The sequence below is a fragment of the Rhinoraja longicauda genome, chromosome 1 (genome assembly GCF_053455715.1).
Source record: "Rhinoraja longicauda isolate Sanriku21f chromosome 1, sRhiLon1.1, whole genome shotgun sequence".
Taxonomy (NCBI): domain Eukaryota; kingdom Metazoa; phylum Chordata; class Chondrichthyes; order Rajiformes; family Arhynchobatidae; genus Rhinoraja; species Rhinoraja longicauda.
The window spans coordinates 20,185,505-20,257,593 of NC_135953.1; positions in this window are offsets into that span (position 1 = coordinate 20,185,505).

Consider the following 72,089-nt stretch of genomic DNA (forward strand, 5'->3'; position numbering starts at 1 on the left):
GAAACCGGGGAAAATCCACGCTGGTCATGGTGCGAATGTACAAACTCCATACAGACAACACCCACAGTCAGGATTGAACCCAGCTTTCTGGCATTGTAAGGGAACAACTCTAACGCTGCGCCACTGTGCCGCCCTTTAAATTAAATGATTTGTAACATTATCTCTCTCTTTCTGTGCATAATATGGTTTCAAAGAGCTTCGCTGCTTGTAAGCTACAATGTGCAGAGTTGAAAACTTACAATCAATGCTACTCAAAATGGAGAGTGGGTTAATAGAACATAGAAGCATAGAAAATAGGTGCAGGCGTAGGCCATTCGGCCCTTCGAACCGGCATCGCCATTCAATGTAATCATGGCTGATCATCCAAAATCAGTACCTCGTTCTGGTTATTTCCCCATTTCCCGTGGTTCCATCAGCCCTAAGAGCTAAATCTAACTCTGTCTTGAACACATCCAGTGAATTGGTCTCCACTGCCTTCTGTGGCAGAGAATTCCACAGATTCACAACTCTCTGGGTGAAAAAGTTTTTCCTCATAGAGTCATAGAATCATAGAGTGAAACAGTGTGGAAACAGGACCTCTGGCCCAAGTCGCCTACACTGCCAACAATGTCCCAGCTACACTAGTCCCACTTGCATGCGCTTGGTCCATATCCATCCAAACCTGTCCTATCCATGTACCTGTCTTAAATGATGGGATAGTCCCAATCGCAATACGTCTTCTAGCAGCTTGTTCCATACATCCACCAACCTTTGTGGGAAAACGTTACCCCTCGGATTTCTATTAAATCTTTTCCCCTTCACCTTGAACCTATGTCCTCTGGTCCTCGATTCCCCTACTCCGGGCAAAAGACTCTGTGCATCTACCCGATCTATTCCTCTCATGATTTTGTATGCTTCTATAAGATCTCCCCTCATCCTCCTGCGCTCTATGGAATAGGGACCCAGCCTACTCAAACTCTCCCTATAGCTCAAACCCTCCAGTCCTGGCAACATCCTTGTAAATCTTTTCTGAACCCTTTCAAGCTTGACATGTTATATCTTTCCTATAACATGGTGCCCAGAACTGAACACAATATTCTAAATGTGGTCTCACCAACGTCTTATACAATTGCAACATGACCTCCCAACTTCTATATTCAATACTCTGACTGATGAAGGCCAATGTGCCAAAAGCCGTTTTGACCACCTTATCTACCTGCAACTCGACCTTCAAGGAACCATGCACCTGTACTCCTAGATCCCTCTGCTCTACAACACGACCCAGAGGCCTACCATTTACTGTGTAGGTTCTGCCCTTATTTGACGTCCCAAAATGCAATACCTCACACTTATCTGTATTAAATTCCATCAACCATTCCTCCATCCACCTTAATCCTAAATGGCCTACCCCTAATTCTTAAACTGTGACCCCTGGTTCTGGACTCCCCCAACATTGGGAACATTTTTCCTGCATCTATCCTGCCCAATCCTCTAAGAATTTCATATGTTTCTATAAGATCCCCTATCACCCTTCTAAATTCCAGCAAATACAAGCCCAATCAATAGACAATAGACAATAGACAATAGTGCAGGACATTCGGCCCTTCGAGCCAGCACTGCCATTCAATATGATCCTGGCTGATCATTCACAATCAGTACCCCGTTCCTGCCTTCTCCCCATACTCCCTGACTCCACTATCTTTAAGAGCTCTATCTAGCTCTCTCTTGAAAGCATCCAGAGAATTGGCCTCCACTGCCTTCTGAGGCAGAAAATTCCACAGATTTACAACTCTCTGACTGAAAAAGTTTTTCCTCATTTCCGTTCTAAATGGCCTGCCCTTTATTCTTAAACTGTGGCCCCTGGTTCTAGACTCCACCAACGTTGGGAACATGTTTCCTGCCTCTAATGTGTCCAATCCCTTCATAATCTTACATGTTTCAATAAGATCCCCTCTCATCCTTCTAAATTCCAGTGTATACAAGCCTAGTCGCTCCAGTCTTTCAACATATGTCAGTCCCGCCATTCTGGGAATTAACCTAGTAAACCTACGCTGCACGCCCTCAATAGCAATAATTTCCTTCCTCAAATTAGGAGACCAAAATTGCACAGTACTCCAGGTGCGGTCGTAACAGGGCCCTGTACAACTGCAGGAGGACCTCCTTGCTCCTAAACTCAAATCCTCTCGCAATGAAGGCCAACATGCCATTAGCTTTCTTCGCTGCCTGCTGTACTTGCATGCTTACTTTCAGTGACTGATGTACAAGCACACCCAGGTCTCATTGCACCTCCCCTTCTCCTAATCTGACACCATTCAGATAATAATCTGCCTTCTTGTTCTTGCCACCAAGGTGGATAACCTCACATTTATCCACATTATATTGCATCTGCCATGCTTCTGCCCACTCGCCCAACCTATCCAAGTCACCCTGCAGCCTCATAGTATCCTCCGCACAGCTCACACTGCCACCCAGCTTTGTGTCATCTGCAAACTTAGAGACCTTACATTTAATTCCCTTGTCTAAATCGTTAATATATATTGAAAACAACTGGGGTCCCAGCACTGAGCCTTGCGGCACCCCACAAGTCACTGCCTGCCATTCTGAAAACTGCCTGCTACTCTTTGCTTCTTGTCCGCCAGCCAGTTCTCTATCCATGTCAATACACTACCCCCAATACCATGTGCTCTAATTTTGCACACTAATCTCCTGTGTGGACCTTGTCAAAGGCTTTTTGAAAGTCCTGATACACCACATCCACTGGCTCTCCCTTGTCCATTCTACGTGTTACATCCTCAAAAAATTCCAGAAGATTAGTCAAGCATGATTTCCCCTTCATAAATCCATGCTGACTGACCGATCCTGTCACTGCTTTCCAAATGCACTGCTATAACATCTTTAATAATCAACTCCAGCATCTTCCCCACTACGGATGTAAGGCTAGCTGGTCTACAATTCCCTGTTTTCTCTCTCCCTCCTTTCCTAAAAATTGGAGTTACATTGGCTACCCTCCGGTCCATATGAACTGATCCAGAGTCGAGAGAATATTGAAAAATGATCACCAATGTATCCACGATTTCTAGGGCCACCTCCTTGAGTACTCTGGGATGCAGACCATCAGGCCCTGGGGATTTATCTGCCTTCAGTCCCAACAGTTTACCTAACACCATTTTCTGACTAATGTGGATTCCCTTCAGTTCCTCCCTCGCACTAGATCCTCAGTCCCCTGATATTTCCAGGAGATTGTTTGTGTCTTCCTTCGTGAAGAGAGAACCAAAGTATTAATTTAATTGTTCTGCCATTTCCTTGTTTCCCTGTCTCTGGCTGCAAGGGACTTACATTCGTCTTCACTAATCTTTTCCTTTTTACATACCTAAAGAAACTTTTACAGTCAATTTGTATATTCCCCGCCAGCTTTCTTTCATGCACTCCCCCCCCCCCCCCCCTCCCCCTCTTAATGAACCCCTTTGTCCTCCTCTGTTGAGTTCTAAATTTCTCCCAGTCCTCTGGTTTGCCACTACTTCTGGCCAATTTATATGCCTCTTCCTTGGCTTTAACACTATCCTTGACTTCCCTCATCAGCCAAGGTTGAGCCGCCTTCCCAGTTTTATTTTATCGCCAGACAGGGATGAACAATTTCTGGAGTTTAAATCTTCGCCATTGCACCTCCACTGTCAATCCTTTAAGTATAATTTGGAGTCTATCCTAACCAATTCCCATCTCATACCTTCAAAGTCTTCTTTATTCAAGTTCAGGACCCCAGTCTCTGAATTAACCGTGTCGCTCTCCATCCTAATGCAGAATTCCACCATATTACGGTCACTGTTGTCCAAGGGGCCTTGCACAACAAGATCACTAACTAATCCTTCCTCATTGCATAGTACCCAGTCTAGGATGGCCTGCCCTCTATTCGGTTCCTCTACATATTGGTTTAAAAACCCATCCCGTATACATTCCAGGAAACCTCCTCCTCAGCACTGTTACCAATTTGGTTGGCCCAATCTATATGTAGATTAAAGTCGCCCATGACCACCGCTGTACCTTTGCTACACACATCCCTAATTTCCTGCTTGATGCTATCCCCAACCTCCCTACTGCTGTTTGGTGGTCTGTATACAACTCCAACAAGCCTTTTCTGCCCTTGGCTATTCTGCAGTTCTACCCATACTGATTCTACAGAATCTGAGCTAATGTGTCTCCTTGGTATTGCATTAATCTCCTCTTTAACCAGCAATGCCACCCCACCTCCTCGTCCTTTCTGTCTATCCTTCCTAAATATCGAATACCTCTGCATGTTTAGCTCCCAGCCTTGGTCACCCTGGAGCCATGTCTCCGTAATTCCAACTATATCATATCCCTTACTACTCATATCCCTTACAGCCTTCAGCCCAATTTGCCCACACCGGCCAACTTGTCCCAGCTACCCTAGTCCCACTTGCCTGCGCTTGGTCCATATCTCTCCAAACCTGTCCTATCCATGTACCTGTCTAACTGTTTCTTAAACGTTAGGGTAGTCCCAGCCTCAACTACCTCATCTGGCAGCTTGTTCCACACACCCACCACCCACCACCACATGATCCATACCCCTCCATTCCCTGCAAATCCATGTGCTATCCAAAACCCTCTTAAATGCCGCTATTTTATCGCCCCCCCCCCCCCCCCACCACCACCCCTGGCAGCGGATTCCAGGCAACCGCCACATTCTGTATAAAAACCTGTCCTGAACATCTCCTTTAAACTTTGCCCCCTTCAGCATTAAACTATGTCCCCTGGTCTTTGACATTTCCACCCTGGGAGAAAGCTTCTGACTGTCTACCTTGCCCACGCCTCTCATAATTGTATATGCTTCTATCAGGTCCCCCCTCAACTTCCAGCGTTGTAGAGAAAACAATACAAGTCTGCCAAATTGGTCCAGCCAGAGCACTTTCTACCTTCACTGTAACTTTAAGAAGAGTTTCTGGTGGAAGCTGACCACGAGGGGCAGGTGCTACCATAATTAATCAGAGGTAAATGCCATTACTTCTTCTCAAATAATTCAATCCCACAAAGGCTGCCCTAGCGTGTTGGGGATTTCCAGCACTTTCTCGCTGTATTTCAAATTTCCAGCATCTGCTCTTACTTTGCTTTTTGATGAATGTTTTTATTACAATTCCGTTTTGAGACCAAAGTTAGTCAATCTGAGATAAAGTTGGCTTCGGCCTATTTTGGGGAAAAACGGGGTCAGTAAACCAAGAAAAAGTTCGTTCCTTTTGAAACGGGGTTTTCATTTGAATTGAACCCACAGTGCTGGAGTAACTCAGCGGTTCAAGCAGCATCTCTATGGGACATTGTAGTGTAAGAAAATAACTGCAGATGCTGGTACAAATCGAAGGTATTTATTCACAAAATGCTGGAGTAACTCAGCACGTCAGGCAGCATCTCGGGAGAGAAGGAATGGGTGACGTTTCGGGTCGAGACCCTTCTTCAGACGAAGAAGGGTCTCGATCCGAAACGTCACCCATTTCTTCTCTCCTGAGATGCTGCCTGACCTGCTGAGTTACTCCAGCATTTTGTGAACAAATCTCTATGGGACATTGATAGAAACATAGAAAATAGGTGCAGGAGTAGACCATTCGGCACTTCGAGCCAGCACCGCCATTCAATATGATCATGGCTGATCATCCAAAATCAGTACCCCGTTCCTGCTTTCTCCCCATATCCCTTGATTCCTTTAGCCCTAAGGGCTAAATCTAACTCTCCCTTGAGAACATCCAGTGAATTGGCCTCCACTGCCTTCTGTGGCAGAGAATCCCACAGATTCACAACTCTCTGGGTGAAAAAGGTTTTCCTCGTCTCAGATAGGCGACGTTCTGAGTTGGGATCCTTCTTTAGATGCACCAGCCTGAAGCTTAATTTAGTTCACTTTATTGTCACGTGTACCGAGGTACAGTGAAATACTTCTGTTGCATGCTAAACAGCCAGCGGAAGGACGATAGATGATTACATTCGAGCCATCCACAGTGTACAGATACATGATAAAGGGAATAATATGAATAACGTTTAGTGCAAGACAAAGCCAGTAAAGTCCGATCAAAGATAGTCCGAGGGTCTCCAATGAGATGGACAGAATTTCAAGACTGCTAGGGCTGAAGAAACATAGAAACATAGAAAATAGGTGCAGGAGGAAGCCATTCGGCCCTTCGAGCCAGCACCGCCATTCATTGTGAACATGTCTGATCATCCACATTCAGTAACCTGTGCCCAACTTCCTCCCATATCCCTTGATCCCACTAGCCCCGAGAGCTCTATCTCTTAAATCCATCCAGTGATTTGGCCTCCACTGCCCTCTGTGGTAGAGAATTCCACAAATTCACAAGTCTCTGGGTGAAAATGTTCCTTCTCACCTCAGGTTCCCAAACTGAAACTCCCCCTGTCCATGTCCTCCAGGAATGCGTGCTGACCCGCTGAGTTACTCCAGCACTCTGGGTCTTTGAATCTACGCAGGATTCCAACATCTGTAGCTCCTCGTGTCCTTGTTTCCATATGAATCGTTGCCCTGAGCTGCTGCCGCCCCAACTCCCCATCTCTTTGGCTTCACTCGAGGACCTCTTCAACGTTGATCAATTGAATGTGAAGCACTTTGTGACATCTCGAGGTTTGCGAACGGCACCGCGCTAATTCCATTTCCCTCGTTTTCTTCACAACTCACTTGAGGAGCACTTCGAGGAACCCTGGCAGACTTCACGGCTTATAGGGCATCCCGTGTACATTCCCCGTGACGGCTGGAGGTTCAAACACAAGGGAGCAGAAGTCAGGAGTAACAGGCAGTTAACAGTACGAAGATAAATCAGTCAGAACTCCTTCATCCCTGGGGTAGAATTGTGAAGCAACTTTTTCACAGAAAGCCTCAGCAAAAAAAAAAAAAAATGGGTTCAGGGATGCAATGAGATGCAGTTCCGGAGGGAAAAAAATGGACAAGTACAGTGCGAAGATTTATGGGTGGATGTTGAGATTAATCAAAATACTAATAGGCTCACTTGGCCTAATTAGTGGTGGCCTCTTTTCTCAAGAGGGCTTGTTAATATTAAATGGGAGCAGTGAATGTTGGGGGAGGGTCATCAATGGATCAAAAAGAGTCCAGTTGTATCTTTGATGTAAAATGTATAACCTATCATACTTCTAAAGCAGACGGAAAATAAGAGCAAGATCTTTTTTATTATCAAATTGGAAGGAATGTCTGCCCGATAAGATGTATACATATTTCATAAGTGCAGCCTCCTGTGATAATCACTGAGTTGGGGCAAAGTTTCAGCGGTCATTCAGATTATTACTTTGGTAATAGTCTGCATCCATCCGAATTCATCATTGGAGCGCCATGATGAATCTCGTTGTTTCTTTTGTCAAACCCCATGGTTCCTTTTGTGATATGCACATTAAGCAAACTTATTGCTTTGCAATGATGCTTGCTCATCTTTGAGGAAGTGCAGCGTAGGTTCACCAGGTTAATTCCCAGGATGGCGGGACTGACGTATGATGAAAGAATAAATCGACTAGGCTTGTATTCACTGGAATTTAGAAGGATGAGAGGGGATCTTACAGAAACATATAAAATTCTTAAGGGATTGGACAGGCTAGATGCAGGAAAAATGTTCCCCATGTTGGTGGTGTCCAGAACCAGGGCTCACAGTTTAAGAATAAGGGGTAGGCCATTAGGACTGAGATGAGGAAAACCTTTTTCACCCGGAGAGTTGTGAATCTGTGGAATTCTCTGCCACAGAAGGCAGTGGAGGTCAATTCACTGGATGTATTCAAGAGAGAGTTAGATAAAGTTCTTGGGGCTAACGGAATCAAGGGATATGGGGGAAAAGCAGGAACAGGTTACTGATTCTGGATGATCAGCCATGGTCATATTGAATGCCGGTGCTGGCTCGGCCGCGGCGCCTTCCATCGCCCTGCTCGGCCGCGAGACGTTTCGGTGCCCGGTGCGGCTCGGCCGCGGGGACTTCCATCCCCTTGCGGGGACTGTGCGGGTCGGTCGGGGACGAGCTGTCAGTCCGTGGGCGTGGGGAAGAGAGTGGAAGTTTTGTTGCCTCCATCACAGTGAGGGGGTGTTTGGAGTCACTGTGATGGACGTTTGTGTTGGGGTCATGTGTCTTGTGTTCTTTTTTTTTGTGTGACTGCTATGTAGTTTCATTCGGTACCTTGGTACCGAATGACAAATAAAGCTCTGTTGACTGTTAACTGTTGAATGACCTACTCCTGCACCTACTTTCGACATTTTTATGTTCTTCTGAGTCGATATGAGTAGGCTCTGGGAATACTGATAATTTCAAGGGATTCTATGTAAGCAATACAGAGTGTGTTTTAACAAGAGTGCACAAGACAGAAGCATGATAAGGCGGAAAAGCGGCGCAGCGATAGAGCTGCTCACGCACAGCGCCAGAGACCAGGCTTCCATCCTCACTACAGGTTTACTTTACTTTGGAGATACAACACGGATACAGTCCCTTCAGCGCACAGAGTCCGCGCAGACCAGCGATCACCCCGTAAACTAACCGCAGTACAGTTCAGTTCAGTTCAGTTTAGTTTATTGTCACGTGTACCCAACTTACACACTGGGGCCAATTTACAAATTTACCAAAGCCAATTAGCCTACAACCTGTACGTTTTTGGAGTGTGGGAGGAAACTGGAGCACCTGGAGAAAACCCACGCGGTCACAGGGCGAACGTGCAAACTCTGTATAGACAGCACCCTTAGTCAAGATCGAACCTGGTTCTTTGGCGCCAATTCTCTGAATGCATTCAAGAGAGAGCTAGATAGAGCTCTTAAGGATAGCGGAGTCAGGGGGTATGGGGAGAAGGCAGGAACGGGGTACTGATTGAGAATGATCAGCCATGATCACATTGAATGGTGGTGCTGGCTCGAAGGGCCGAATGGCCTCCTCCTGCACCTATTGTCTATTGTCTATTGTAAGGCAGCAGCTCTACTGCTACACCACTGTGCCGCCTCCGTTCTGTCTGTGCGGAGTTTGTACGTTTTCCCACTGATGGCGTGGGTTTTCTCTGGGTGATCTGTTTTTTTTCCCAAATTCCAAAGAATGTTTGTGCAGGTGGGTGTTAATTGTTTAGTTTAATTTATTAATTTTGTTCGTTGTTGTCAAGTGTACTGAAGTACAGTGAAAAGCTTTTTGTCGCTTTCGTATGTTGAAAGGCTGGAGCGATTGGGCTTGTATACACTGGAATTTAGAAGGATGAGGGGGGATCTTATTGAAACATATAAGATAATTAGGGGATTGGACACATTAGAGGCAGGAAACATGTTCCCAATGTTGGGGGAGTCCAGAACAAGGGGCCACAGTTTAAGAATAAGGGGTAGGCCATTTAGAACGGAGATGAGGAAGAACGTTTTCAGTCAGAGACTGGTGAAGGTGTGGAATTCTCTGCCTCAGAAGGCAGTGGAGGCTAGTTCGTTGGATGCTTTCAAGAGAGAGCTAGATAGAGCTCTTAAGGATAGCGGAGTGAGGGGGTATGGGGAGAAGGCAGGAACGGGGTACTGATTGAGAATGATCAGCCATGATCACATTGAATGGTGGTGCTGGCTCGAAGGGCTGAATGGCCTACTCCTGCACCTATTTTCTATTGTCTATTGTCGCGTTGCTACCCAGTCAAAGAAAAGATGATTCCAATCAAACCGTCCACAGTATACAGATAAAGGATAATGGGTAGAACATTTAGTGTGAGATAAAATCAGATATAGTCCAATTAATAGTGGAATTCTCTGCCTCAGAGGGCAGTGGAGGCCAATTCTCTGAATACATTAAAGAGAGAGCTAGATAGAGCTCTTAAGGATAGTGGAGTCAGGGGGTATGGGGAGAAGGCAGGAACGGGGTACTGATTGAGAATGATCAGCCATGATCACATTGAATGGCGGTGCTAGCTCGAAGGGCCGAATGGCCTACTCCTGCACCTATTTTCTATTGTCTATTGTCTATTGTCTCCAATGAGGTTAAACGGCAGATCAGGGCCACACTCTAGCTGGCGAGAGGATGGTTCAGTTGCCGAACTAAACTAACGCAAATGACACATAAATTCTGGAAGACGGGTTAAAAAAAACTGCCAAAAACATTAGCACAAAACAGAATTAGAAAAAAAAAACTATCTGTCAAGTCTTTAACAAGTTCTCTGCTTAGCCTTTTAAATTAAATATTAATTGAGAGAACCGATCAAAACTATGATATTGCCAAGCAAAGAATAAAGAGCCACTATGAGTTGTGGCTGTTGCAAACTGGTGCATTCCTGTCAGAGTATTGATCCGTGTTTTCCAATCATATGCAGCCAACACATTTCTTTTACCGAGCAATTTCGACAAAACTTTTCGCCATAAGTCAACTGCAATTTCAGTTGTCAGCTCAAACCTTGGCTGTAATTTCAATGCACAGTGATGTGCCTGATTGTTATTTGGACATGTGCTTTGGAGAATGTGCCTTGCTGCAGACTACATGACCCAGCCAAGAAATGTAGGGTTTGGAAGCAGTCCAGAGTTGATACTGGTTTGATTTGACAGGCCCCTCTCTGCCTCCCTCTCTCTCTCTCTCTCTCTCTCTCTCTCTCCCTCTCTCTGCCTGTCAGAGTCCACAGCGAGCGAGACACTCTGCCAAGACTGACAGCTGCAGCTCCTGTGCTGTAACTCCAACTTGGCCAAGGAGCGGGAGGGGCGGGGACATTGCATCATATTTGTAAGGGCTCCATTCTTCCCACCGAACAAAAAAAATGCAAACACCAGTTGGCTCCTGTGGCTCTGATAGCAAACAGCCATTATCCAAGAGAGCCCAAGAAAAGCCACAAGGCACCGGCGGCTTTGCTGTCAGTCTGAATGGTTTCACAGTGGTCTGTTAGCATGGGCAGAGCGCAACGCATTAGGAAGGGGGGAACTCACTCTGCGCAAGCAGTCAGAGCGCTTAATTGCCTTTCACGTTGAGTGCTCAGTTTGTCTTCCTTTCAGACAGGCGAACCACAGTGAAACTCTGTTTTTTTTCATCGTATTATTGCCCAGGCTTCACAGTGGCAATATCATGTGGGTGAACTGAGCGCTTTGACAACACCCATTCAACCACTGACATCATCTCTTTGGACATAGAACTGAGAAGGAGTCGTTACAAAAAAAAACCTGTCAGTGACAGCATAATTTAAAGGAAAACCAACTGACAGGCGAAATGCACAGAACACAAAAGAGGGTGCAGGCAGGTTTTTTTTCTTTCCCTTGTGGCATTCAGTTCACCGACTAGAAAATACCCAGAAGTCAAATAAGCTGAGGCTTTACAAGGAGCTGGTCAGACCACATTTGGAGTATTGTGTGCAGTTTTGGGCCCCATATCTGAGGAATGATGTGCTGGCTCTGGAGATGGTCCAGAGGAGGTTTACAGAATGATCCCAGGAATGAGTGGGTTAACATATGATGAGCGTTTGACACCACCGGGCCTGTGCCCACTTGAGTTTAGAAGGACAAGGACTTACCGAATAGTGAAGGGTCTGGATAGGGTTGATGTGGAGAGGATGTATCCACTAGTCGGAGAGTCTAGGACCAGAGGTCATAGCCTCAGAATTAAAGGACGTTCCTTTAGGAAGGAGATGAGGAGGAATTTATTTAATCAGAGGGTGGTGAATCTGTGGAATCCATTGCCACAGACGGCTGTGGATGCCAAGTCAATGGGCGTTTTTAAGGTGGCGATTGACAAATTCTTGATTGGTACGGGTGTCAGGGGTGATGGGGAGAAGGCAGGAGAATGGGGTTGAGAGGGAGAGATAGATCAGCCATGATTGAATAGCGGAGTAGACTTGATGGGCAGAGTGGGCGTATTCTGCTCCTGGAACTTATGAATTTTTGAACTGAGGAAATAACCAAACACAGGCTCGGCGATCACTTCGCTCAACACCTTCGCTCAGTCCACCTTAACCAACCTGATCTCCCGGTGGCTGAGCACTTCAACTCCCCCTCCCATCCCAGTCTGACCTTTCTGTCATGGGCCTCCTCCAGTGCCATAGTGAGGCCCACCGGAAATTGGAGGAACAGCACCACATATTTCGCCTGGGCAGCTTGCAGCCCAGCGGTATGAACATTGACTTCTTCAACTTTAGATAGTTCCTCTGTCCCTCTCTTCCCCTCCCCCTTCCCAGATCTCCCACTGTCTTCCTGTCTCCACCTATATCCTTCCTTTGTCCTGCCCCCCTGACATCAGTCTGAAGAAGGGTCTCGACCCGAAACGTCACCCATTCCTTCTCTCCTGAGATGCTGCCTGACCCGATGAGTTGCTCCAGAATTTTGTGAATAAATACCTTCGATTTGTACCAGCATCTGCAGTTATTTTCTTACACTAAAATATCTTCCGTGGACATTTTAACTCACCCACATGCTAGCGTGGTCCGTGAGCGGGATCGGGTCTAACACACTGGGCCAAAAGCAGCTTCAAAGGGGGCAAACTGCCTGTAAAGAATTAGACCATTAATCAATAGCAAATAAAGAAATGCTTTAACTAGAAGATAGGCACAAAAAGCTGGGGTAACTCAGCGGGCCAGACAGCATCTCTGGGGAAAAGGAATAGGTGACGTTTCCGGTCAAGACCCTTCTTCTGATAAGTATGCCACTAATCAACTTTTTTGCAGCAGGGCAGTCGGAACAATGCGGAGAGGGGCCTCTGTATTAAATGCCCCCCACCACGGTGCCACAAATACGTGGAGTCTTTCTTTGTTTCTGCACATGGTGCAGATGCAGCGATTGTTTCTGCTCAAGTGAACTGACTGAATTGAAGTCAAGTGAAGTGAATAGTGAAAGGCGTGGACAGGGTGGATGTGGAGAGGATGTTTCCACCAGTGGGAGAGCTTAGGATCTGAGGTCATAGCCTCAGAATCAAAGGACGTTCTTTTAGGAAGGGGATGAGGAGAGATTTCTTTAGTCAGAGGGTGGTGAATCTTGTGAATGTAAATACATTGGGATAGTTTCTCTGGGTTGCGGTGGTCCAATGTACATATTTGGGGTGCAATTTCAGTGCCGAATGGCATTCTCAACGTCGCTCATTCCATGCCTTAGACGTTTTGAATGCTTAAAAGAAGGACATGGGAATAGGTAGACATGAGGAACTGCAGATGCTCGAATCTTGAGTCAAATACAAAGTGCTGTAGTAACTCAGCGGGTCAGGCAGCATCTCTGGAGGGCATGGATGGGTGACGTTTCGGATGGGTCGTCCCCTTCAGTCCGCCTGACATTTGCTCATTCCCCTCCAGAGATGCTGCCTGGCCCGCTGAGTGACTCCAGCACTCTTAAACATAGAATGCGCCCTGGGATTACGGTAAACTGGACAGTTGTAATTACGAAGATAGACACAAAATGCTGGAGTAGCGCAGTGGGCCAGGAAGCATCTCTGAAGGATAGACACAAAATGCTGGAGAAGCTCTGAAGACAATAGACAATAGACAATAGACAATAGGTGCAGGAGGAGGCCATTCGGCCCTTCGAGCCAGCACCGCCATTTAATGTGATCATGGCTGATCATTCTCGATTCAGTACCCCGTTCCTGCCTTCTCCCCATACCCCCTGACTCCGCTATCCTTAAGAGCTCTATCTAGCTCTCTCTTGAATGCATAGGTGACGTTTCAGAAGTCTGAATGAATAGGTGACGTTTCAGAAGTCTGAAGAAGGGTCCAGACCTGAAACGTCACATATTCCTTCTCTCCAGAGATGCTGCCTGTCCCGCTGACTTACTCCAGCTTTTTGTGTCTATCTGCGGTTTTAACCAGCACCTGCAGTTCCTTCCTGCACATTCTGTTGTAATGATCCAGTTTGGTGGATTCGGCCCCTGTGAGAGGGAGAGATTTCTCATTGTAATGAGTTTAGTTTTGGGGGTTTAGTTTAACTTAAAAACAGGTCCTTCGGCCCACCTAGTCAATGACCATCCAACAATGATTCTTTCCCCAATAACACTAGTTTTTTTCCGACACACTAGAGACATTTTTTTACAGAAACCAATTCACCTACATGTGGGAATGTGGGATGAAACTGAAGTACAAACTCCGTTCAGACGGTAAGCGTAGTCAGGATCGAACACAGGTCTCTGGCACTGCAAGACAGACACAAAAAGCTGGAGTGACTCAGAGGGTCAGGCAGCATCTCTGGAGAGAAGGAATGGGCGACATTTCGGGTCGAGACCCTTCTTCAGGCTGGTCTCGACCCGAAATGTCACCCATTCCTTCTCGCTGAGTTACTCTAGCTTTTTGTGTCTATCTTCGGTTTAAACCAACAACTTTTTCAGTCAGAGAGTTGTAAATCTGTGAAATTCTCTGCCTCAGAAGGCAGTGGAGGCCAATTCTCTGAATGCATTGAAGAGAGAGCTGGATAGAGCTCTTAAGGATAGCAGAGTCAGGAGGTACGGGGAGAAGGCAGGAACGGGGTACTGATTGAGAATGATCAGCCTTGATCACATTGAAGGCGGTGCTGGTTCGAAGGGCCGAATGGCCTCCTCCTGCACCTATTGTCTATTGTCTATTGTCTATAGTCTATTGTCTATTGTCTATTGTCTATTGTCTAATGTCTATTGTCTATTGTCTATTGTCTATTGTCTATTGTCTATAGTCTATAGTCTATTGTCTATTGTCTATTGTCTATTGTCTATTGTCTATTGTCTATTGTCCATCGTCCATCGTCCATCGTCCATCGTCCATCGTCCATCGTCCATCGTCCATCGTCCATCGTCTATCGTCTATCGTCTATAGTCTATAGTCTATTGTCTATTGTCTATCGTCTATCGTCTATCGTCTATCGTCTATCGTCTATCGTCTATCGTCTATCGTCTAATGTCTATTGTCCATCGTCTATCGTCTATTGTCTAATGTCTATCGTCTATCGTCTATCGTCTATTGTCTATTGTCTATTGTCTATCTGCAGTTCCCTCCTACACATCTCTGGTGCTGCAAAGCAGCAACACCACCGCTGCGCCAGCGTGTTTCATCCCAGCTGAATCTTCCAGCCAGAATGGCAGTCGGTTACCAGGGACTGTGACGCGAGAGGTTGGTGGGGGCCATCGCAGGCTGACTGCCGCACGGATCCAGCTCTCGTTACAAGCCCTTGCACACACACACACACGCCACCAGCTGCCCGCCACATTCACTTTGCATTGGTCACGCTCAGGCCAGCTTTTGTACTACATGCCACTAATCGTTTTACTTCACTGAGCGTAATGGGCAGCATGAACATTGCAGGTTTTCATATCACATTGATCCCGCGATTACCAGTTGGTGAGTCCTCTCCGTGTTGTTGAATCACGTGAGGTACACTCACCCATCACTCTGCTCAAAGGCTCTCAGCTCCAACTGGATGTGCAGGAAGGAACTGCAGATGCTGCTTTACAAGCGAAGGTGGACACAAACAAGCTGGAGCAACGCAGCGGGCCAGGCAGCATCACTGGAGAACATGGACAGGTGACATTTCAAGTGGAGACCCTTCTTCAGACCCAATCTAACAAGGAACTGCAGATGCTGGAATCTCGAGCAAAACGCAAAGTGCTGGAGGAACTCTGGGGTCGGGCAGCATCTGTGCCAATCGTAACAAATTGCCTATTCAGTCAATCAGCCACCCCATGTTTCGTCAAAAGGTTGTTTTTTTTGTAGAAAAAAGGAACTGCAGATGCTGGTTTGCCAAGGATAGACACAACATTGTCTATCAATCGCGGTAGAAAGAGGTCCTTCTGCAGTTGTACAGGGCCCTAGTGAGACCGCACCTGGGGTACTGTGTGCAGTTTTGGTCTCCAAATTTGAGGAAGGATATTCTTGCTATTGAGGGCGTGCAGCGTAGGTTTACTAGGTTAATTCCCGGAATGGCGGGACTATCATATGTTGAAAGACTGGAGCGACTAGGCTTGTATACACTGGAATTTAGAAGGATGAGAGGAGATCTTATCGAAACGTATAAGATTATTAAGGGGTTGGACACGTTAGAGGCAGGAAACATGTTCCGGATGTTGGGGGAGTCCAGAACAAGGGGCCACAGTTTAAGAATAAGGGGTAGGCCATTTAGAACGGAGATGAGGAAAAACTTTTTCAGTCAGAGAGTTGTGAATGTGGAATTCTCTGCCTCAGAAGGCAGTGGAGGCCAATTCTCTGAATGCATTGAAGAGAGAGCTAGATAGAGCTCTTAAGGATAGCGGAGTCAGGGGGTATGGGGAGAAGGCAGGAACGGGGTACTGATTGAGAATGATCAGCCATGATCACATTGAATGGTGGTGCTGGCTCGAAGGGCCGAATGGCCTCCTCCTGCACCTATTGTCTATTGTCTATTGTCTATAACATGTTTTTTTGTAGTTCCATTTTAAACTAAGCAGTGTATATACTGAGACCGCAGATGTTGAGCAACACAAAGGGGGAGCTCAGCAGGTCAGGTCAGGTCAGGCGGCCTCTGTGCTGGGAAATGAACTTTTCTGGTCGGCACACTTTTCCAGACTGAAGACTGGAGATAAATTGAGTCTTGAAGAAGGGTCCCGGCTTAAAACTTCACCTGCCCAGTTCAGTTTATGGTCACGTGTACCTAGGTACAGTGAAAAGCTCTTTTGTTGCGTGCTAACCAGTCAGCAGAAAGACTATTCCCTCCTCAGACGCTGCCTGACCCGCTGAGTTCCTGCAACACTTTGGGGGGTTTCTTGCTCAAACAAAATGTGCTGATATTTCACTTGTGTTCGAGCAGCTTTTTTTTAAACAGAGTTGCAGACAGAGCAAGGACCTGTGGTTAGGCGGTGGCACAGCGGTAGAGTTGCTGCTTTACAGCGCCAGAGAACTTGATTCGATCCCGACTACAGGTGCTATCCGTAGGGAGTTTGTACGTTCTCCCCGTGACCGCGTGGGTTTTCTCCAGCTGATCCGGTTTCCTTCTAAAGAGGAAATGTTTCTCCCAAAGAGGAAAAAGGAAAGGTCTGTAGGTGAATTGGCTTCTGTAAATTGTGCCTAAAGTGTAGAGTAGAACTAGTGATGGGGTGATTGTTGGCGGGTGGGGACTCGGTTGGCAGAAGGGCCTGTTTCCACCATGTATCTCTAAACTAAACTAAACAAGCCTCCAGAGGATCTTGTTCAGGAAACAACTGAAGATGGATTGAATTATCCAACCACCCTAGACAGTGAATAACAGCTAATCTGTGCCAGACCAGTGAATAGCATCCAATCTGTGCCAAACCATCCTCTAAGCCTACCAAAGCATGTTCCTATAAAACGAATAGAAAATTGTGAAATAGCCCTTAAAGAAAACAGAACTATTGAACAGTTAATCCTATTTATTTTGCTTTGGAGATTGTAGAACTGCATTATTAGCTCTGCATTTAGAAGGTAGATGGCAATGCGTTGTTCCTGTTCTGTGATCCATATTTCCAATTGGCAAGTCTGAGCAGAGACTTAAATTATGCAGTGTTACTTGTGGCACACTGGAGTCAGCCCTTGTGCTCCAGAACTTGGCACAAGATTGCGCTTTGTGGTAAAAAAAACAACAGTTGGAGTCAGCGGTTCAGAAGAAATAAGCCTCATTCAAAGTGAAAACTGAACTTCATGGGCACCAACCAGCCAACAAAGAAAGAAAAGATCCCTGGTCCAAAACCAGCACAACTTCACCCTCGAGTTCATACAGCTTTCTTAAATTGGTTCGTAGAAGTGTCCCAACCCAAGATGCTGTCTGTCTATTTCCCTCCACACTGCTGCTGCATCATCCGTTGAGTTATCACAGGACTTTGTGTTTTGTACAAGAATCCAGCACCTTTAGTTTAGTTTCGTTTATTACTGTCACGTGCACCGAGGTACAGTGAAAAGCTTTTGTTGCATGCTATCCAGTCAAAGAAAAGGCTATACATGATTAAAAACAAGCCGTCCAAAGGAAAAGGGTAAAGGGTACGATATTTACTGCAAGATAAAGTTCAATTAAAGACACTTCAAAGGTCTCCAATGAGATTTGATGGGAGGTCAGCACTGAAATCTAGCTGGTGAGCAGATGGTTCAGTTGCCTGAGCACAGCATCTGCAGTTCTATGCAACTCCATTTAATAAGTTGATGATGGGAGCTGAGGGGAGAGTTGTTCACTTTGGCCTTCAATGAATCATGACTTTTGAGAACTTTTGAGTAGCACAGTGGCTCATCCGGTAGAGCGGCTGCCTCACAGCACCAGATATCTGGGTTTGGTCCTAACCTCGGGTGCTGTCTGTGTGGAATTTGCATGGTAAGGGGTGGCACAGTGACGCAGCGGATGAGTTGCTGCCTTACAGCGCTAGAGATTCACATTCAATCCTGACTACGGGTTCAGTGTGTACGGAGTTTGTACATTCACCCTGTGACCATGTGGGCTTTCTCCAATTCCTCCAGTTTCCTCCCAAAGACGTAAAGGTTTATAGGTTAATTGGCTTTGCTAAATTGAAAATTGTCCCTGATGTGTAGGATAATGCTAGTGTACATAGAAACATAGAAACATAGAAAATAGGTGCAGGAGTAGGCCATTCGGCCCTTCGAGCCTGCACCGCCATTCAATATAATCATGGCTGATCATCCAGCTCAGTAGCCTGTACCTGCCTTCTATCCATACCCCCTGATCCCTTTAGCCACAAGGGCCACATCTAACTCCCTCTTAAATATAGCCAATGAACTGGCCTCAACTACCCTCTGTGGCAGAGAATTCCACAGACTCACCACTCTCTGTGTGAAGAAATGTTTTCTCATCTCGGTCCTAAAAGACTTCCCCCTTATCCTTAAGCTGTGACCCCTGGTTCTGGACTCCCCCAACATCGGGAACAATCTTCCCGCATCTAGCCTCTCCAACCCCTTAAGAATTTTATATGTTTCTATAAGATCCCCCCTCAGTCTTCTACATTCCAGCGAGTACAAGCCAAGTACAGGGTGATCACTGGACAGTGCGGACTCGATGGGCCAAAGGGCCTGTTTCCGCTCTGTATCTCGAATGTCTAAAGTCTAAAGAAAGAGAAAGAGTTAACACTCTATGTTGCTTCTCAGACTGGAGCCCTGTGACCAGTGGTGTGCCTCAGGGTTCGGTGCTGGGCCCGTTACTGTTTGCAATCTACATCAATGATTTGGTTGAGAACGCACAGGGCAAGATTAGCAAGTTGCTGATGATACAAATGTGGGTGGTTTTGCAGATAGTGAAGATGGTTGTGAAAGATTGCAGCAGGATCTTGATCGATTGGCCAGGTGGGCTGAGGAATTTAATACAGGGAAATGTGAGGTGTTGCATTTTGGGATGTCTAACAAGGGCAGGACCTACACAGTGAATGGTGGGCCTCTGGGGAGTGTTGTAGAGCAGAGGGATCTAGGAGTGCAGGTGCATGGTTCGTTGAAGGTCGAGTCGCAGGTAGATAAGGTGGTCAAAAAGGCTTTTGGCACATTGGCCTTGATCAGCCAGAGTATTGAGTATAGAAGTTGGGAAGTCATGTTGCAGTTGTACAAGACGTTGGTGAGACTGCTTTGTGTTCAATTCTGGGCACCATGTTATAGGAAAGATATTGTCAAGCTTGAGAAGATTTATGAGGGTCAGGGCTAGAGGGTCAGAGCTTTTTTAGTTTAGAGATACAGCATGGAAACGGGCCCTTCGGCCCACTGGGTCTGCACCGACCAGCGATCCTTGCCTATTAACACTATCCTACACACACTAGGGACAATTTACACCTGCACCAAGCCAATTAACCTACATACCTGTATGTCTTTGGAATATGGGAGGAAACCAAAGATCTCGGAGAAAACTTACGCAGGTCACAGGGAGAATGTACAAACTCCGTACAGACAGCACCTGCAGTTGGGATCGAACCCGGGTCTCCAGTGCTACATTCGCTGTAAGGCAGCAACTCTACCGTTGCACCACCGTGCCGCCATATAGGGGGCGGTTGAGTCGGCTGGGTCTCTATTCCTTGGAGGGCATGAGGATGAGGGGCGATCTTATAGAGGTGTACAAAATCATGAGAGGAATAGATTGGGCAGATGCACAGAATCTCTTGCCCAGAGTAAGGGAATCGAGTTACTGAGGACATAGGTTCAAGGTGAATGGGAAAAGACTTAATAGGAATCTGAGGGGTAACTTTTTCACACAAAGGGTGGTGGGTGTAATGAAACAAGCTGCCAGAGGAGGTAGTTGAGGTTGGAAATATCCCAACGTTTAAGAAACAGTTAGACAGGTACGTGAATAGGAGAGGTTTGGCAGGATATGGACCAAGATTATTAAGGGGTTGGACACGTTAGAGACAGGAAACATGTTCCCAATGTTGGGGGAGTCCAGAACAAGGGGCCACAGTTTAAGAATAAGGGGTAGGCCATTTAGAACTGAGATGAGGAAAAACTTTTTCAGTCAGAGAGTTGTGAATCTGTGGAATTCTCTGCCTCAGAAGGCAGTGGAGGCCAATTCTCTGAATGCATTCAAGAGAGAGCTAGATAGAGCTCTTAAGGATAGTGGAGTCAGGGGGTATGGGGAGAAGGCAGGAACGGGGTACTGATTGAGAATGATCAGCCATGATCACATTGAATGGTGGTGCTGGCTCAAAGGGCCGAATGGCCTCCTCCTGCACCTATTGTCTATTGTCTATTGTCTATAGCGCAGGCAGGTGGGACTAGTGTAGCTGGGACATGTTGGCCAGTGTGGGCAAGTTGGACCAATGGACCTGTGTCCACACTGTATTCCTTTATGACTCTATGACCCTATGAGAAAGAGATCTGACCAGTTCATTAGGCATAGAACCAGAATTAGGCCATTAGGCCCCATCAAGCCTACTGCGCCATTCAATCATGGCTGATCTATCTCTTTCTCTCAACCCCATTCTCCTGCCTTCTCCCCATATCTTGGACACCATTACTAATCAAGAACCTTTCAATCTCTGCTTTAAAAATCCCCAATGACTTGGCCTCCACAGCCATCTGTAGCAATGAATTCCACAGCTCCCTGCCTAAAGAAATTCCTCCTCACCTTATTTCTAAATGTACGTTCTTTTATTCTGTGTAGTAAAGAACTGCAGACGCTGGTTTAAATCGAAGGTAGACACAAAATGCTGAAGTAACTCAGCGTGTCAGGTTGCATCTCTGGAGAGAAGGAATGGGTGACATCACCCATTCCTTCTCTCCAGAGATGCTGCCTGAACCTCTGAGTTACTCCAGCATTTTGTGTCTGCCGTCCTTTTATTCTGATGGACATGATTTAGTTATGAAAGTATCAGGACAATGCAGTGCTCCACCGAGATGAGGTGGACACTTTCCCACCATATTTAAGTCAGACTCCCACAGTACTATTAGAAACATAGTTTGGAAATAAATATTCCATGGTTCAGGTGTCTCAGAGGTCAAGTACCCAAAAGATGAAGGGAGTCGAGAGTTGCTGGCATCCTGTGGAAGGTGTCTCTAACACTCAGGAAGAGCAGGCAACCCGCACACACACGGACACACACACAGACACAGACACACACACACACACACACACACAGACACAGACACACACAGACACAGACACACACACACACACACACAGACACACACACACACACACACACACACACACACACACACACACACACACACGGACACACACACACACACACACACACACACACAGACACAGACACAGACACAGACACACACACACACACACACACACACACACACACACATACAGACATACACACACACACACACACAGACACATACACACACACACAAACACACACACACACACACACACAAACACACACACACACACACACACACCCTGCTCCTCCCAAGAGTTCTTGGTTCTTGGTTCTTGGTCCTCCAAAATATTCCAAATGGAATTTAAACTGGAGGTGGAGCATTATTTCCCAGAGACTAAGGCATATGGTCACCTCCCCACTGGCCTTGTTGCCAGTTTTGCCAGCTGCCAAGTGGCAGGGCTCGATGTTGATGAGGCCTTCCATCAAGATGGGTGGGACCCTCGGCCATGTTGTATAACCTTCAGCCCACCAGCACGGGGCTTACCTCTCTGTAATATCGAAGCCTCAAAATCAGTGCTGGTGGTCCGCGTCAGAAGTAGTCAAATTGGAAGCGCTTCTCCTCCCTTTTTCTAATTGATTTCATTCCCTTTAGGAAAAACAACCAAATAATTCAAGGAATTAAGACAAGATGGGAAAGAGGAGAAGAACAAAACAACTGAGGAAAGAAATACTGGAGTTAAGACAAATATTAAGGCAGAATATCAGTCAGAGGATTGAAAAACCGGTTGAAAAGGAGGGTATTCATTCCCGACATATGTAAGTGATTTCACGTTAACACCAGAGTCTCAGACAATACCCATTATTTTAATTAAAATGCTTAAGTCCTTTTATGGAAAGATATTCAGAGTTTAGGATTACACACCAAACAAGTAACACATGTCTTTCAATTGTAATTTAAGCTGCTTTTTTTTATTATTGTAAAACTGGCAAATTTTAACCTTCCACCGGAGTTGGCATGCCCTTGCTGGGAACAAAACACTAATAAAATCAGGGAGACCACGTGGTTTTCTAAAGCATTTACTGAGAAAACAGAGGACCCAAGAATGTTAGCTGAAAAGTGTCATGTAAGCAAAGTATGTCAGAAAACATGGGTCGTATCTCATTTCGGGAGGAATGTAAAAGAGGAGAGGATTCAGAAATCAGAGGTGCGAAGGTTCTTGGTAGTGCTGGTGCAGGACTCCCAAACGGTTAGTTTGCAAGTTGAATTGGTAGTAAGGAGGGCAAATGCAACGTTAGCATTTATTTCGAGAGGACTGGAATATAAAAACAGGGACGCTGAATGTGTAGGAAGGAGCTACAGATGCTGGTTTATTCCGAAGGTAGACACAAAATGCTGGAGTAACTCAGCGGGACAGGCAGTATCTCTGGAGAGAAGGATTGGGTTTCGAGTCGAGACCCTTCTTCAAAGTCAAAAGAAGGGTCTCGGCCCAAAATGTCATCCATTCCTTCTCTCCAGAGATGTTTCCTGTCCCACTGAGGCTCTATAAACATAGAAACAGAAACATAGGAAATAGGTGCAGGAGTAGGCCATTCAATGTGATCATGGCTGAACATCCACAATCAGTACCCCGTTCCTGCCTTCTCCCCATATCCCTTGATTCAGCTAGCTCTAAGATTTCTATCTAACTCTCTTTTGAATGCATCCAGTGAATCGGTCCCGTCTGCCTTCTGTGGCAAAGAATTCCACAAATTCACAACTCTCTGGGTGAAAAAGTTTTTCCTCATCTCAGTCCTAAATGGCCTAACAGTTTAAGAATACTGCCTTATTCTTAAACTGAGGCCCCTGGTTCTGGATCATGTTTTTTGATTTCTCCAGTGCATTCAATACCATCCAGCCGGGGCTTCTGGGGGGCAAGCTGGAGCGCACAGGAATGGATCACCACCTCACATCCTGGATTCGGGACTACCTCACCAACCGACCACAGTATGTGAGGACAAAGGACTATGTCTCGGACAGGGTGGTCTGCAGCACAGGGGTTCCGCAGGGAACAGTGCTAGCTCCATTCTTGTTCACCCTGTACACTGCGGACTTCAGCCACAGCTCTGCAAACCCCTATCTACAGAAGTTCTCTGATGACTCCGCCATTGTCGGTCTCGTCACAGGTGACGATGACAGGGCGTACAGAGAACTGATCAAGGAGTTTGTGGACTGGTGCCAGCGGAACCGCCTCCGGATCAACGCGGGGAAAACCAGGGAGATGGTGGTAGATTTCCGCAGGCGCAGCCACGTCCCCCCGACACCGGTGAACATCCAGGGAATGGACATCGTGAGGGTGGATTCTTATAAGTACCTGGGTGTCTACATCAACAATAAACTGGACTGGACTGAAAACACCAACGCCCTATACAAAAAGGGCCAGGGCAGACTTTATCTGCTGAGGAGACTCAGGTCCTTTGGAGTGCAGGGAGCCCTCCTAAGGACCTTCTACAAACACGGTGGTTGCATCAGCCATTTTCTATGGAGTGGTCTGCTGGAGCAGCAGCATCTCAGCGGCGGAAGGGAAGAGACTCGACAAGCTGGTCAGGAAGGCCAGCTCTGTCCTGGGTTGCCCCCTCGACTCAGTGCAGGCGGTGGGAGAGAGGAGGATGATGGCAAAGTTAACATCGCTGCTGGACAATGACTCCCACCCCATGCAGGACACTGTCACTGCACTGAGTAGCTCCTTCAGTGACAGACTCCTTCACCCCCAGTGCGTGAAGGAGAAATATAGGAGGTCCTTCCTTCCCGCTGCTGTGAGACTGCACAACCAGCACTGCTCCCAGCAGACGAGTCAACAGTAACAGTAACAGTTAAGGAATACACAGTAAACTGATGACAATTTATCCTTGTCTTTACTTTTATTTATAATGAATGATCTCTTGCTATCCACTTTGCTGCTGTAACATTGTAAATTTCCCCGGTGTGGGACGAATAAAGGAATATATATATATATATATTTATTTTAGGACTCCCCCAACATCGGAAACATGTTTCCTGCATCGAGCTTGTCCAATCCCTTAATAGTTTTATATGTTTCTATAAGATCCCCTCTCACCCTTCTAAATTCCATTGAATACAAGCCCAGTCATTCCATTCTTTCATCATATGACAGTCCCGCCATCCAGGGTATTAACTTTGTGAACCTACGCTGCACTCCCTCAATAGCAAGAATGCCCTTCCTCCAATTAGAAGACCAAAACTGTGCACAACTGCAGAAGGACCTCTTTGCTCCTATACTCAAATCCTCTCGTTATGAAGGCCAACATGCCATTAGGTTTCTTCACTGCCTGCTGTACCTGCATGCTTACTTTCAGTGACTGATGTTCATGGACACCCAGGTCTCGTTGCACTTCCCCTTTTCCTAATCTGACACCATTCAGATAATAATCTGCCTTCTTTTTCTTGCCACCAAAGTGGATAACCTCACATTGATCCACGTTATACTGCATCTGCTATGCATCTGCCCACTCACACAACCTGTCCAAGTCACCCTGCATCCTCATATCATCCTCTTCACAGTTCACACTGCCACCCAGCTTTGTGTCATCTGCAAATTTGCTAATGTTACTTTTAATTCCATCATCTAAATCATTAATACATATTGTAAATAGCTGCGGTCCCAGCACCGAGCCTTGTGGCTCCCACTGGTCACTACCTGCCATTCTGAAAGGGACATGTTAATTCCTACTCTTTGTTTTCTGTCTCCCAACCAATTTTCTATCCATGTCAGTATCCTACCCCCAATACCATGTGCTCTAATCGTGCCCACTAATCTCCTGTGTGGGGCCTTATCAAAGGCTTTCTGAAAGTCCAGATACACTACATCCACTGGCTCTCCCTTATCCATTTTACTTGTTACATCCTCAAAACATTCCAGAAGATTAGTCAAACAAGATTTCCCCTTCGTAAATCCATGCTGACTCGGATCCTGTTACTGCTATCCAAATGCGCTGCTATTACATCTTTGATAATCAACTCCAGCATCTTCGCCACCACTGATGTCAGACTAACTGGTCTATAATTCCCTATTTTCTCTCTCCCTCCTTTCTTGAAAATGGGATAACATCAGCTACCCTCCAATCCACAGGAACTGATCCCGAATCTATAGAACATTGGAAAATGATCACCAATGCATCCATGATTTCTAGAGCCACTTCCTTGAGTACCCTGGGATGCAGACCATCAGGCCCTGGGGCTTTATCAGCCTTCAGTCCCATCAGTCTACCCTGCACCATTTCCTCACTAATGTGAATTTCCTTCAGTTCCTCCGTCACCCTAGCCCCCTGGTACTTCTGGGAGATTGTTTTGTGTCTTCCTTAGTGAAGACAGATCCAAAGTACCTGTTCAACTCGGCTGCCATTTCTTTGTTCCCCATAATAAATTCACCTGTTTCTGTCTTCAAGGGACCCACATTTGTCTTAACTAATATTTTCCTCTTCACAAACCTAAAGAAGCTTTTACTATCCTCCTTTATATTCTTGGCTAGCTTACCTTCATATTTCATCTTTTCTCCCCGTATTGCCTTTTTAGTTACTTTCTGTTGTTCTCTGTGTGACTGCATGAGTTTCCTCCGGGTGCTCCTGTTTCCTCCAAAGATGTGCAGTTTTGTAGGCTAATAAATTGTTGCTGTGTCTACAGAGCATCTGAACAATTGGAATAACACGAGTATAAACTAGCGTGTCGACCCGAAACGTTACCCACTCTTTCTCTCCAGAGATGCTGCCTGTCCCGCTGAGTTACTCCAGCTTTTTGTGTCTATCTTGAGTATAAACTAGTGTTCGAGGGTTGGAGCGGACTCATTGGGCCGATGGACTTGTTTCCCTGCTGTAACCTAACTTCTCTGAAGCATGTTAAACCCTTGGCCAAGTATGATAAACCGCGCCTCCATTTTAAACCCTAACAACTTTGAAGTAGATCCTTGCCTCTCCATTGCAGGGAAGGATATGGGGAAGAACTGGCTGGAAAATGGAAATACCTTTCAAATAATGTAAAAACAAAAATAGTGTGGCCACTTGGAAGTATGGGCCCCAATATTGCATGGAAATTTCAATTGATATGTTATGCAGGAATCCTTTCTGTACTTCAAAAACAAAATGGACCAGTGAGGGTTGAAGCCATGAAATATTAAGCTTGCTTTTAAAGAATTTCTTTCTAAAAGCATGGAGATTTTTTTGTGTGAAGTGGTGAAGTGTTCTGGCAGCATTGTTCAGCAGTCAGTAGGTTGGCAGGTGCCTGCTGATATAGTCAACGTACTTTGATCTTGCCTGTTTCTTGTTGACCGATATACCTGATGGAGGTATGCCAGCCTTTAAGTGCCCAGATATAACTGATTTATTTTCTGAAATATTAACAAAAAAGGCTTTTATAGGATGACATAAACATTCTGTGCAAATTCCTTTCCATCATTGAGGTTCATGACAAACTCTGTATCTATCTGCATAAGGTGGAATCTGAAGAGGCAAACTGTAAAGTTGATATATGTTGGGTTTAGAGGCTCAATAGAAGTTCAATGTTGAAGGAAAAGTTCATAAGTTCGTAAGTGATAGGAGCAGAATTAGGCCATTTGGCCCATCAAGTCTACTCTGCCATTCAATCATGGCTTATCTCTCTCTCCCTTCTAACCCCATTCTCCTGCCATCTCCCCGTAACCCCTGACACCAGTACTAATCAAGAATCTATCTATTTATTCACAAAATGCTGGAGTAACTCAGCAGGTCAGGCAGCATCTCGGGAGAGAAGGAATGGGTGACGTTTCGGGTCGAGACCCTTCTTCAGACTATCTATATATAATCTATCTATATCTATCTATATCTGCTGTAAAATTAGCCATTGATTTATAGATAATAGACAATAGACAATAGGTGCAGGAGGAGGCCATTCGGCTCTTCGAGCCAGCACCGCCATTCAATGTGATCATGGCTGATCATTCTCAATCAGTACCCCGTTCCTGCCTTCTCCCCATACCCCCTGACTCCGCTGTCCTTAAGAGCTCTATCTAGCTCTCTCTTGAATGCATTCAGAGAATTGGCCTCCACTGCCTTCTGAGGCAGAGAATTCCACAGATTCACAACTCTCTGACTGAAAAAGGTTTTTCTCATCTCAGTTCTAAATGGCCTACCCCTTATTCTTAAACTGTGGCCCCTGGTTCTGGACTCCACCAACATTGGGAACATGTTTCCTGCCTCTAACGTGTCCAACCGCTTAATAATCTTATACGTTTCGATAAGATCTCCTCTCATCCTTCTAAATTCCAGTGTATACAAGCCTAGTCGCTCCAGTCTTTCAACATATGACAGTCCCGCCATTCTGGGAATTAACCTAGCAAACCTACGCTGCAAGCCAACCTTTTGGCAAAGGTTAAGGGTTTTGTAGGAGCTAGCTGGAAGTAAATTGGCTACTGCTTTTCCACATTGTGCAGAAACTTTGCTTTAAAATACTTCATGCAAAATACCCAATTTCTCTCGCCGCAGGTGCTACTTATTTTCACCCCTGCTTCGAATTTAGAGAGAAGGTTTTGACCATTTTAAAACAAATTGTCACTGATATATTACTGAGACTCCAATTCTGGTTTTAGGGGTGCTACTCTCCAGTTCAGCACAGCCCCCCCACCCCCCCCCCCCCACCCTCCCCCCCCCACTGTAATCACTGGTTCTTTCACTCCGTTTAAAACTTTTATCATTTTCATCTCACAGGCAGTGGGAGTCCAGAACTCACGACTTGTGTTGGGATGGAGGAAATATTTCCCATCAACTAAAAAAACACCTCGGTGACAAGATGTAACCGGAAGATGTAGCCCAAGGACTGAGACTGTAGCCATGGTTAAGCTGGACAGCAAGCATGAACACAATGGGCTGAGTGGCCTCATTCTCCACCATGAACCCATGATTCAATGACGCTGTAAGTGGGCACTCACGGTTCTGATGAAGCTGAAATAGCTACTGATTTTTGTTCTCTCCACAGACATCTGACATGCTGATTAATTCCAATGCATCTGTTCTTGTTTAAAGTGACCCTCAGTTGCATTAGAGCATAGAACAGTACACCACAGGAACAGGTCCTATGGCCTCCACAACGTCCATGCTGAGCATAAAGCCAAGGTAAACACGTCTCATCTGCCTGCATGTGATCCATATCTCCCCATTTCCTGCATATCCATGTGCCTATCTAAAAGCCCCTTGCAGCCCCCACCACATCTGCATTCCAGGCACATTATTCCTCTCTGTGTAAAACAATTGCTCTGCAAATCTCCTTTAAACTTTGCCCCTCTCACCTTAAAGCTATGCCCTCTACTCTACGACCTTTCCACCCTGAGATAAAAGTGCTGACTGTCCACCCGATCTATGTCTCTCATGGTTTTATGTAGTTCTAACCAAAGATAATAGAGCAGAGCAAGATAGGCAACTCGACCCTAAAAACCTTAGTATGTCACGGCGCCATTTTAGTAGGCAGAAACTTGCAGAAACATTTTAAAAGAAAAATAACAAAAATCTGTGAATTGATAGATGGGATATATTTTGCATCTTTATGGTATCATCACACATACTGTTCCCCCAAAACACTGGTTACACTGCGAGAGGCATAGCGAACGGCGGGTTTTGCTTACTAAAATGGCGGACATTATGATCCTTTGCATACTACACTTCATTATAGGCGATTTCGACGAAGTGGTTCATCTTGCTCCTCTAGTATCTTTGGTTCTAACAGGTCGCCCCTCAACTTCCGACGTTCCAGAGAAAACGTTCCATCTTTGCGCGACTTCTCCTTGTACCTAATGGTCACTAATCTAGGCAGCATTCTGGTAAACCTCTTCTGCACCCTCTCGAAAGCCTCAACATCCTTCCTTTAAAGGGGTGACCTGATCTGCACACTGTACCCCTAAAACAGCCTGACCAAAGTCCTATAAAGCTGCTATAGAGTAAAATGCCAGAAGGTTTTGCTAAACAGGCTGGGTGAGATAATATTTGAGGTGGAGGTGGGGGTGGGTGATGCCTGTGGTGTTTCGAAGGTGTCAGGGGTTATGAGGTGAAGACAGGAGAATGGGGTTGAGAGGAAAGATAGATCAACCATGATTGAATGGCAGAGTAGACTTGATGGGCAGGATTGGCCTAATTCTGCTCCTGCAACGTTTGAACTTATGAACTTATGAAGTTGGGAAATCTGGAAGGTTTTTTTTCCCAAATGCCCGGCAAATACTTTGCTGTGGGTTCACTCATTTGCTGGTCTCTTTGTTGGGTTTTCCTGAGATTGGATGAGAGAACAATGCTTCACTGTGCAATATTGTCTCCATCTTATCACTGCTGAGCCAAAAAGAAAAATTGGCAATTAAGTCCCGCTCAATTTATGGCTGAAACCCTTGTCCCATTGACCACAGGATAATGGAAATTTGCAATAACGTCAGAGAGGTATAATCTTGAGGTACTTGGCTGCTCGCAGAGAGAATTGAATTTAAAATTAGCAGAGCAATTGCTACTGAGCCAACTCTAGGAACCTGAATATAAGCTGACATATGGAAGTAGGATACACCAACAAGTTTGCCAAAAGCTAGAGATATGATAGCGGCCAGGGAATCCTTGCGGGAACAAAACAGGGATGATTACAAACATACTGTGGGGGATATTTGTTGATTCGGAACAGATTGTCGCAAGCCAGAGAAATGTGCCGCAGAATCACAGAGTGACAGTGTACAGACACAGGCCCTTTGACCCGCTGAGTCCATACTGACATCAACCACTCATTCACTTTAATCCTATATTTATTGCCACTTTTTAAACTCTTCCCCTACCTTCTCATCAACTGCCTCCAGATTCCACCACAACACCATGGAGCAATATATAGTGACCAGTTAGCCGACCAAGCCACATGTCTTTGGGATGTGGGAGGAGACCGCAGTACCCAGTGGAAAACCACGCAGTCACAGGGAGAACTTGCAAAATTGCAGACAGCACCAGAGGGTGGGATTTTCTGGTGCTGTGAGGCAGTGACTCCACTGACTCCACCACTGCATCACTCTTCCATTATAGATGAGGCTCTCACTAGGGTCTCTTCTACATCCCGCAGCTCTGCTCTTGCTCCCCCTCCCCCCACTCGCAACAAGGACAGAATCCCCCTCGTTCTCACCTTCCACCCCACCAGCCAGCGGATCCAACAAATCATCCGCCAACATTTCCGTCACCTACAACGGGACCCCACCACTGGCCATATCTTCCCATCCCCTCCCCTCTCTGCATTCCGCAGAGACCGTTCCCTCCGTAACTCCCTGGTCCACTCGTCCCATCCTACCCAAACCACCCCATCCCCGGGCACTTTCCCCTGCAACCGCACGAGATGCAACACCTGTCCCTTTGCCTCCCCCCTCGACTCCATCCAAGGACCCAAACAGTCTTTCCAGGTGAGACAGAGGTTCACCTGCACCTCCTCCAACCTCATCTATTGCATCCGCTGCTCCAGATGTCAACTTATTTACATATTGTCTTATACCACCACTGCAAGATACGTTTCCTGTTTGCTTTAGTTTACTCTATCAATAATTTTATCATGATATCATGTTTGCATTGACAGCGCCGAAGTAGAGATGTTTGAAAACTTCAAATTCCTAGGAGTCAATATCACCAACAACTTCTCCTGGAGCACCCACATTGAAGCAACGACCAAGAAAGCACACCGACGCCTCGACTTCCTTAGAAGGCCTGGGAGGTTTGGCATGTCCCCTACAACCATCACCAACTTCTACGGATGCACCGTAGAAAGGATTTGATCAGGATGCACCACTGCTTGGTTTGGGAACAGCTCCATCCAAGACCGCAAGAAATAGCAGGGAATTGTAGGCGCAGCCCAGACCATCACACAAACCAACCTCCCTTCTATTGACTCCATTTACACCTCACGCTGCCTCACGCTGCCTCGGCAAAACCGGCAGCATAATCAAGGAATCAAGGACGAGTTGCACCCTGGCTGCTCCCTCTTCTCCCCTCTCCCATCGGGCAAAAGGTAGAGAAGTGTGAGAACGCACACCTCCAGATTCAGGGACAGTTTCTTCCCAGCTGTTATCAGGCAACTGAATCATCCCACCACAACCAGAGAGCAGCGCTGAACTACTATCTACCTCATTGGTGACCCTGGGACTATCCTTGATCGGAATTTGCTGGCTTTGTACTAAACTTTATTCCCTTATCATCTATACATTCCCATATCTATACACGGTAAAAATGGCTCGACTGTAATCATGTATTGTCTTTCTGCTGACTGGTTAGCATGCAACAAAAGCTTTTCACTTGTACAGATGACAATAAACTAAACTGAACTGAAATGATCACAGGTATATACAAAAAAAAATATTTCACTGTACTTTTGGTACACGTGACAATAAAAGAACCATTAATGCATGTATCGACACGCCCCATTTTTGTTGTCCCATAGTTTAACTGTGATAAAACAGTTTAGATTCTCATGTGGCACTGGAATTGGGTTTGTTGGTTAATCATTTAGCTTGTATGTTTGTCAACATGTAGATAGCTTATTACTGAATATGAAGTTAGTTATTGTTCTATGGCGTAAGTGTTTATAGGTAGTTTAGATCCTACTTTGACATTGAGCTTTATTTTCTTGGCTGAGCGTATATCCTGTGTTATAGCACAAGTACTTTGTGTTCTAACAGTAAGCAATTATCAAGCAGTTCCACTATCCTACACGCACTAGGGACAATTTTTACAGTTATCAAGCCAATTAACCTACATACCTGTACGTCTTTGGAGTGTGGGAGGAAACCGAAGATCTCGGAGAAAACCCACGCAGGTCACGGGGAGAACGTACAAACTCCGTACAAACAGCAGCCGTAGACGGGATCGAACCTGGGTCTTTGGCACTGTAAGGTTGCAACTCTACTGCTGCGCCACCATGCTGTCCAATGCTGCTTGGATTGGAGGGTTTCATCCATCTGGAGAGATTGGAAGAACTTGGATTGTTTTCGCTGGAACGTCAGAGGCTGAGGGGAGACCTGATAAAAATGAATACAATTATGAGAGGCACAGACAGTCAGACTCATTTGTCTCCAGGGTGGAAATGTCCAACATTGGAGGACATATCTAGGTGGCGGGGGTAGGGGGACGTGCAAGGCAGCAAGGCAAGTTTTTTATGCAGAGTAGTGGGGGCATGGAACGCATTGCCTGGGGCGGTGGTGGAGGCGGGTACGATAGTGGCATTTGAGAGGCTTTTAGATGGGCACATGGAAGTGCAGGGAATGGAGGGTTATGGATCATGTACAGGCAGATGAGGTCAGTTTAACTTGACATCATGTACGGCACAAACATTGCGGGCTGAAGGGGCCATTAATGTGCTGTATTGTCCTATGTTCTCTGTGTCTGCTTCTGACATGCCGAAACATGCTGCTTGGATTGGATGGAGCTATCCATGTTCTGCAGAGATGCTACCTGACCTGCTAAGTCACTGCAGCACCTTGTGTCCTTATGTGCATTTACCAGCATCTACAGGTCTTTGTTTTTATTATTTCTAATCCCAGGCGCTACAAAAAAAGAAATACAGAATTATAGTGTGTATGAAGTTTGCATATTCTCCCTGTGATCCCAAAGATGTGTAAGTTTGTAGGTTAATTGGCCTCTAGAAAATTGGCCCCACTGAGTGGGTTAATATGCAACGAATGTGAATTGGTGATCGATGGTTGGCACAAACTCGATGGGCTGAAGGGACTGTGGAAAACATTTCAACGCTGCATTTTACAATGAATCAATCTATCCGATCTGGATTTTTTTTGGATGTATTTAACAATCACAACGCAGAAGGAATAACATTCTGAAGAAGGAATTGGAGAAGACACAGGGATCTGCTGCTACTTTGGATAATCAAGGCCTGATTAGAAACAGTCAACATGGATTTGTGCCTGGAAGGTCATGTTTGACTAATCTTCTTGAATTTTTTGAAGAGGTTACCAGGGAAATTGATAAGGGCAAGGCTGTGGATGTTGTCTATATGGACTTCAGTAAGGCATTTGACAAGGTTCCACATGGAAGGTTGATTAAGAAGGTTAAATCGTTGGGTATTAATAGTGAGGTTGCAAGATGGATTCAACAATGGCTGAATGGGAGATACCAGAGGGTAACGGTTGACAATTGTATGTCAGGTTGGAGGCCAGTGTCTAGTGGAGTGCCCCAAGGATCTGTGTTGGGTCCACTGTTGTTTGTCATTTACATTAATGATCTGGATGATGGTGTGGCAAATTGGATTAGTAAATATGCAGATGATACTAAGATAGGTGGAGTAGTTGATAGTGAGGTAGATTTTCAAAGTCTACAGAGAGACTTGGGCCTTTTGGAAGGGTGGGCTGAAAGATGGCAGATGGAGTTTAATGCTGATAAGTGTGAGGTGCTGCATTTTGGTAGGACAAATCAAAATAGGACGTACAGGGTAAATGGTAGGGAATTGAGGAATGCAGTGGAACAGAGGGATCTGGGAATAACTGTGCATTGTTCCCTGAAGGTGGAATCTCATGTGGATAGGGTGGTGAAGAAGGCGTTTGGTATGCTTGCCTTTATAAATCAGAGCATCGAGTATAGAAGTTGGGATGTAATGTTGAAATTGTACAGGGCATTGGTGAGGCCGAATCTGGAGTATGGTGTGCAGTTCTGGTCGCCAAATTATAGGAAGGATGTCGACAAAATGGAGAGGGTACAGAGGAGATTTACTAGAATGTTGCCTGGGTTTCAGCACTTAGGCTACAGAGAGAGGTTGAACAGGTTGGGTCTTTATTCTTTGGAGCGTAGAAGGTTGAGGGGGGACTTGATAGAGGTTTTTAAAATTTTGAGAGGGACGGACAGAGTTGACGTGGGTAGGCTTTTCCCTTTGAGAGTGGGGAAGATTCCAACAAGGGGACATAGCTTCAGAATTGAGGGACAAAGGTTTAGGGGTAACATGAGGAGGAACTTCTTTACTCAGAGGGTTGTGGCTGTATGGAATGGGCTTCCGGTGGAAGTGGTGGAGGCTGGCTCGATTTTATTATTTAAGAGTAAATTGGATAGGTATATGGATAAGAGGGGATTAGAGGGATATGGTCTGAGTGCAGGTAGATGAGACTAGGTCAGGGAGAATGGTCGGCGTGGACTGGTAGGGCCGGACAGGCCTGCTTCCATGCTGTAGTTGTTATATATGTTATAAACAATCCAGATGAATCAGAAATAAATGGCTGAATTTTATTCCGTAAAATCTTGATTTAGTTTGGGAATGGATTGGGGGGTTGGGAAGAGGGGATTGAAAAGATAGAGATCGACAGTGCCCCAGGAAGTCGGCTCCGTTCCATAGAATTCCCTATTTAATTTCAACACGATAGCTGTGTTTGAGCAATCCCCTTGGGATGAAGTTGGCTGCCAATTTCAATATGTGAACAAGTCACTGACTCAGTCAGTTGGAGCAGCAGCAGTGTGGATTGTAATTTTGGCCTGGTGAGTTTTCTGGGCTTCCTGGAGTTCGCTATCAAGATCAAGGCCAGAAGGCAGGAGCGGAGCAGTTGAGGGCGGCTGAAGACATGACAGGGAAACCTGCCAACACACACGCTTCACTACCACCTTACTGCCCGCTTGTGTGAAAGAGAGTTTTCATGCCCCTCATGCTGAGAGGGAAGGAGAGCAGGTTAGAGGTTGGAGGTGCTGTGAGATTGGTCCTGTCGGAAGGAGATGAGGAGCAATTTATTTAGTCAGAGACTGGAGTGACTAGGCTTGTATACACTGGAGTTTAGAAGGATGAGAGGGGATCTTATCGAAACGTATAAGATTAAAAGCATCTGCAGTTATTTTCTTATACTACTTGTTGCTCCACTGCGATTTCTCTTCGAGGTATGTCCACTTTGAAGAAGTTCTCCTCCTCTCTTACCCATTCCTTCTCTCCCGAGATGCTGCCTGACCTGCTGAGTTACTCCAGCATTTTGTGAATAATAAGATTATTAAGGGGTTGGACACGTTAGAGGCAGGAAACATGTTCCCAATGTTGGGGGAGTCCAGAACCAGGGGCCACAGTTTAAGAATAAGGGGTAGGCCATTTAGAACAGAGATGAGGAAAAACTTTTTCAGTCAGAGAGTTGTGAATCTGTGGAATTCTCTGCCTCAGAGGGCAGTGGAGGCCAATTCTCTGGATGCTTTCAAGAGAGAGTTAGATAGAGCTCTTAAGGATAATGGAGTCAGGGGGTATGGGGAGAAAGCAGGAACGGGGTACTGATTGAGAATGATCAGCCATGATCACATTGAATGGCGGTGCTGGCTCGAAGGGCCGAATGGCCTACTCCTGCACCTATTGTCTATTGTCTATTGTGGTGAATCTGTAGAAAACATTGTCACAGACGGCCATGGAGGAAAAATCGATGGATATTTCTAGGGTGGAGATTGATAGATTCTTGATTAGTACGGGTGTCAGGGGTTATGGGGAGAAGGCAGGAGAATTTCAAAGTTGCCCACAGTTGCATCTAGATTAAGCTTTACTTGGTAGAGACTCCAGAACTAATAGGTGATTCATCTTCTTACATAAAAATAAATTAGCATCTTGTGTTAAAACAAGGCAAAGCCCTTCACACAACTGGCTCCACAACTTGACTGCGGAGGCCAAGTCTATGGATATTTTTAAGGCAGAGATAGATAGATTTGTGATTAGTGCAGGTGTCAAGGGTTCTGGGGAGAAGGCAGGAGAATGGTGTTGAGAGGGAAAGATAGATCAGCCATGATTGAATGGTGGAGTGGACCTGATGGACTGAATGGCCTAATTCTGCTCTTGGAACTTATACTGACTTTCTCATTCCTTTCCCTCGTCAACCCCATTAAAATTCGAGAACCAGAGGACAGAGCTTTAAGGTGAGGGGGGGAAGATTTAATAGGAACCGGAGGGGCAACTTTATTACACAAAGGGTGGTAGATTTTGTCTACCACCCTTTAGTCAAAAGGGTCGAGCTGTCAGAGGAGATAGTTGTGGCAGGTACTACCACAACGTTTAAGAACACATTTGCATAGGTGCATGGATAAGATAGATTTAGAGGGGTCAAACGCAGGAAGGTGGGACTAGTGTAGATAGGGCATGTCGGGCAGTTTGGGCAACTTGGGCCGAATGTCCTGTTTTCACACTGTATCACACTATGCCTCTAAGTGTCCTGACTCAAAATGTCACCTATCCAGGTCCTCAAGAGATGCTGCCTAACCCACTGAGTTACTCCGGCTTTTTGTGCTTTTCTTGTTACACATAAAATTCATTATTACTGCATGAATTCAGGCCTTTTAAGGGATAACTCGCAGAAGGCAACCACTCGGGAAACATGCACTAGACTGGCCAGAGCACTTAGATCAATGATTCTTCATGGAAGCTGCAACGCTCAGTGGGACCAACATTGAACAGTGCCCTTGAGTGTTGGTTGGATGTTTAGAACGGGGTCCAATGATGGATATGGCGTCTCATGCTGCATGATGGGGGGGACCCAGGCCATGAGCCAGTGGGGTCCACCCACTACCAAAACAAGAGGCAGGCTTCACCAAACACATGGGGACATCAGTGAGCACAATGTACCTCATTGCTGATATTTTCACAATGAAGCAGGTCTCCCCCCATTGTTTGGTTGAAATCTGGATCAAACCACTTACACAAGGCCCACTTACACAAGAGATCAGACCTGGGTCTCTGGCATTGTAAGGCAGCAACTTTAAGAAAGTATAAGAGTGAATGAACATTTCCAGGAACTGATAAAGAAGCTTGTGCTAGACTAAGAGGTTGCAGCCTTTGGTTTGTGTATCTTCCACTAGGTAGAAGATAACCAACCAAAGATAGGACAGGTTTAGAGGGACAAGGGCCAAACACGGGCAGGTGGGCTAGTGTAGATTGGACATGTTGGTCGGTTGGTGGGCAGGTTGGGCCGAAGGGCCTGTTTCCACACTGTATGACTCTATGACTCTAGAACAGTTCCCAGGAACTGCACAATCTCGATGGACCAAACAGCCTCTCATAACATAACATAACATAACATAACAACACTTTATTGTCACTCGGCACAACACCGAGCGAAATTTCAGCAGTCACACAAAATACAGCAAAAAGAAAAGAACACAGGACACCCGACCCCAACACAAACATCCATCACAGTGACTCCGAACACCCCCTCACTGTGATGGAGGCAACAAAACTTCCCCTCTCTTCCCCCCGCACCCACGGACAGGCAGCTCGACCCCTACCGAGGCAAACGACACGCACAGCCCCCGCAAGGGGATGGAAGGCCCCCCGGCCGAGCCGCCCCGGGCACCGAAACGTCCCGCGGCCACACCGGGCGATGTTAAGTCCAACGGCCGAGCCGCACCGGGCACTGAAACATCCCGCGGCCGAACAGCGCTGACGATGTTAAGTCCAGCGGCCAAGCCGCACCGGGCACTGAAACGTCCCGCGGCCACACCGGGCGATGTTAAGTCCAGCGGCCAAGCCGCACCGGGCATTGAAACGTCCCGCGGCCGAGCCGCACCGGGCACTGAAACGTCCCGCGGCCACACCGGGCACTGAAACGTCCCGCGGCCACACCGGGCGATGTTAAGTCCAGCGGCCGAGCCGCACCGGGCACTGAAACGTCCCGCGGCCGAGCCGCACCGGGCACTGAAACGTCCCGCGGCCGAGCTGCGCCGGCAATGTTAAGGCCCGCAGCCGAGCCGCACCGGGCACTGAAACGTCCCGCAGCCGAGCTGCGCCGGCAATGTTAAGGCCCGCAGCCGAGCCGCACCGGGCACTGAAACGTCCCGCAGCCGAGCTGCGCCGGCAATGTTAAGGCCCGCAGCCGAGCCGCACCGGGCACTGAAACGTCCCGCAGCCGAGCTGCGCCGGCAATGTTAAGGCCCGCAGCCGAGCCGCGCCCCGGGGAAGAGACCTAATAAAATAAAGGTTTCCCCCCGCCCCACCCCACACCCCCACCACACACCCCCACCACACATACACAGCCAAAAACAGAAACAAAAACCATCCCAACACCAACACAAACAAAAAAAAAGAAAAAAAGACAACAGACTGCCAGAGAGCCGCAGCCGTTAGGCGCAGCCAACTCCTCCCACATCACTGTGTATAAAATAATTTCAAATAAGTAAAAGAGGAAAAAGGATATATAATATTGGATCTGCCAGTTACCACTTCCTGCAGAGTGACCATTAAACTCTAAAGGCAGCATTCCAGGATACTCAGAAAATATAATTTAAAATTAAATGTTTTTCTTTAAAGAGCTACTCATTCACATTACTGTCTCAGAGGCAAACATTTCCCACTTTCCTTCATCAGGAAGCTGGACGTATTTCCTCCCTGCCCACTCTAAATAATCACTGTATTTTGCAGCATCAGCTCTATCTGGGAATCCTGCAAGGATACATCCATATGCCTGTCCACAGTGAGACTATGAACTGGAAGAGTAGAGACCCAGGGGCGGAATGGTAATTCAAAGGACTTTACAACCCATCGTGTTTCAAACAGCGGCATACAGTCCTCTGAAGTTGCAGTTACTGGCAATATGAAAATATCAAAGACCAACTCCACCTTGGCCACACCTTTCCCCCCCTCCTGACCACTCCATCTTCTCCCCTCTCCCATCGGGCAAAAGGTATAGAGGTGTGAAAATGCACACTTGTAAAGATTCAGGGACAGTTTCTTCCCAGCTGTTATCGGGCAACTGAATCATCCTACCACAACTAGAGAGCAGTGCTGAACTATTATCCACCTCATTTGGCGACCTTCGGACCATCATTGATCGGTCTTTACTGGCTTCACCTTGCACTAAACGTTATCCCCTCTATACACTGTGAATGGCTCGATTGTGATCGAGTATTGTCTTTCTGCTGACGGTTCACAGTACCTTGGTACATGAGGCAATAAACTAAACCAAGCTCTCATTTCGCTTCTACCAACAGGAAGAAGGTAAAAGAGCCTGTAACTCGTGAGCACCAGGTTCAAGAAAAGGTTCTTCTCAACAATCATCAGGCTCTTGAACACTACACAACTTCAATCTTAACAATGACATTTTATGGACTGCCATTGGAGGTACTAAACACTACTGATTTTTGTATTTGTAATGTCATTATTACTTTATTGATTTTGTTTTGTATACTATATATTATCTGTACGTACTGTACCACAGGCCTATTAAGGTGCTGCAGTAAGAATTTCAGTGTTCTGTTGTTGGTACAAAATCATGAGAGGAACAGATTGGGTAGACGCACAGAGTTTCCTGCCCAGAGTAGGGGAATCGAGACCCAGAGGACCGAGGTTCAAAGATTTAATAGGAACCTGAGGGGTAAAGTTTTTACACAAAGGGTGGTGGGTGTATGGAAGGAGGTGCCGGCGGAGGTAGTTGAAGCAGGTACTATTGCGACATTTAAGAAACATTTAGACAGGTACATGGATAGGATAGGCTTTGAGGGATATGGGCCAAACTCAGGCAGGTAGGACTAGTGTAGATAATAGACAATACACAATAGGTGCAGGAGTAGACCATTTGGCCCTTCAAGCCAGCACCACCATTCAATGTGATCATGGCTGATCATTCACAATCAGTAGCCCGTTCCTGCCTTCTCCCCATACCCCCCTGACTCCACTATCATTAAGTGTATCTAACTCTTTCTTGAAAGCATCCAGATAATTGGCCTCCACTGCCTTCTAAGGCAGAGAATTCCACAGATTTACAACTTTCTGACTGAAAAGGTTTTTCCTCGTCTCCGTTCTAAATGGCCTACCCCTTATTCTTAAACTGTGGCCCCTGGTTCTGGACTCCCCCAACATTGGGAACATAATTTGGACAAACATCTTGGTCGGTGTGGGCTGAAGGGCCTGTTTCCACGCTCAATGACTCTATGACTCTATGACTATGACAATTAAACACTTTGGCTATTGACTCTTGTTCGCGACAAAGCTGGTCCGTGGTGTCCAGGCCCAGGTTAATAATTGGTACAAAGCTTAGGTCAGTCAGTCCCTGGTGCTCAGTCCCAGGCTGGCCCCTGTTGCTCAGGTAAGCTTGAGGGAGGCACGGTGGCACAGCGGTAGAGTTGCTGCTCACAGCGCCAGAAACCCGGGTTCAAAGACCCTGTCTCCATGCTGTCTCTCTAAACTAAACTAAACTAAACCAAACTTTGACAGGGTCCCAGTCAGCAATGGGTTTCCCAGAAAGGGAAATGTCACCATCGTCCCGATTTTTGAAAGAGTTTAGTTCTGGGGTTTGCAAATCAAAATATATATTGGTATTGGTTCATTATTGTCATGTGTACCAAGTGAAAAACCATACTCAGACTCTGTCTAGTCAAATCACATTATACATGAGTACAATCAAGCCATATACAGTAGTAGTGCAAAGAAAAGACAGCCCGTGTGCGAAATATAATGTTCCAGCATTACAGCATTACCGTTAAAAAGAAAGTGGCACGGTGGCGCAGCGGTAGAGTTGCTGCCTTACAGCGAATGCAGCGTCGGAGATTCAGGTTCGATCCTGACTACGGGCGCCGTCTGTACAGAGTTTGTACGTTCTCCCCGTGACCTGCGTGGGTTTTCTCCGAGATCTTCGGTTTCCTCCCACACTCCAAAGACGTACAGGTACGTAGGTTAATTGGCTTGGTAAATGTAAAAATTAGGATAGTGTTAATGTGCGGGGATCGCTGGGCGGCACAGACCCGGTGGGCCGAAGGGCCTGTTTCTGCGCTGTATCTCTAAAAATCTCTATCTCTAAAAAGTGGAGATGAAACAAAAGTGCAAGGTCCCAATGAAGTAAATTGGGAGATTAGGACTACACCCTTATGTTATGAGAGGACCATTCATTAGCCTGATATCAGCAGGAAAAAGCTGTTCCTAAATCTGGTGGTACCTGCTTTTAAGCTTTTACATCTTCTGCTCAACCGGAGAGGAGAGAAGAGGGAATGACTGGATTGTAAATGGTCCATGACTTTCCCGAGGCAGCTTGAAGTGCGGATAGAGTCAATGAGGAGCAAGGAACTACAGATACTGCTTTAAACCGAAGATAGACACAAATGCTGGAGTAACTTAGCGGGACAGGCAGCATCTCTAGAGAGAAGGAATGGATGACGTTTCGTCCTGAAGAAGTTGTCTCGACCCGAAACGTCACCATTCCTTCTCTCCAGAGATGCTGCCTGTCCTACTGAGTTACTCCAGCATTTTGTGTCTATCTTCGGGTTAAACCAGCATTTGCAGTTCCTTCCGACACTATATTTTGCATTTTGTTTATTTTATTATTTGCTCTCCCTGTTGTACTTAGTATAGTATAGTATAATCTGGCTGTTTCGTAAGCAAAATAAAGATCTTCACTGTACCTCAGTACATGGTACATAAGCTTGAAAGCATGCACCACCAGACTCACAAACAACTTCTTCCCCTCTATTATCAGGCTTCTAAATGGTTCTTCCATAAGTTAGGGTACTGTCTGATTCACCTTTAACCCATTAGGCACATTGGACGTTCTTGCTACAATGCTGAGAACTATATTCTGCACTCTGTATCGTCTCCTTTGCTCCACCTATTGTACTTAATTTTGACTTGATTGTTCCCGTCACTGAAAGTAAGCGCGTAGGTACAACAGGCAGTGAAGAAAGCTAATGGCATGTTGGCCTTCATAACGAGAGGATTTGAGTACAAGAGCAAAGAAGTCCTTCTGCAGTTGTATAGGGCCCTGGTGAGACCACATCTGGAGTATTGTGTGCAATTTTGGTATCCTAATTTATGGAAGGACATCCTTGCTATTGAGGCAGTGCAGCGTAAGTTCACGAGGTCAATCCCCGGATGGCGGGACTGTTGTATGGGGAAAGATTGGAAAGACTGGACTTGTATTCACTGGAGTTTAGAAGGATGAGAGGGGATCTTATAGAGACGATAAAATTATAAAAATGTTCCCAATGTTGGGGGAGTCCAGAACCAGGGGCCACAGTCTAAGAATAAAGGGGAGGCCATTTAAAACTCAGGTGAGAAGAAACTTTTTCACCAAGAGAGTTGTGAATTTGTGGAATTCTCTGCCACAGAGGGCAGTGGAGGCCAATTCACTGGATGAATTTAAAAGAGAGTTAGATAGAGCTCTAGGGGCTAGTGGAATCAAGGGATATGGGGAGAAGGCAGGCACGGATTACTGATTGTGGATCAGCCATGATCACAATGAATGGTGGTGCTGGCTCGAAGGGCCAAATGGCCTCCTCCTGCACCTATTTTCTATGTTTTCTATGTTTTCTATTAATATGTAGATATCTGATGTTTGGATAGCCTGCAACACAAAGCTTTTTAATAATAATAAACTGAAAGCTAAACTTAAATCTGAGAATAATTAACCAATACTAATAGCAATACATTGTCCTCAACCTACAGAATTGATTACTGAGCAGATAGGATGAAATTATGAGGACAGGTTGCTTGGATTTCCATTGGAAGTCAAATTGGCCGTGATCTACCTATGATCAGGCTAGAGGGGCTGGATGGCAGTCTTGATCTCTATCTGCCACAAGGCAACAGTAAAGTTCCGAGAAGTTTATAAGTTCATAAGTAAAAGGAGTAGGATTAGGCCATTCGGCCCATCACGTCTACTTCATCATTCAATCATGGCTGATCTATCTTTCCCTCTCAACCCCATTCTCCTGTCTTCTCCCCATAACCCCTGACACCTGCACTAATCAAGAATCTGTTAATCTCCACCTTAAAAATATCCATTGATTTGGCCTCCACAGCCTTCTGTGGCAAAGAATTTACCACTTTCTGACTGAAGAAATTCATCCTCATCTCCTTTCTAAAGGTTCCTAAGTCTCCTTAGACAATGGCAGTGCCATGGAGTGGGCAATAATTGCTGGAAAAACAGCTCAGCACTGGGATCTGTTCTTCTCATTATGGCTTTGGGTTGAGGATAGAGGTGGACGTTGGTAAAATCCTAAACCTAGGTAACTTCAAGAGACATAAGGAACTGGAGATTCTGGAATCTTGAGCACACCACATTAGTGCTGAAGGTATTCATTTTGTCAGGCAGCATCTGTGAAGGAAACGAACAGATGATGTTTCAGGTGGGGAATGAAGAAGGGTCCCGACTCGTAACATTGCGTGACCATTCCCTGCACAGATGCTGCCTGGCCCACTGAGTTCCTCCAACACTGTGTTCATGGCTTGGGTAATTCTTAGTTTAGTTTAGTTTATTGTGGCGTGTACCGAGGTACAGTGAAAAGCTTTTGTTGCGTGCTAACCAGTCAGTGGAGAGACAATACATGATTACAACCCAGCCATCCACAGTGTACAGATAGTGTAGGAAAATAACTGCAGACGCTGGTACAAATCGAAGGTATCACAAAATGCTGGAGTAACTCAACAGGTCAGGCAGCATCTAGGAGAGAGGGAATGGGTGACGTTTCGGGTCGTGACCCTTCTTCAGACCGAAGAAGGGTCTTAACCCGAAACGTCACCCATTCCTTCTCTCCTAGATGCTGCCTGACCTGCTGAGTTACTCCAGCATTTTGTGATGCCTTCACAGTGTACAGATAAGTGATTAAGGGAATAATGTGGATAACATTTAGTGCAAGATAAAGACAGTGAAGTCTGATCAAAGATAGTCTGAGGGTCACCAGTGAGGTAGATAGTGGTTTATTCACAAAATGCTGGAGTAACTCAGCAGGTCAGGCAGCATCTCGGGAGAGAAGGAATGGGTGACGTTTCGGGTCGAGACCCTTGGTTCAGGACTGCTCTCGAGGTGTTGGTAGGGTGGTCTGGTTGCTTGATAACAGCTGGGAAGTAACTCTCTCTGAATCTGGAGGTGTGCGTTTTCACACTTCTAGCCATTTTGCCAGATGAGAGAGGGGAGAAGTGGGAATGGCCAGGGTGCGACTCGTCCTTGATTTGGCTGTTGGCCTTGCCGAGGCAGCGTGAAGTGTAAATGGAGTCAATGGAAGGGAAGTTGGTTTGTGTGACAGTCTGGGCTGCGTCCACAATTCTAGTTTTACTAATAACACGGGCGTTAACTTTGTTCCCCGGATACTTGCGTTCTAACGAGGTTGCACTGTACACTAATGGTTTCCTCTACATGATACTCTCAGAGTTTAACGATTGTAGACAGGTTTTAGCTTATTGGCAGTAGGACAAGAATGCTAACCTGCATATGCATTGTACTATTGGGAAACAAATCAAGGCAGTTTAATAGGGAGAAACCAATTAAAGAATCAGTGTTATTTTCGGTAAACCCCTAATGCGAGACCCATAAAATCGCACCATGCTAAATTTCATAAAACATGGCTGACCCCAGACAACCATCAGTTCCAATTAGAGGAGATGAAATAAAAATATAAAATGGTGGAAATGTTATTCAAGCTGAAAGTGAGTGCTGAACTGGGTGTTTGTGGAGAGTGGGGACCATTCGCCTTGGGTAAAACAGTAGCTTAGGCTAAAGAGCCAAGAGAGTCAAAAGTCAAGAGTGTTTTATTGTCATATGTCCCAGATAGGACAATGAACCACAACAGAATATGTAAATACAGTACACTGTAAACAATAGACAATAGACAATTGGTGCAGGAGGAGGCCATTCGGCCCTTCGAGCCAGCACCACCATTCAATGTGATCATGGCTGATCATCCACAATCAGTACCCCGTTCCTGCCTTCTCCCCATACCCCCTGACTCCGCTACCCTTAAGAGCTCTATCTAGCTCTCTCTTGAATGCATTCAGAGAATTGGCCTCCACTGCCTTCTGAGGCAAAGAATTCCACAGATTTACAACTCTGACTGAAAAAGGTTTTCCTCATCTCCGTTCTAAATGGCCTACCCCTTATTCTTAAACTGTGGCCCTTGGTTCTGGACTCCCCCAACATTGGGAACATGTTTCCTGCCTCTAACGTGTCCAACCCCTCAATAATCTTACATGTTTCGATAAGATCCCCTCTCATCCTTCTAAATTCCAGTGTATACAAGCCTAGTCGCTCCAGTCTTTCAACATATGACAGTCCCGCCATTCCGAGAATTAACCTAGTAAACCTACGCTGCACGCCCTCAATAGCAAGAATATCCTTCCTCAAATTTGGAGACCAAAACTGCATACAGTACTCCAGGTGCAGTCTCACTAGGGCCCTGTACAACTGCAGAAGGACCTCTTTGCTCCTATACTCAACTCCTCTAGTTATGAAGGCCAACATTCCATTGGTTTTCTTCACTGCCTGCTGTACCTGCATGCTTCCTTTCAGTGACTGGTGCACTAGGCCACCCAGATCTCGTTGTACGTCCCCTTTTCCTAACTTGACACCATTCAGACAATAATCTGCCTTCCTATTCTTACCTCCAAAGTGGATAACCTCACACTTATCCACATTAAACTGCATCTGCCATGCATCCGCCCACTCACACAACCTGTCCAAGTCACCCTGCAACCTCATAGCATCTTCCCCACAGTTCACACTACCACCTAGCTTTGTATCATCTGCAAATTTGCTAATGGTACTTTTAATCCCTTCATCCAAGTCATCAATGTATATTGTAAATAGCTGCGGTCCCAGCACCGAGCCTTGCGGTACCCCACTAGTCACTGCCTGCCATTCTGAAAGGGACCCATTTATCCCCACTCTTTGCTTTCTGTCTGTCATCCAATTTTCTATCCATGTCAGTACCCTACCCCCAATACCATGTGCTCTAATTTTGCCCACTAATCTCCTATGTGGGACCTTGTCGAAGGCTTTCTGAAAGACAAGGTACACCACATCCCCTGTTAATTTTCCTAGTTACAGCCTCAAAAAATTCCAGAAGATTTCCCCTTCGTAAATCCATGCTGACTCGGAATGATCCTGTTACTGCTATCCACTGTAAACAATGTAATCAACGAGAGAGAGAAAAAAAAAGTTCAGTGTGTACTTTGGCGGCAAAAACAAGGAGGCAGATTATTATCAGGAGTACAGGAGTAAAGTGGACCGTCTGCAGTTGTATAGACCCCTGGTGAGACCACATCTAGAATATGGTGTGTAGTTTTGGTCTCCTAATTTGAGGAAGGACGTTCTTGCTATTGAGGCAGTGCAGCGTAGTTTCATGCGGTTAATCCCCGGGATGGCGGGACTGTCATAGGAGGAAAGATTGGAAAGACTGGACTTGTATTCACTGGAGTTTAGAAGGATGAGTGGGGATCTTATAGAGAAATATAAAATTATGAAAAGACTGGTCAAGCTAGATGCAGGAAAAATGTTCCCAATGTTGGGGGAGTCCAGAACCAGGGGCCACAGTCTAAGAATAAAGGGGAGGCCATTTAAAACTGAGGTGAGAAAAAACATTTTCACCCATTTGTGGAATTCTCTGCCACAGAAGGCAGTGGAGGGCAATTCATTGGATGAATTTAAAAGAGAGTTAGATAGAGCTCTGGGGGCTAGTGGAATCAAAGGATATGGAGAGAATGCAGGCACGGGTTACTGATTGTGGATGATCAGCCATGATCATAATGAATGGCGGTGCTGGCTCGAAGGGTCAAATGGCCTCCTCCTGCACCTATTTTCTATGTATATATATACATACTCCTTAGTACACACACACATATACACAAAAAGCAAACAATAGTAGGGCAATAATAACAATAATAGTCTCTGTAGTTCAGAGCTTATTTGAGGTTGTAGTGTTTAATAGCCTGATGGCTGTAGGGAAAAAGCTGTTCCTGAACCTGGACGTTACAGTTTTATAAAACTGATGTTCAAACTCCTGAAAGAAATCTTGCTTAAGCAAGTTTAATTTTGATTGAATATTGGCAAGTGTCTTTTTTAAACAGTGATGACTGTTGCAGCAGTTCTTGATTTACTGTAATAGGCAACAGAACTGACAAGACGGTCTTAACTAGTCTGAACCGAGCTAACTTGGAAATATTCCAACTGAGGGCTTGATGAAACTTGGGCCTGAGTGGGAACCAATATGCAATATTTTGAATGATTTTCTCTTTCTTTGTTCTATAATTATTTCATCAAATATTTGCAAATTGTTAGGAGTTGCAAAATGGAGTGACTATTAAAATAATAATTGTGCAAAAAATCATCCTATAGGGGTCAACTCCAAACGGATATATACCAAACTGAGATATACAAACTGAACCCCAGAAAGAGATGCAAGGAATGGCAGATGATGGCTTACTAAAAGAAAAACACAAAGTGCAGGAGTAACTTAGTAGGTCAGGCAGCATCTCTGGAGAACGAGGATTGCAGACCTGAAATGTCACCTATCCATGTCGTCCAGAGATGCTGCCTGACTTGTTGAGTTAATCCAGCACTTTGTGTCTATTTTTTAACTCTGAAAGACAATAGGGCCCTGGAAAAACTCCAGTGAATGTTCAGAAGGATAAAATCTGAGGAAGTTGGAGATCAAACCGAGTCTTTTATCACCTTCCTAACACCACCGTCCAAAGTTCTATAACTGCATAAACGCAGTTAGCTTACTTCTGAAGAGCAAACATTTAATAGAAATGACCTACCCTATAGTTGGTGAGGAATCCTAAAGAGTGACGGACCCGACATCTGACCTATTCATTGCAGACCAATTTAGCAGTGGTCTTATGAAACAAGTCATTAGGTCATAAGGAAAAGGAGTAGAATTAGGCCATTCAGCCCATCAAGTTTACTCTGCCATTCAATCATGGCTGATCTATCTCTCCCTTCTAATCCCATTCTCCAGATATGATGCCCAAAATTGCTCACAGGTCTTTGATCTTCCAATAGGAAGTAGGTGCTGTAATAAGGGCTAGATTCCACCCCAGAGCTACTTCACTACAAGCACTTTGTCTTTCATAGTTATCTTTGTCCTCCACATCAGGTTAATGTCCTTCCTCCATGTAGAACTTCCTATGAAGTGGTACCCGTCTGAATGCATTGTCCACAGGTGGAATGGCATTGGTGTCCGTGTTACAGAAAAGGGGCCAGTGTCAAAAAGAGCTACCCCGAAGACAGACACAAAATGCTAGAGTATCTCGGCGGGACAGGCAGCATCGCTGGAAAGAAGGAATGGGTGACGTTTAGGGTCGAGACCCTTCTTCAGACCTGCTGTATAATTGCAGGGTGGACTTTGAGAAATGGGAGAGGAAGGCACGCCAAGTTCTTCACGGGGCTATCATTTCAAGAGAATGCTGTGGATTTTTACAGTGCAACCTGCCTGGAATGTAGCGTTAACAGCCCTTTCTTTTATTGGGAACTGATGTTTACAGGAAAAGATATTAAAGGAGCATTTTCATTAGGAATTTCGGCAAAAGGCAGTCAAAAATACCTCTTTCATTGCGGCTGCCTACGTAAACACTAGCTGTAATGTATCATCCGGTCCCAATTGGAAGTACTATGTGCGTAGTCATAAGGCATCACAATCTTTCTACTGTAACACTAAAGCCTCATGGGCTTACTGTGGGGTTTGTCTACCTACCTTTTAACAAAGCTGAAGGCTTTAGAAAACCCTGCAAGGAAATCAGACAGGTTTCCCATCTCTTCATGTTCTGCAAGAGCTTGTGAGGTAGAAATTTGTCCGGGGTCTACTTTCAACATCCATTCGCATCCCCGCCACATCAAACCAAATGCGGTGTCCCCTGTAAGTCCAGCCTGAAATGGTGCTGGTGAGGGGGCCGAGGTGGGCAATCTTTCAGCAATGGCAGGTGCCTCACATTATGTAAGTGCAGGGCTGTTGTTGATGTGGTAAAGAAGAGCAATAGAGGGAAGACTGAGTGTGGCTGGCTTGGTGACGTTGTAAGAGTTGTGTTGTACTGACAAGGGAGCCCTGTCATGTCTCGTGGAGCATCTGGGGAGGGAATGACTCTGAAGAAGGGTTTGGACCCAAGATGTCATTTGCCCATTCCCTCCCCAGACGCTGCCTGACCCACTGTGTTTATTCAGCACTTTGTGTTCAACCCAGCGATTGTTTCAATCTGGCTCGGGAGGTTTTAGGAAGAAGGTGTCAAGGAGCACAGTGTAATTTAGTTTAATTTAATTTAGTTTCGTTTATCATATCATATCATATCATATATATACAGCCGGAAACAGGCCTTTTCGGCCCCCCAAGTCCGTGCCGCCCAGCGATCCCCGTACATTAACACTATCCTACACCCACTAGGGACAATTTTTACATTTACCCAGCCAATTAACCTGCATAACCTGTACGTCTTTGGAGTGTGGGAGGAAACCGAAGATCTCGGAGAAAACCCACGCAGGTCACGGGGAGAACGTACAAACTCCTTACAGTGCAGCACCCATAGTCAGGATCGAACCTGAGTCTCCGGCGCTGCATTCGCTGTAAAGCAGCAACTCTACCGCTGCGCTACCGTGCCACCTAGTAACAGTGCAGAAACAGGCCCTTCACCCCACTGAGTCTGTGCTGACCAGCGATCACCTGCACACTAGCACTATCTTACACGCTAGTGCACGCAGAGGAGATGAGTTTCGTTTGATATCAATTTCGCCATGGACCCTGTGGGCCGAAGAGCCTGTTCCTGTGCTGCACTGTTCTATGCTCTCAGTTCCAATATTATTCAGGACCCAGCCAACTTGGACAAACACTCATTTCACTCCCACCATCTGGATGAATAGACAATAGACAATAGGTGCAGGAGTAGGCCATTCGGCCCTTCGAGCCAGCACCGCCATTCAATGTGATCATGGCTGATCATTCTCAATCAGTACCCCGTTCCTGCCTTCTCCCCATACCCCCTGACTCCGCTATCCTTAAGAGCTCTATCTAGCTCTCTCTTGAATGTATTCAGAGAATTGGCCTCCACTGCACTCTGAGGCAGAGAATTCCACAGATTCACAACTCACTGACTGAAAAAGTTTTTCCTCATCACTGTTCTAAATGGCTTACCCCTTATTCTTAAACTGTGGCCCCTGGTTCTGGACTCCCCCAACATTGGGAACATGTTTCCTGCCTCTAACGTGTCCAACCCCTTAATAATCTTATACGTTTCGATAAGATCCCCTCTCATCCTTCTAAATTCCAGTGTATACAAGCCTAGTCGCTCCAGTCTTTCAACATATGACAGTCCCGCCATTCCGGGAATTAACCTAGTAAACCTACGCTGCACGCCCTCAATAGCAAGAATATCCTTCCTCAAATTTGGAGACCAAAACTGCACACAATACTCCAGGTGCGGTCTCACTAGGGCCTTGTACAACTGCAGAAGGACCTCTTTGCTCCTATACTCAACTCCTCTTGTTATGAAGGCCAACATTCCATTGGCTTTCTTCACTGCCTGCTGTACCTGCATGCTTCCTTTCAGTGACTGATGCACTAGGACACCCAGATCACGTTGTACGTCCCCTTTTCCTAACTTGACACCATTCAGATAATAATCTGCCTTCCTATTCATACCACCAAAGTGGATAACCTCACACTTATCCACATTAAACTGCATCTGCCAAGCATCCGCCCACTCACACAGCCTGTCCAAGTCATCCATGCAACCTCATAGCATCTTCCTCACAGTTCACACTGCCACCCAGCTTTGTATCATCTGCAAATTTGCTAATGGTACTTTTAATCCATCCAAGTCATTGATGTATATTGTAAATAGCTGCGGTCCCAACACCGAGCCTTGAAGGTACAGGAGGTGACCACTAGGCCGAAGGACAGCTGGTGAAGAACATGGATATCGATCATGTGCAGGCAGATTGAAGAACGGCTTCTTTCCAGCAACCATCAGGCTCCTGAGGGCTGCACAACCTCACCTCAGAAGCTATGATCTATGGACTGTGTCTTTGATTGCACAATCGACTTGGTTATAGCTGGCACAACAGGACGCATGACAATAATAAACTCAACTAAATGAAACAGTCTGAAGAAGGGTCTCGACCCGAAACGTCCCCTATCCCTTTCCTCCAGAGATGCCGCCTGTCCCGCTGAGTTACTCCAGCTTTTTGCGTCTATCTTCTAAATTAAACTGAAACCACGGTGATTCATTTATTTTATATTTGATTATTATATATTATCTGCACGTCATTTTGTTCACTGGCCTGTTAAACTGCAACAAGTAAGAGTTTCATTGTCAGTACAACTAAACACTCTTGAGTAAACTTGATGCTTGTGTTGCCAACAGAGTTGAAAGAAGCCCTGCTCCTTTGGTGCTTGGAGGGGAAGCAAGCCAGATTGATGGATGCAAAATGAAACTCTTAGTTACAAGTAGCTGAAATTCATTCAGAGATTCATCCAGCCTTACTGCAGCTGCTGAAGCTGCTGAAGCTGCTGGTCAAAGTTGAACAAGCTGAACAATCTGGAGCTGCAAATCCTAAAGTTTGTTTGAGATGCAGCGCTAACTACTGTAAAAAAGCCAATAATTCTGTTTCCTGGGATTTTCTTTGATCGCCAAGGAGTCAGGCCTGTGCTAAGAGCTGGAATTTCTGAGCTCTGAATCAGAAGGATTTGGGTTCAAGTTTCACTGCTCCAGACTGATACTCCAGGGCCGCATGTCGGATATGAGCAACCTCAAATGAAACCTTAAATCGTCGACTTGCCTTACTTTGTAGCTAGTTGTAAAATAGCTCAGAGAGCCAGCTACTCTAATGAAGAACTTAGCGGGACAGTCAGCATCTCCGGAGAGAAGGAATGGGCGATGTTTCGGGTTGAGACCCTTCTTCAGAAACGTCACCAATTCCTTCTCTCCAGAGATGCTGCCAGTCCCAGCTTTTATTGTCTATCTTCGGTTTAAACCATCATCTGCTATTCCTTCCGACACACTCTAATGAAGAAGACGGGCATGGTTAAAGTTTATCTCACAATGAACAATAATTATCTGGTCATTATATCATGAATAGTGGCGCAGCGGTAGAGTTGCTGCATTACAGTGCCAAAGACACGGGTTCGATCCTGACTGCGGTCGTTGTCTGTACAGAGTTTGTACATTCTCTCCGTGACCTGTGTGGGTTTTCTCCGGTTTTCTGCCACACTACAAAGACGTACAGGTTTGTAGGTTACTTGGCTTGGTATAATTGTAAAATGGCCGCAGTGTGTGTAGGATAGGATAGTGTTAAAATGCGGGGATCGCTAGTCGGCAGTGCTGCAGCGCTAATCTTTTAGGTGCCGGAGCTGTCACTGGTGCCGGAGCAGCCGCTGTTAAATTCCCCGCTCGTTAAAATTCCCCGCTGTTTATTTTGGCTTTTTTTTACAGAGGTGCCGGAGCGGCGGTCCGGTGAACTCCGACAGCACTGCCCCCTGCTGGTCGGTGTGGACTCAGTGGGCAGAAGGGCCTGTTTCCACATTGTCCTCTCTAAAACTTTAATAAACAACTACGTACGTTCTCCCTGTGACCACGGCCTGTAGCTTCCCCTCTTTTACCTCGCTCCCTTCTTGAACAGTAGACATTTGCAATTTTCCAGTCCTTTGGGACCATTCCTGACACTAGTGATTCTTGAAAGATCACTACCAAAACTTCCACAAACTTTAAAGCTACCTCTTTCAGAATGCTGGGATGTGGTACATCTGGTCCAGGTGACTTATCCACCCTCAGACATTTCAACTTCCGAAGCACTTTCCCCTCAGTAATAGGAGAATGGCCTAACCAATGTTTGTAACATGATATCCCAGCTCTTTCATTCTGCGCACCAACTGGCACAGGGTGCAGGGCTGCACGGTGGCGCAGCGGTAGAGCCACTGCCTTACAGCGCCAGAGACCCAAGTTCGATCCTTACTAAGGGTGCTGTCTGTACAGAGTTTGTACGTTCTCCACGTGATCGCGTGGGATTTCTCCGGGTGCTCCGGTTTCCTCCCACGTTCCAAAGATGTGCGGGTTTGTAGGTTAAATGGCTTTAAGAAAGTGGGATAACAGTGTGACCTCGTATGAACATGTGATCAATGGTCGGCGCGTACTCGGTGGGCCAAAGGGTCGAAGGACCTGTTTCCACTCTGTATCTCTAAACTAAAGTAAACTAAATGCAGATGATACTAAGATAGGTGGTGTAGTTAATAATGAAGTCGAGTTTCAAAGTCTACAGAGAGACTTGGGCCTTTTGGAAGGGTGGGCTGAAAGATGGCAGATGGAGATTAATGTTGATAAGTGTGAGGTGCTGCATTTTGGTAGGACAAATCAAAATAGGACGTACAGGGTAAATGGTAGGGAATTGAGGAATGCAGTGGAACAGAGGGATCTGGGAATAACTGTGCATTGTTCCCTGAAGGTGGAATCTCATGTGGATAGGGTGGTGAAGAAGGCGTTTGGTATGCTTGCCTTTATAAATCAGAGCATCGAATATAGAAGTTGGGACGTAATGTTGAAATTGTACAGGGCATTGGTGAGGCCGAATCTGGAGTATGGTGTGCAGTTCTGGTCGCCAAATTATAGGAAGGATGTCGACAAAATGGAGAGGGTACAGAGGAGATTTACTAGAATGTTGCCTGGGTTTCAGCACTTAAGCTACAGAGAGAGGTTGAACAGGTTGGGTCTTTATTCTTTGGAGCGTAGAAGGTTGAGGGGGGACTTGATAGAGGTTTTTAAAATTTTAAGAGGGACGGACAGAGTTGACGTGGGTAGGCTTTTCCCTTTGAGAGTGGGGAAGATTCCAACAAGGGGACATAACTTCAGAATTAAGGGACAAAAGTTTAGGGGTAACATGAGGGGTAACTTCTTTACTCAGAGGGTGGTGGCTGTGTGGAATGCCGGTGGAAGTGGTGGAGGCAGGCTCGATTTTATTATTTAAGAGTAAATTGGGTAGGTATATGGATGGGAGGGGATTGGAGGGTTATGGTCTGAGAGCAGGTAGATGAGACTAGGTCAGAGAAAGTGGTCGGCGTGGACTGGTAGGGCCGAACGGGCCTGTTTCCGTGCTGTATTTGTTATATGGTTATATGGTTATATGGTTATAAACTAAACTAAACTAAGCTAAACTAAACTAAACTAAAGTAAAGTAAATAATTTCCTGTATTAGACCATTGAATGCAATACTTTACTTTGGAAAGATTTTGCATCTTTTATTATGAAAAATTGGAAAAACCTTTGAAATTTCTGCTCCATAACGTCAAATAACCTGGAAGCCACCAGGTGGGAGATTCACCTCATTGGAAGTTGCACAGGTCAGATCCCAGTAAAGACTGGCAAGCTCTTCCAAATGTGTAGGAAGGAACTGCTGATGCAGGTTTACAGTGAATATATAGACATAAAATGCTTGGGTAACTCAGCGGGTCAGGCAGCAACTCTGGAGAAAAGGAATAGGTGACGTTTCATGTCGAGCCCCTTCTTCAGATGTTTTTTTTTGTATTAACACCTGAGGTTGTAGTTTTGCCGTGTACTATTATTTTTTTTTAGCTTTTCCACTGACATGTAAAATATAAATGAAAAGGTTAACTGATAATCTCCAAATGAAAGACAACAAGTCTTCTCAGCAAAGCTATCAGAGTAAGTTCCCGCTGGGTAAAAGGCAAGCAGAGATAGACTGGAACAGTTGCAACAATGAAGGAAATCGAGCATATAGCCGGATTGCGGTTGTATAAGAGAAAAACTATGTAGACATGAGCCCAGAATTAAGGCAGTAATTAACAACTCAGAGAGCCACCCGATATCGGATGACATAATAATCTTGGTGTTGTTGTTTAGAACATGTCCAAGCTTATTATTTTTGATTACATTTTAACCTTGATAAGATCGCATTTCCTTTAAGGTTAATGCTGCCCGAGAAAGAAGGAACTGATGCTTAAAGGATCAAATTCAGAGTCCAGGGAAATATTGAGCAGAGTATTGCATTTCAAAAAGGAGTCCACTTATTGCCTGGCTCCCTGCATGACAGCTGGACTTTCCAAACTGATGTAGCTGCACAAATACTCCTCCTTTTACTTCTCAACTGACAAACAGCCCTATTTACACAGTTCCTCAAGAGATATAATAGGTGTACTAGAAAACCATGGCTTGCAATGTGGGTCATTAACATTATAATGCCTTTGGATGAATTTGCCTCGACTATTGTCTTCATGAAGACATTAACTGTTTAAAACAAACTTGGTAATGCATTTGTTGGCAGGCTGCGAAATCTCATTTAAGCATACTAATTTTTGTTACAAACATCCCATTGTGAGCTTTAAACTAAATTATTCCTAGTTGTGTTGCATTGTGTTGAGTGAACAGGCTCTCAATATATAAAAGGAATTTGCATTTATATAGCACCTTCCCAAACCTTAGGAAGTGCCAATAGTTGTTGGGGCTGAAGTCATAGAGTCATAGAGTCATAGTGTGGAAACAGGCCCTTCGGCCTAATGTGCCCACGCCGGCCAACATGTCCCAGCTTCACTGGTCCCACCTGCCTGCGCTTGGTCCATATCCCTCCAAACCTGTCCTATCCATGTACCTGTCTAACTGTTTCTTGGACGTTGGGATAGTCCCAGCCTCAACTACCTCCTCTGGCAGCTTGTTTCATACATCCACCACCCTTTGTGTCAAAAGGTTACCCCTCAGATTCCTATTAAATCTTTTCCCCTTCACCTCCCTCGATTCACATACTCTAGCCAAGAGACTGAGCAAGTGTAGCTACTGCTGTAATAAGAGGAAGGTGGTGCCAAGCTGTGCACATCAAGACCCAAAAAATATTGGTGAGGAACTATTAGAACATAGAATATAAGGCAACACGATGGTGCAGTGGTAGAGTTGCTGCCTTGCAGTGCTTGCAGCGCCGGAGACCCGGGTTCGATCCCGACTATGGGTGCTTGTCTGTATGGAGTTTGTACGTTCTCCCCGTGACCATGTGGGTTTTATCCGTTTTTTCCCACACTCCAAAGACGTACAGGTTTGTAGGTTAATTGGCTTGGCATAAATGTAATTTGTCCCTAGTGTGTGTGGGATAGTGTTAGTGTGCGGGGATTGTTGGTCGGTGCGGACTCGGTGGGCCGAAGGGCCTGTTTCCGCGCTGTATCTCTGAACTAAACTAAATTAAACTGGAACATACAGCACAGGAACAGGTCTTTCGGACTGCAATGGCTGTGCCGGTGATGATGCCAGGATAAGCTAAAGTCATCTGCCTGCACATGATCCATATTCCCTCCATTCCCTGCATTGCACTAAATCTTGCACTAAATCCTGTATCCTTTATCCTTTCTCTGTACACTGTGGATGGGTTGATTTGTAATCATGCTGTCCTTTGACTGGATGGCACGCAAACAAAAGTTATTCCCTGTACCTCAGTACTCTTGATAATAATAAACTAAACTAGAACTAGACTAAACTAAACTAGATTAAACTAAACTAGACTAAACTAAACTAAACTAAACCAAACCATACCAATTACCAGTGCCCATCTAAAAGCTTCTTAATTTGCCACTATCTTACGGATATGCCCCCACCACCGCTAGCAGCGTATTCCAGGAACCTATCACCCTCTGTGTAAAAGATTTGCCTCACACATTTCCTTTAAACCTGTCCCTCTTGGCTTAAACCTCCCCCTACTACGTAGCATAGACCATCATACGAATCAACCTCCCTTCCATCGGCCTCGGCAAGGCTAGCAGCATCATCAAGAACGAGTCGCACCCTGGCCACGCCCTCTTCTCCCCTTTCCCATCAGGCTAAAGGTATAGACGTGTGAAAACCAAAGATACTAGAGGACCAAGATAGACCACTAGTATGTCACGGCGCCATTTTAGTAGGCAGAAACTTACAGAAACATTTTTAAAGAAAAATAACAAAAATCTGTGAATTGATAGATGAGTCATATTCTGCATTTTAATGGTATCATCACACATACTGTTCCCCCAAAACACTGATTACACTGTGAGAGGCATAATTTAGTAGGTTTTGCCTACTAAAATGGCTCCTTTGCATACAACACTTCAGAATAGGCGATTTCAACGGAGTTCCTCTAGTATCTTTGGTGAAAACGCACACCTCAAGATTCAGGAACAGTTTCATCCCAGCTGTTATCAGGCAACTGAACCATCCTACCACCAAATAGAGAGCAGTCCTGAACTACTATCTACCTCATTGGAGACCTTCGGACGATATTTCATCGGACTTTACTGGCTTTATCTTGCACTAAACGTTATTCACATTATTCTCTCCATCATGAATCTGTACACTGTGGATGACTCGATTGTAATCAAGTATTGTCTTTCCACTGACTCGTTAGCACGCAACAACAGCTTTTCACTGTACCTTGGCACATGTGATAATGAACAAAACTCATATTCAAACTCTAGTCTTTGATATTTCCACACTGGGAAAACAGTTCTGACTATATACCCTATCTAATGGGATGTTTAGGATCTCACCAAGAAAGGCAGATATGGCTTTGGAATCATAACAAAAAGTAATAATTTTTGTTCTTCAAAAGTAGTCATAAGTTATAAGGTCATAAGTGATTGGAGGAGAATTAGGCCATTCGTCCCATCAAGTCTACTCTGCCATTCAATCATGGCCGATCTATATCTTAACCTCACTCTCCTGCCTTCTCCCGACAACCCGTGACAACCGTACCAATTAGGAATCTATCTATCTCTGCAGTGTGAGCTGTGAGGAAGATGCTATGAGGTTGCAGGGTGACTTGGACAGGTTGTGTGAGTGGGCGGATGCATGGCAGATGCAGTTTAATGTGGATAAGTGTGAGGTTATCCACTTTGGTGGTAAGAATAGGAAGGCAGATTATTATCTGAGTGGTGTCAAGTTAGGAAAAGGGAACGTACAACGAGATCTCCCAATCTCGTTGTACCCCTGGGTACAATGACAATAAAGATATATTGTATTGTATCTGGGTGTCCTAGTGCATCAGTCACTGAAAGGAAGCATACAGGTACAGCAGTCAGTGAAGAAAGCCAATGGAATGTTGGCCTTCATAACAAGAGGAGTTGAGTATAGGAGCAAAGAGGTCCTTCTGCAGTTGTACATGGCCCTAGTGAGACCGCACCTGGAGTACTGTGTGCAGTTTTGGTCTCCAAATTTGAGGAAGGATATTCTTGCTATTGAGGGCGTGCAGCGTAGGTTTACTAGATTAATTCCCGGAATGGCGGGACTGTCATATGTTGAAAGACTGGAGCGACTAGGCTTGTATACACTGGAATTTAGAAGGATGAGAGGGGATCTTATCGAAACACATAAGATTATTAAGGGGTTGGACACGTTAGAGGCAGGAAACATGTTCCCAAAAACTTTTTCAGTCAGAGAGTTGTAAATCTATGGAATTCTCTGCTTCAGAAGGCAGTGGAGGCCAATTCTCTGAATGCATTCAAGAGAGAGCTAGATACTCTTAAGGATAGCGGAGTCGTTTCTGCCTTCTATGGGGAGAAGGCAGAAACGGGGTACTGATTGAGAATGATCAGCCATGATCACATTGAATGGTGGTGCTGGCTCGAAGGGCCAAATGGCCTACTCCTGCACCTATTGTCTATTGTCTATTGTCCATTAAAAATACCCATCCAGCCAAGTTGTGGAGTCAGTTGAGTTAAGGGCTTTACATTGTTTTAACAGAAGGTGCTCATTTATTTTTATGTAAGCAGATGAATCACCTATTAGTCCTGGAGTCTCTACCAAGTAAAGCGTAATCTACTTGCAACTGTGGGCAACTTCGAAATCACTGAAATTATATTTTATTTGTGCAACCGCTTATGTAGATGGTGGTTCACTGCTTATTTATCAAACATTCAAACGCTGCACCTTTCTCTTTTACAGATCTTATTAATATTTGCTGATATTATCTAAGGATGGCAGTCTGTTCCATAGGCCCATTGTAACTCAGGGAAAGACCATTAACTGATCCACAACATGCATTATGGAAACTAGTGCTGTGACTTAAATAATTGAACTAAACTAACAACTGGAAACCATCTATTTTATTCATTATCTTATGAATCTGGTGCAATCATTTACTTTATACTTCCTTGGGGAGGCGCTTTGTGCTTTTTATTTATTCATGCAGAGCAGATTACAGACAATGCTACCATTTACTCCCCATTCCAAATTGCGCTCTAAGCTGAATGTCTTGCCGAGACATTGCAGAATCAACTCTGATGATATCAATGGTGCTTTATTGTCACGTGTGTACTGCAAGTGAACTTCTTATTGCATAGCTCACACCTGCAGGCATGATGGCACAGCGGTAGAGCTGCTGCCTTACAGCACCAGAGACCCGGGTTCGAAGCCGACTAAGGGCGTTGTCTGCTGGCAGCCCACACTGTGGATAAAGCTTACCCATAGATTAGGTAAAGGGGGAGTACAACGAGACCTGGGTGTCCTTGTGCACCAGTCACTGAAAGTAAGTATGCAGGTACAACAGGCAGTGAAGAATGCTCATGACCTGATGGCCTTCATCACAAGAGGATTTGAGTATAGGAATAAAGAAGTCTTTCTGCAGTTGTATAGGGCCCTGGTGAGACCAATTTTGCCTTGTGTGCAATTTTGGTCTCCTAATTTGAGGAAGGACATCCTTGCTATTGAGGCAGTGCAGCGTAGGTTCGAGAGGTTAATCCCCGGGTTGGCGGGACTGTCATATGAGGAAAGGTTGGAAAGACTGGGCTTGTATTTACCGGAGTTTAGAAGGATGAGAGGGGATCTTATATCATATCATATCATATCATATATATACAGCGTGGAAACAGGCCTTTTCGGCCCACCAAGTCCGCGCCGCCCAGCGATCCCCGCACATTAACACTATCCTACACACACTAGGGACAATTTTTTACATTTACCCAGTCAAATTAACCTACATACACGTATTAAAATTATGAAAGGACTGGACAAGCTAGATGCAGGAAAAATGTTTCCAATGTTGGGGGAGTCCAGAACCAGGGGACACAGTCTAAGAATAAAGAGGAGGCCATTTAAATCTGAGGTGAGAAAAAACTTTTTCACCCAGAGAGTTGTGAAGTTGTGGAATTCTCTGCCACAGAAGGCAGGGGGGGGGGGGGGGGGAGGGGGGGAATTCACTGGTTGAATTTAAAAGAGAGTTAGATAGAACTCTGGGAGCTAGTGGTATCAAGGGATATGGGAAGGCAAGCTCAGTTTACTGATTGTGGATGATCAGCCATGATCACAATGAATGACGGTGCTGGCTCGAAGGGCCAAATGTCCTACTCCTGCACCTATTTTCTATGTTTCTATGTTTCTAAACAAAGAAACATTGATAATTGTTCCAGGAGTGGGCCATTCGGCCCTTTGAGCCGGCACCGCCATTAAATAATTAATCCAGAATCAGTACCCTGTTCCTGCTTTCTCCCCATATCCCTTGATTCCGTTAGCCCTTAGAGCTATATCGAACTCTCTTCCAGTGAATTGGCCTCCACTGCCTTCTGTGGCAGAGAATTCCACATATTCACAACTCTCTGGCTGAAAAAGTTTTTCCTCATCTCAGTCCAAAATGGCCTACCCCTTATTCTTAAACTGCGACCCCTGGTTCTGGACTCCCCCAACATGGTCAGGCAGGTTTCCTTCCCTAAAGATGTAGGTGAACAAGGAGACACAAGAGATTGCAGATGCTGGAATCAACGTAAAGTGCAGGAAGATGCTTCCTGATCCACTGAGTTCCTCCGGCACTTTGTATTTTACATTGGCAAACATGATGATTATTTTAGAATACTCTGGTGCTGTGATGGCCACTGATAGTAACCTTTTACGTCAGATTCATTAAAGTACGTTAACTCTCCCACTCCCATGCTCAGTTTTGATTAATTATCCAAATCTCAGTAACTCGACCACCACACAATTTACCTGTCTATGCACAAATTACTTTTCCTGGGAAACATGGATTGGTCTGGGAATTTTTCTGACGGATATCCTCTGCACCCTATGTAAGGTCTCAAAAATCATCTGGCATATGATATTGGATTGGATTGGGTCAGATTGGGATCATTGCTGCAACTTTCGGTGTTTGTGATAATTGCTAAGGACTTGGTTGTGGAGGTAGAAAGCAAGCTGAATAAGTTTGCACACAACATGAAAATCGGTGGTCTTGTGGCTGGACATGTATAACGGTGTATAGATGAAATGGAAAGTTGAATAGGTGGAATTTAATCCCGAAGATAGACACAAAATGTTGGAGTAACTCAGCGGGACAGGCAGCATCTCTGGATAGAAGGAATGGGTGGCGTTTCTGGTCGAGACCCTTCTTTCAGACTGAGAGTCAGGAGACACAGAGATAAGGAAGGGTAATGTGTGAAAACAAGACATCAAAAGAGATGCGGCTCAAGGAAAATGTAGAATAGATCATTGTTAGAAAGGAGAAGGTGGCAACAAAGCAAACAGAGATAAAATGTAACCGGGGACAGTGAGACTGATCGGAGAACTGGGAAGGGGGAGGGGATGGAGAGAGAGGGAAAGCATGGGTTACTTGAAGTTAGAGGAATCAATATTCATACCGCTGGGGTGTAAGCTGTCCAAGTGAAATATGAGGTACTGTTCCTCCAATTTGCGCTGGCCCTCACTCTGACAATGGAGGAGGCCCAGGACCGAAGATTGAGGGGGGATCTTATAGAAACTTACCAAATTCTTAAGGGGTTGGACAGGCTAGATGCAGGAAGATTGTTCCCGATGTTGGGGAAGTCCAGAACAAGGGGTCACAGTTTAAGGATAAGGGGGAAGTCTTTTAGGACTGAGATGAGAACTTTCTTTTTCACACAGAGAGTGGTGAATCTGTGGAATTCTCTGCCACAGAAGGTAGTTGAGGCCAGTTCATTGGCTATATTTAAGAGGGAGTTAGATGTGGCCCTTGTGGCTAAAGGGATCAGGGGGTATGGGATACTGAGTTGGATGATCAGCCATGATCATATTGAATGGCGGTGCAGGCTCGAAGGGCCGAATGGCCTACTCCTGCACCTATTTTCTATGTTTCTATGTTTCTATGAAAGGTTGGTGTGGGATTGGGAGGTGGAGTTAAAGTGTTTGTCAACCAGGAAATCAGGTAGGTTTAGGCAGACTGAGCGGAGATCCTACCATGAGAGAGGTAATGCATAGATAGGTACATGGACAGGACAGTTTAAGAAGGATATGGACCAAACACAGGCAAGTGGAACTGGTGTAGATGGGACATGTTGGTCAGTGTGGGCCGAAGGGCCTGTTTCCACACTGTATGACTCTATGACTCTATTTCCAGCCGGGGAGACAGGCTTTGACTGTCTAGCCGATCTATGCCTCTCAGAAGTATATACTTCTATCAAGTCTCCCCTCGACCTCTGATGTTCCAGAGAAAAAAGTTGAAAAAAGCATTCAAGGTTTCTTTACAAGAGTGATGTTTACGAAGGGTTGAATGCAAACCAGGGAAAATGCCATGGCACAAACACTCACAGCAGAAGAAACCAAGCAGCCCATGTGTGTGAATATGTGTGAAAAATGCAATGGTTAAATGGCAGGAGTGATATCAAATTGAATCAATTATCCTCTGTGCCACAACTTAATCTAGCCATTGATGCAAACAATTGTCTGACAGTGCAGTCAGTTACTACTCTTTGAAATTGCTTAAGTGTCTTTTCCAATTACTCAAAATTTGAAACAAAAGTGCATAAATTTGCAATGGCTTTATGCGAGAAAAATCAAAGCAGATTTTCCCTGCTACTGTAACGAGAGCTAGATCTGCACGTGTTTTATTTTAGAGTCGGCCATGTATTGAAGTTGGGTCTTATCCTGGGCAGGGGTTTGATAAGTTACATTGTCATTTTATAGGTCAAGTTACAAATAACTTTAGTGAACCTCCTTCGGCTGCCAGGTTTGACGAGATGGTAATTCAAGCAATCGAACACAATACTGCGGCCGCTGCCGTTAGTACTGGCACTTACAGGTTGCAAGGCCTTACACCGCTCGGGCTACCATCTGGAATACATTGTATGTGCCCTATTTACACTGAAGAGCAATCTGCAGGAGTAATACTATGCACACATGTGGAAATTATGGGAAATAGTTAGGTTCGTCAAGATATGGAATGTACTGGTTTAAGCGGAGGTCACATCGTGCCGGACCTGGTCTGGGCACGGAGGGGTCATTGCACATTAATGCGGATAAACTCTCATGCATCAGGCTCACTGCAGCCAAAGTAACCCATTGCTGCGAGAAACCTGACAAGATCAGGAGGTCCGGGCTCTGACTAGCGTTGTCCAATTCCCGGATCCCAAATGTCAGGGCCACCAATCCCAAGAATGGGCGGCACGGTGGCGCAGCGGTAGAGTTGCTGCCTTACGGCGCCAGAGACCCGGGTTCGATCCTGACTACGGGTGCTGTCTGTACGGAGTTTGTACGTTCTCCCCGTGACCTCCGTGGGATTTCCCCGAAACCTTCTGTTTCCTCCCACACTCCAAAGACATGCAGGTTTGCAGGTTGATTGGCTTGGTGTAAATGTATAAATGTAAAACTGTCCCTAGTGTGTGTAGGATAGTGCTAGTGTATGGGGATTTCTGGTCGGTGCTGACTCGGCAGGACGAAGGGCCTGTTTCCACGCTGTATCTCTAAACTAAATTAAACTAAACTAAGTACAGTTGTATTTATATTTATTCAGGAATAGCTTCTTCACAACAACCATCAGGTTATTGAACACTATAAACACCAACTACATTTCGAACTATGAACTGTCTTATAGAGCCGTTGCAGCGTCGAAACAGGCTCTTGGGCCCAACTTGCTCACACTGGCCAACATGTCCCATCCACAGACGCACAGAGTCTCTTGCCCAGAGTAGAGGAATCGAGAACCAGAGGACATAGTTTTAAGGTGAGGGGGCAAAAGATTTAATAGGAACCTGAGGCGTAACTTTTTCACGCAATGGGCGGTAGGTACATGGAACAAGCTGCAGGGGAAGGTAGTTGAGGCAGGGACTATTGCAACATTTAAGAAACATCCAGACAGGTACATGGATAGGACAGGTTTAGAGTGATATAGGCTAATTGCAGGCAAGTGGGACTAGTGTAGATGGCACATGTTGGCACGGTGTGGGCAAGTTGGGCTGAAGGGCCTTCTTCCACAGTGTGTGTCTCTCGCTCTATGACTCTATCTACACTAGTCTGAACTATAGACTGTCTTTGGTCACAATAAGGACTCTAGGCTTATTTGAACTAGTATTGGTATCACAAAATGCTGGAGTAACTCAGCGGGTCTGGCATATCTCAGGAGAGAAGGAATGGGTGACGTTTCGGGTCGAGAACCTTCTTCAGACTGATGTCAGGGGAGGGGGCGGGACAAAGAAAGAATGTAGTTGGAGACAGGAAGACAGTGGGAGAACTGAGAAGGGGAGGGGAAGAGAGGGATAGAGGAGCTATCTGAAGTTAGAGAAATCAATGTTCATGCCGCTGGGGTGTAAGCTGCCCAAGTGAAATATGAGATGCAGTTCCTCCAATTTGCCTCACTATGACAATGGAGGAGGCCCATGACAGAAAGGTCAGACTGGGAGTGGGAGGGGGAGTTGAAGTGCTGAGCCACCGGGAGATCAGGTTGGTTAAGGCGGACTGAGCAAAGGTGTTGAACGAAACGATCGCCGAACCTGCGTTTGGTCTCGCCGATGTAGAGATGTTGACATCTGGAACAGCGGATACAATAGATGAGGTTGGAGGAGGTGCAGGTGAACCTCTGCCTCACCTGGAAAGACTGTTTGGGTCCTTGCATGGAGGCGAGGTAAAGGGACAGGTGTTACATCTCCTGCGGTCGCAGGGGAAAGTGCCTGGGGAGGGGGTGGTTTGGGTGGGAAAGGGACGAGTGGACCAGGGAGTTACAGAGGGAACGTTCTCTGCGGAACGCAGAAAGGGGAGGAGATGGGAAGATGTGGCCAGTAGTGGGATCCCGTTGGAGGTGACGGAAAGTTTGGAGGATAATACCTTCGATTTGTACCAGCATCTGCAGTTATTTTCCTACATGAACTAGTATTGGAGTTATTAAATTATTGATTTTTTTTGGTTTATTATACGTTTTGTATGAGTACTGTATTTACAGGCCTGTTAAGCTGCTGCAAGTAAGAATTCCATTGTTCTTTTGTCGGTACATATGACAAATAAGCACTGTGGACTTTTGATCTCAAGATTACTTTATAATAAGTAATGTAACCTGACCATATTAATCATATGGTTCACACTAAAGTATGATGGGAAAGTATGGTGCACATTGCAAAAATATAGGGTTATGGAGTTGAGGATAAGTTTAGTTTAGTTGAGTTTAGAAATACAGCATGGAAACAGGCCCTTCGGCCCACCAAGCCTGTGCCAACCAATGATCACGAATACAGCAGTGTAGGAAAATAACTGCAGATGCTGGTACAAATCGAAGGTATCACAAAATGCTGGAGTAAATCAGCGGGTCAGGTAGCATCTCTGGAGAGAAGGAATGGGTGACGTTTCGGGTCGAGACCCTTCTTCAGACATACAGCAGTTCTATATAATCCCAGTTATGCATCCTCTACACTAGGGACAATTTTACTGAAGCCAATTAACTTACAAACCCGCACGTCTTTGGAATGTGGGAGGAAAACCGGAGCACCTGGAGGAAACCCACGCGATCACAGGGAGAACGAGCAAACCCCTGTACGGATAGCACCTGTAGTCAGGATCGAACTCGCGTTGTAAACCAGCAACTCTACAACTGCACCACTGTGTCGCCCGTTACCAGTCACTATCAAAACTGCCTGAAGTTTTAATTGATGCACAACATGCATGTATTTTCAGGGAGAGATGTGGATTGTGCCTTTGTTATTGAGATGATGAATAGGACCCACCAATCTAAAAGTGAAAGTTTAATTTGCTAGCTGGCTTTTTCCAGTATCTAAACATTCATTTGTTCTTTGTGCAACGAGATTAGTTTCCTCGCACCTATTTAGCTCAAACCTGCACAGCTGTTTATTGGGCACAGTGGCGCAGCAGTAGAGTTTCTTCCCACAGGCCATCAGGACTGTCAACTTTTATAACTCCAGAGACTAAATTTTTGTCTACACTATAGTAACTTATTAACTTTATTTATATGCTGTAACTGTAATTCTTTTTTGTGCACAATCCGCAGGCATTGCCACTTTCATTTCACTGCACATCCTGTATGTGAATGTGACAAATAAACTTGACTTGACTTGACTTGACTTGACTTGACTTGACTTATAGCGCCAAAGACCACGGTTTGATCCTAACTACGGGTGCTGTCTGAGCAGAGATTGTATGTTCTCCCTGTGACCTGTGTGAGTTTTCTCCAGGAGCTCCGGTTTCCTCCCACACTCCAAAGATGTACAGATTTGTAGGCTAATTGGATTGGTATAATTGTAAATTGTTCCTAGTGGGTGTAGAATAGTGTTAGTGTACGGGGGTCGCTGATCGGCACGGACTTGGTAGGCCGAAGGGCCTGTGTCTATAAACTAAACTAACCTAAACCAAACCTTTTATTTTATTTCCATTGTTAGCACTGCATAATATTTATGCCACAGTCACCTCTTACTGTGAAATATGTAAGTGCTTTGTCATATAATGGACAATACACAACAGGTGCAGGAGGAGGCCATTCGGCCCTTTGAGCCAGCACCGCCATTCAATGTGATTATGGCTGATCATCCTCAATCAGTACCCCGTTCCTGCCTTCTCCCCATACCCCCTGACTCCGCTATCCTTAAGAGCTCTATCTAGCTCTCTCTTGAATGCATTCAGAGAATTGGCCTCCACTGCCTTCTGAGGCAGAGAATTCCACAGATTCACAACTCTTTGACTGAAAAGGTTTTTCCTCCTCTCAGTTCTAAATGGCCTACCCCTTATTCTTAAACTGTGGCCCCTTGTTCTGGACTCCCCCAACATTGGGAACATGTTTCCTGCCTCTAATGTGTCCAACCCCTTAATAATCTTATACGTTTCGATAAGATCCCCTCTCATCCTTCTAAATTCCAGTGTATACAAGCCTAGTCGCTCCAGTCTTTCAACCCAATAGTAGCCCCTTTATGATTTGTTGTCATTGATCCTGGAATGCTGTTCCTATTTTAGAGGTGCTGTACAAATACATGTCGTTGTTTAACGGGTGGCCGCTGAATCATCCAGTTCTTCCCACAACTGGAGGGAGTTCAAAAATAAACACGGCCTCTGCAGTGAAGGGTCTTGAAACAATTATTGGTCTCAAATACTTTGCCTCATTGAAGGCACCTGATGACTGTTTTAGCGTGCTCCTTGGGGACGAGTGTAGTTTTCAATGTCCTGTGGGATGTTTCTCAGCCCTGCTGAAGCACCAAAGGCTGGGCCTCTAAATTGGGCCCCAGTGCACTGGCTTTGCACTACAGAGGGCTTAACAAGGTCTAATCTCTGCACCAATAAGTCAATTAAACCACAAAGCCAAGTTATTTGCTCTAATTGCTTCGGATCATGAATAAAATCAGTGGAGTAATTTTTAGTATTGCCCAAATCTTTGAACTTCATTTTATTACAGTTGCAGCGCTCGTAAAAAAAGAATTGCTGTCAGTGACGGCTAATGACTTAATTTAAGCAAAGCCTATGGTTCCCATTAAGGTTTTGTGCGGAAGGACACAAAATGCTGGAGTAACTCAGTGGGTCTGGCAGCATCTCTGGAGAACATGGATAGGTGGCTTTTTGGGTCGGGACCCTTTTTCAGACACAATGTTTTGTGCTAGTTTGTTTTATGATTAATTACAAAGTGCTCATTAATCTAACTGCATCAGTGCTGGCCTCTTCTTCACACCATGTTTTTATGCTGATATCATAATATTTCTACATAATTTACTATAGCCATATTAAGCAAGTACACCGGAAGCTGAATAATCTACTCCAATGATTTAGAATACCAATTATATTTAAAACAAGTCTATTCACAATAAACCCATTGATGTACATATTAATGGACACACGCTTTTGACTCTAAAGGTTGGGACGTTATGTTGCAGTTATACAAGATGCTGGTGAGGCTACACTTGGAATATTGTGTTCAGCCTGGTCACCCTGTTATAGGAAAAGTGCTATTAAGCTGGTAAGAGTGCGGAGAAGATTTACGAGCATGTTGACAGGACTCGAGGGCCTGAGGTATGGGGAGTGGTTAGGCAGGCTCAGACTTTATTCCTTGGAGCGCAGGAGGCTGAAGGTGCTCTTAAAGAAATGTATAAAATCATAAGGGAACACATTGGGTCAATGCACAGTGTTTCTTTCCCCCAGGGGAGGGAATCAAGGACTAGAGGGAATAAGTTTAAGATAGGGGGGGGGGGGGGGGGGGGGGAAGATTGAATAGGAACTTTTTCACACAGAGGACAAGAAGTTTCAGATGCAAAATGCCGTTAGCTGCAATCACAGAACAATCTCTTGTGAACGGTTTAAATCAATTTGCCAAGATCTTCCTCAGTCCAAGGCTCGAGAATTTCAAGAAAATGGGAAACAATGTTCAGTGAAAGACAAGTAACTGAAACGTTCTCTTTGAAGCCATTTGGCAAAGTTATAAGTAACAAATTCAAATGCAACCCATTTAAGAATCTTTCCCTCTGTTTATTAACGCAGTGCAGCCTGCCTGCACTCACTACAATTAGTGATCCGTGAACATTAAAAACATTGGTTGAAAAGCTCAGTCCACAGAGGCCTAGTGATGGCTGTTTTCTCATTCTTGAAGGTTTAATATAATTGCTATGGATTCACAAACACCTGTGCCTAGAAATAGGGCAGCGATTCATAATTGGCCTTTTCAATCCAGGCTCCAATTAGAGAGCGTACTGTGTCTGCTATGATCAGATGTCACCACTCTTCAGTTGAGCTCCTCTTGGGTGGACAATAGCAATGTTTGGAGTAATTTCAAAAAGACTGAGTGAATAAGGAGATTCTGGCAAGACTAACTTACAAAGACATTTGCTTGGTATAAAAACCCTGCTGTCTCTGAGTGCTACTCAATATCCTGGGGTCTAGCTTAGAAAATGTAAATTCTTTTGGTGTGCGCTAGCACTCCTGGAGCTACAATGGACCCAGAACAGTTCCCCCTTTATTTTGACTCTTGTCACCGAGTATAATTGCGGCCGTTATTCTTTAAGCTGTTTTAGGAGCATCAAAATCACTTACAAAGGCATTGATCAGCGCTGAGAGAGGGTCCAAGTGTGGATCGGAGAGCAGATGATATTTGTTATGCTAGTCTCCATGTTCCCCTCTCAAGACCGAATGACAAAATGGAAGAGTGTCACACAAACACTCTCACATGAACGCTAAACAATTTCACACCAGCTCCGTGGGTCTGCTGGGTTAACTGAAGTGATTATTTCAAGCTAACTAATAATATTGCATTCAAGAGAGAGCTGGATAGAGCTCTGAAGGATAGCGGAGTCAGGGGGTATGGGGAGAAGGCAGGAACGGGGTACTGATTGAGAATGATCAGCCATGATCACATTGAATGGCGGTTATGGCTCAAAGGGCCGAATGGCCTCCTCCTGCACCTATTGTCTATTGTCTAATATGTTTAATAAATCAGCAAAATAAGGAATTTGGATTAAATGTACCAAGGGTCATTCTGACAAGGTATGCCGTTCCTGCCATCCGGTTTTAGTTATCTCATTGGTTTGCTCCTATCCCTCAGGTGGCTGTAACAGAGACTGTTAGTGCAGCTCCATGTGCAAAGGTATGTCTCATTGTTCACCAGAAAAGGCATTTCCTATGAACCAAAACTAAACCTTTTTGTACTGAGTGTGCAATTCGACATTCTCCACAGTTAACAGTCAATCTTTCCCTCATACAGAATGTTGACCAAGTTGTGGGAAATATAATTTGTGACCTGTCATATGTATTGTTTATCTGCCTGCTGTAATACCTTCAATAAAACTGGAGAGGAAACAGGTACGTGTAGAAATAGATACGAATAGAAATAAGGTAGACACAAAATACTGGAGTAACACAGCGGGACAGGCAGCATCTCTGGAGAGAAGGAATGGGTGACAAAGAGTCTCGACCCTTCCTTCTCTCCAGAGATGCTGCCTGGCCCGCTGAGTTACTCCAGCATTTTGTGTCTACCTTCGATTTAAACCAGCATCTGCAGTTCTTTCTGACACATGAATAGAAATAAGGGTTTGTTAAGCATCCCTCAGTACTTCTGAGTTCCGTGATAGGCATAAAACCACTCAGCCGCCAAATCATTAGCTCAACAATAACAACTTGGATTTAGACGGTGTCTGAACTGTGGGAAAACTCCCCATTACACTTCACAAGAGTATTATTCGATCAAAGAATTATTCTTAATTATATTATTTTTGCCGACAGGAAGCAAATAAATTATTTAAAGAAAGCTACAGATCAGCAACGTAAATCAGCTGGTAAAATTCATCTCAGTAACTTTACTTTCAAAAACCACAGAATTCTGTACTTTTGTTCTTTGATTTTTATTAAGTTTAGTTTAGTTTACAGTGCAGAAACAGGACCCTCGACCCTCCGAGCCCACGCCGACCAGCGATCCCCGTACACTAACGCGATCCTACACACACTCAGCACAATTGATCATTTTTACCAAAGCCGTTTAATCTACAAACCTGTACATCTTTGGATTGTGGGAGGAAACCGAAGCTCCCGGAGAAATCCCACACGGTCACAGGGAGAACGTACAAACTCCGTACTGACAGCACCCGTAGTCAGGATCGAACCCGGGTCTCTGGCCCTGTAAGGCAGCAACACTACCGCTGCACCACTGTGCTGCTCTTGAATACATGGAGGCCCCAGTGAGGCGATTTGTGTTGGAGAAGGTTTTCAGAGGTCAGTTTGCAACAAAACAGCAACATTCATTTTATGCCTCTCTAAAGACTGTTACATCTCTAAGTGTGACAAAGGTTCTCAACCTGTTCCTTTTCTCTGAGTTGATGCCTGACCCGCTGAGTTACTCCAGCTTTTTGTGTCTATCTTCGGTTTAAACTAGCATCTGCAATTCTTTCCTACACATAGGAAGGATGTCGACAAAATGGAGAGGGTACAGAGGAGATTTACTAGAATGTTGCCTGGGTTTCAGCACTTAGGCTACAGAGAGAGGTTGAACAGGTTGGGTCTTTATTCTTTGGAGCGTAGAAGGTTGAGGGGGGACTTGATAGAGGTTTTTAAAATTATGAGAGGGACGGACAGAGTTGACGTGGGTAGGCTTTTCCCTTTGAGAGTGGGGAAGATTCCAACAAGGGGACATAGCTTCAGAATTGAGGGACAAAGGTTTAGGGGTAACATGAGGGGGAACTTCTTTACTCAGAGGGTTGTGGCTGTATGGAATGGGCTTCCGGTGGAAGTGGTGGAGGCTGGCTCGATTTTATTATTTAAGAGTAAATTGGATAGGTATATGGATAGGAGGGGATTGGAGGGTTATGGTCTGAGTGCAGGTAGATGAGACTAGGTCAGGGAGAATGGTCGGCGTGGACTGGTAGGGCCGGACAGGCCTGTTTCCATGCTGTAGTTGTTATATGTTATATGTTATATGTTATACCTCTTTAAGTAGTATAAGAAAATAACTGCAGATGCTGGTACAAATCGATTTATTCACAAAATGCTGGAGTAACTCAGCAGGTCAGGCAGCATCTCGGGAGAGAAGGAATGGGTGACGTTTCGGGTCGAGACCCTTCTTCAGACTGATGTCAGGGGGGCGGGACAAAGGAAGGATATAGGTGGAGACAGGAAGATAGAGGGAGATCTGGGAAGGAGGGGAAGGGAGGGACAGAGGAGCTATCTAAAGTTGATCTCTTCCAACAGGGAGTTGTTGAGGGGATGCATTGGTGTTACCTCCAAGGTGTTCCCTTTTTTTCCTTGGCCTCATCTCATTCTGTGAGATTCTCCCATTTCCTCTTCCACCTACATCACTATCTTTGGACAGA